The sequence below is a fragment of the Bidens hawaiensis genome, unplaced genomic scaffold, assembly GCF_021521415.1.
Source record: "Bidens hawaiensis isolate Kalapana, Puna unplaced genomic scaffold, B.hawaiensis_p1.1 tig00059226_1, whole genome shotgun sequence".
Classification (NCBI taxonomy): Eukaryota; Viridiplantae; Streptophyta; class Magnoliopsida; order Asterales; family Asteraceae; genus Bidens; species Bidens hawaiensis.
The window spans coordinates 303-72,391 of NW_027506436.1; the positions used below are offsets into that span (position 1 = coordinate 303).

Sequence of the window (72,089 nt, forward strand, 5' to 3'; positions counted from 1 at the left end):
TCAGGAAAATATTTAGCTTTCCTCGCTAGGAGGCTTTAGGTAATGCAACGGCCTTAGTCAGGCCTGTTCTTTACATCTTTTTCTTTTCCGAGTTTTAGAGTTTAACTTCCTTTCCCAGTTGTCACACCCTCAAAATCCACTAACGGAGTTTTACCATCAGAGGGTGTGAACTGGCAGGATCGGAATCATCAGTTATAATCAAACCATAAAATAAAGTTTCAAAACCATGAAAACGTTTACGAGTAATTAAATGCGGAAGCGTAAAAACCTTTAATCAAAAGTTGCGTCACGCAGGACGACTTAAAACCAAAGATAACCGTTAAAAAATAAGTTTGCAGGACAAAAGCGTTTTCAATCAATGCATGTTCCTAAACCGCGCGCCCCGCCTCGGCTACCTGAGAATAACATACTAAAAGTGTCAACACAAGGTTGGTGAGTTCACAAGTTATATAAAAATAAATCGTTTAGCGTTTTGCGTTACAGCGTTTTGCGTTACCAGATAGTGTTATGTCAAATTATATATCGATAGGTAGCTAGTCTATACAACAAGTATTACTAAGTGTTCGACACCGAAGCTGACTCGTTTATTAAGTGCCTTGTCACCAGGTCCTCCAGACAATGGTACGTGTTAGCCAAAATTACACCCGCTCGACCTCCAGTCGAGTTTAGCGTTGGGTGTGGTTTTTCAAACCCAGTAGTACTACTCAACAGTGACTCGCTATTCTAAATATTAACCGGTTCGATGTGTAGGACTTCAAATGTTTCGTTTGCCACTTAGCCTATACAAGTGATATATAATTTATAACAAAATCTTAAATGCGTTGTGGAGTATGTTATCTCCCCCAAGTGGAAAGCGTTTGAAAACAGTTTAAAGAGGGGAAAGTGAAACTCACTGTTTGCGAAGAATTTCCCAAAATAAATCACCAAGATGCGCGTCACCGAAAAACTCTCTCTAACGTTCTAAACAACAAAGAGATTTTTCTAAGTGTCGGAATATTATCGAGTCTCTAGACCCGGCACATAATACCTATGCACATAACATGTTTCGTGTTTCGTTTGTGAATCGTGTGTGACTTTAACAAATGTGTTTGTGATACGTTACATGTGTAAGTAATTATATACGTGTCATGTATTCATAAAGTACATCACTAGCAATTACTCCCCGTAAGGGCATTTTGGTCAACACATGACAATTAACTAGCCATTATTCCCCACGAGGGCCATTTGGTCAAATCATGACAATCAATTAGCAATTTTTCCCTGCAAGGGTATTTTGGTCAAAACATAACAATTATATAGCAAGTATCATGTTTCATGCATTTTCACACAACTCAGCAGCTAGTTTCACCGAGACAGAAATTTTACATGAAAGATTGTACTATTCCACTGATCATAGCATCTCAATTAATTTACCAAAAATCATCACAGAAGAACATATGTCTTAGGTTTCCAGAACATATTTTATTATATTTTTATTCCACATAGGTTTCTCACAATCATCAAATCATTACAGCAAACTCATAACAGTCAAATTCATGCGCAAGAGAATGTTATTTGAAATTCCCGTTAAACGAAAAATCCAATAAATGCAAGACCACTTGGGTTAGGTTGCTAACTCAATGAGTCAACTTCCAGAAGTGGAACCAACCCAATTGGTCTCGTAGTTCATGAGATATAACATTTACAACACAACCTAATAGCAGGTCTAACAGCTCAGCTTTGCACAACGTTTTTGTAAAATCATAAAAGTTAATCTTTACTTGTCCAAAAATTACAAGTTTGGACTTTATGAAAACTAGACTCAACAAAGTACCCTGTAGTGTTAACAACCTCAACCAATTTCCACATTAACATTTATTTACAGTCGTCTAAGCATAACCTACAATCTGTCCAGTGCTAGTTTTGACCTTTAATCACAATTAAATCGTTTGACCAACCAAAACACTTCCAAATTTGGCGTGGTTGGACTTTCTGAAAACTAGACTCAGAGTACTACCTTGTAGACTCATAATTTGCTCAGTTTGCTTTTATACTCAACAAGTTACACATCATTCAATCTTAACAATCACTACTATCAAAAACTCAGCAAGCCTAAACAATCATCTAACATGCATCCTAAGCATACGACATAACCCAAAACATGTAATACACATAATTAATCATAGAAAATCAGTAGCAACCCTCTAGGGTTTACAAACAATCAACGATTCATCAATCTTTCACCGTTCAAAATCACATATGATCCTCAATATCAACAACCAATACATAATCAATCATAGGAACACTTAATATGATATTCAATAGTTAGGGTTTCATATTTATACCTTAAAACGCAGAAATAAACCAAGGGAAACGTGAGAGGTGCTTAGAAACGAGTGTAGGATGCTTCAATTGTGAAAACCAAGATCAAACAAGGGTGGTATGGTGGTGGTGAGTGGCTGCCGATCGCAAGGAGAGGGAGAGAGAGGCTGCCGCGATCGGGGTTTGGGAGAAAGAAAAGAAAAAGTGTTTTAGGGTTTTGGTTTAGTATTATTTATAAACATAATATGTTACATTCAAGTCCCTCAACTTCTAAGTATTACTTATCTAGCCTAAATCAACTGGTTTGCATCTTGAGTTAGCGTTTTATACTATGTTATCACATAACACGTAAGTCTAACACATAATTATCACATAATTATTGTTTTGACGTTTTTCGTTTATTCACCAATCGTTTGCGTCAACTCGTTTACGTTTCGGTGCAATTCCCGAAAGACTACACATGTAGTAAGTGTTAAGCGTCATTTAAACCCCAGTTTAAATGTAATGAAGTGTGCGTTATAGATTCAATGATCTTAAGTTTGAATTGACGGAGTTGAGTTACCGGAGTTAACCTGAAATTGACGATTGTCACATCATTCCCATGTTAAAGAATTTTCGTCCCGAAAATTTGAGTCAAGTCATGATGAGTGTCTGAAAAAGTAAGAAAAAATTTCAGTTTGTCATATCATCCCCTAGTAGAAAGAAATTTCGTCCCGAAATTTAATTCATACCTCCGGTGATGTCTGACGGTTTGCCGGGTTTCGCGGTTTTCTGTGTTTGGTTAACCCTTCAAAAAGGTGGGGATACTTTTTCATCATTTGATCCTCGCGTTCCCACGTGAACTCCGGTCCACGTCTCGAGTTCCAACGAACCTTAACGATTGGAATTTTGCTGTGCTTGAGCGTTTTGGTTTCCCAATCCAAAACCTCGACTGGTTCCTCAATGAAACGTAACTGTTCATCAACTTGCAGTTCCTCCAAAGGAACTACTTGGGTTTCATCAGATAGGGATTTCTTCAAATTGGACACGTGGAATACATTGTGTACGCCACTGAGTTCTGTTGGTAGGTCCAGTCGGTACGCCACCGGACCAATGCGCTCAGTTATCCGGTACGGACCAACATACCATGGGTTGAGTTTGTTTCGCTTCCCAAAGCGAACCACACCTTTCCAAGGTGAGACTTTGAGTAACACTCGATTGTTCACTTGAAATTCGAGGGGTTTTCAGCGCTTGTTGGCGTAACTCCTTTGGCGATCTCGTGCTGCTGCCATGCGATTTCGGATTTGAACAATCTTTTCTGAAGTTTCGAGTACCAGTTCGGGACCAGTGATTTGGCTGTCACCCACCTCTGCCCAGCAGAGTGGTGATCGATACTTCCATCCGTACAGCGCTTCAAACGGCGCTGCCTTAATACTTGTGTGGTAGCTGTTATTATACGAAAACTCTACCAAAGGTAAGTGGGGTTCCCAACTTTTTCCGAAATCCAAAACGCATGCACGCAACATATCCTCCAGGTTCTGAATAGTTCGTTCACTTTGCCCATCCGTCTGAGGATGGTATGCTGTGCTCATATCAAGACGGGTGCCTAGTGCGCTTTGCAGCGATTTCCAAAAGTGCGAAGTGAAACGAGAATCTCGATCAGAAATGATTGAGACAGGCACTCCGTGTCTAGACACTACTTCCTTCATATAAACACGAGTCAGTCTTTCCATTTTGTCCGTTTCTTTAATCGCTAGGAAGTGTGCCGATTTAGTCAACCGGTCAACGATCACCCAGATGGTATCGCATCCCGTCGGTGTCTTAGGTAAACCCGTAATAAAATCCATTGAGATGTGTTCCCATTTCCACATTGGGAGTTCCGGTTGTTGCAGTAGACCAGATGGTTTCTGGTATTCTATCTTGACTCTGGCACAAGTTAAGAATTTGCTCACGTAGGTGGCAATGTCGGCTTTCATGTTCGGCCACCAGTAAAGTGCCTTTAAATCATGATACATTTTATCTGAGCCAGGGTGGATAGAATATCGGGACTTATGTGCTTCGTCCATCACTAGAGTTCTCAACTCTCCGTATCGTGGAACCCAAATCCGGTTCTCAAAATATCGGACCCCATCCGATTTGGTTTCAAGTTGCTTGTTCATGCCCCGCATGAGTTCCGATGGAAGATTATCATCTTTCAAAGCTTCAAGTTGCGCATCGCGAATCTGATCGGGTAAGCTGGCATGAATCGTGAGTTGCAATGCTCTCACCCATCTGGGTTTATCTGTTTCTTTTCTGCTGAGGGCGTCGGCCACTACATTGGCCTTGCCAGGGTGGTACTTGATGGCACAATCGTAATCTTTGAGCAGCTCGACCCAACGGCGTTGTCGCATGTTCAGCTCCTTCTGATCGTAGATATGTTGGAGACTCTTGTGGTCGGTGTAAATGGTAAACTTGGTACCGTACAAGTAATGCCTCCATATCTTAAGAGCAAACACCACAGCTCCAAGTTCCAAATCATGGGTCGTGTAGTTCTTCTCGTGAACCCATAGTTGTCGAGAGGCGTAGGCTATAACCTTCTCGAGTTGCATCAGCACACAACCGAGACCTTGCATAGATGCGTCACAGTGTACCTCAAAATTTTCCGTTCCCTCGGGGAGGGCTAAAATAGGGGCGCTGCAGAGTTTGGTTTTCAATAGTTGAAAGGCGGATTCTTGCGCGTCACCCCAATTGTACTTAGTGCCTTTGTGAGTCAAAGCGGTGAGGGGTTGAGCAATCTTTGAAAATCCCTCGATGAAACGCCGGTAGTAGCCGGCCAGTCCTAGGAATTGTCGCACCTCAGTCGGAGTCTTAGGTGCTTCCCAGTTTTTGATGGCCTCTACCTTACCGGGATCGACATGGATACCATTCTCGTTGATCACATGCCCTAAAAAGTGAACCTCGCGAAGCCAAAATTCACATTTCGAGAGTTTAGCATACAGTTGTTCCTTCTTCAGCAATTCCAGAATTACCCTTAAGTGCTCTTCATGGTCAGCTTCGTTCTTGGAGTAGACGAGAATATCATCAATGAAAACAATCACAAACTTGTCGAGGTACGCCCTGCATACTCGATTCATGAGATCCATAAATACGGCTGGTGCGTTGGTTAGTCCAAAAGGCATAACCGAAAACTCGTAGTGACCATACCGTGTTCTGAAAGCCGTCTTTGAGATATCTTCTTCGCGCATTCTTAGTTGGTGGTAACCAGATCGCAGATCGATCTTCGAGTAGTAACTCGATCCTTGAAGCTGGTCAAACAGATCATCAATTCGGGGTAAAGGATAACGGTTCTTGACCGTCACCTTGTTCAACTCCCGGTAGTCGATACACATGCGGAAAGTCCCGTCCTTCTTTCGGACAAATAAGACAGGGGCTCCCCATGGCGATGAGCTAGGTTGGATAAAACCCTTATCCAACAAATCTTGCAACTGAGTGGACAACTCCTGAAGTTCCACCGGTGCGAGCCGATACGGGGCTCGTGCTATGGGTGCTGCACCGGGTGTCAACTCGATTTGGAATTCGACTTGACGAATAGGAGGGAGTCCGGGCAAATCCTCCGGGAAATCTCGCACAACCGGTATATCTTCAATTCGTTTCTCCTCCGCGGGTTTCTCAACAATCTGCGCCAAAATTGCCGGATGACCCTTTCGTAGATACTTCTGCGCCTTCATAAGGGTAATGACGCTGGTGGTCATGCCGCTTCTCTCACCTCGGACCGAAATGATCTCGCCGGAAGGGGTGGTAATGTGCACTATCTTATCGTGGCATATAATCTCCGCTCGGTTCTCGGATAACCAGTCCATGCCGACAACGACATCGAAACTACTATGCGTAAAAGAATAAGGTCGATATCAAAGACATGACCTGACAGTTTTAACTTACATCCCGCAAGTACATGAGTCGTTACAATAGTCTTACCGTCTGCTAATTCAACAGGAAACTTAGCATCTAACGGAATTGGAGTTAAGTCTAAGAGTTGACTAAAAGCTTTCGACATAAGACTCCTATCAGCTCCAGTGTCAAACAATACAGAAGCAAAACAATCGTTCACAGGGAACTTACCAGTCACCACGTACGGATCATTGCGGGCTTGACCCAACCCAATTACAAAAGCTCTTCCTTTGCCATTGCTTCCACCACTACTGCCACTTCCATTACCTCCATTGTTGTCATTCTGTTTCAGCTTGGGACAATCTTTCCTGAAATGATCTTCCTGCCCACATTCGAAACATCCCTTCGTCGTCATAGGTGGTTTAGGAGCACCCTTTGCCGCAAGGTCTCCTCTACATTCTTTCACCTGGTGACCCATCTTTCCGCATCTCTGACACTTGACACGGTCACACGGGCCAGTATGATGATAGTTGCACCTATTGCACTTCGGATATTTCCCAGCATATCCGCTCGAACCCTGCCCGCTACCGTTGTTATTGTTGTTGTGACTCTGATTGTTGAAGCTCCGAGTGAACTCGAGCTTACGGTAGTGTTGTTGCTGTGGGAGGTTCGAGGATGAGGATCTGGTGTTGTCAAACTTTCTCTTTCCGTTGCTCGGGTTGCTGTTGCTGTTGTTGTCATTACTCGGGTTATCACGGGCTTTAGCGGTTGAACCCCTAGGCGGTAACGCACCTTGGGTCACAGCTTGATCCGTCAGTTTGTGAGCTAAACGGATCGCTTGTTGAATCGTGGCTGGTCTGGAAGACGTCACCATGCCCTGAATCTGCGGTGGTAACCCATCAATATACATTTCAATCCTCTTACTAGGCGGATCTACCATCCGCGGACACATCACCGCTAACTCGTGAGAACGGGTAGTGTAGGCTTCGATTTCTGAGCCCACCATCTTCAGTGACCAAAATTCTGACTCTAACTTCGAAATCTCCTCTCTCGGACAGTACTCCTCTCGCATCATGTTCTTGAACTCCTCCCAGTTCATCGCGTTAGCCAGTTCCAATCCAAGGATCTGCACGTTTGCACATCGTTTGAGGACACCTCTGAGTGTGCCTCTGGCTCAGCCGGTTCTTCCTCCGGTTCCTCTTCGGGTTCCTTCTCGGGATCTTCCTCAGGATCTTCTTCGGCTCTGCCTCAGGTTCGGCCTCAGGCTCTGCCTCAGGTTCGGCTGCGTTCTGAGCAAGTTGCATTTATAAGACATCGCAACGCTCTAGAGCTATCTCGGTTCGGGTCCTTGCTTCATGGAGTTGCTCTTGCAAGTCTATCATCTCAACTTGCATCTTCATCATAACTTTCATCTGTTGATCACTAGCCTCTTGCATTTCTTTCATTGCCGCTGCCATGCGGGCAATCTTCTCCTTAGTCTCGGTTCCGTCCTTCAACAGTCCGGAAACGTTCGCCCTCGCATAGCGCATGTAACCCACATTACGCTCCAAACATGAAACAACAGCTGCGAGAACTCGCTCTACAGGTTCGGTTATGGGTGGTAGGGTGTTGGGGTAAGCAGGGTGGTTCGGGTGAGGTAACGGGGGAACTTGTTCGCGATAGACCATACGTCTGATCATGTTAGGGTACCATTCCCAGCTAACGTCGTTTTCGTAAATGCCTCCGGATAGGCGGTACCTCTTCGGTGCGGGAGCTTCGAGTTCCGGGACTACTCGGGGTGGTGAGGTGGTAGGTAACTGCGGTTCTTTCCCGTGAGCATGCGTCATCGAATCTGATGATGATGAGGGTGGCGTCGACATTCCTATAGGTAAGCCATGTATGCGCGCGCGTACGAGTGAAAGAGGTAAAGAGATAGGATTACAAGACTACACAAACCTATGCAGTGCGTATCATTATAACTAATGGGTCGTCGCGGTTATAGTCTAGTATGCATGCAGCTTCTAGTTCACTATAACCAATGGCTTTGATACCAATCTGTCACACCCTCAAAATCCACTAACGGAGTTTTACCGTCAGAGGGTGTGAACTGGCAGGATCGGAATCATTAGTTATAATCAAACCATAAAATAAAGTTTCAAAACCATGAAAACGTTTACGAGTAATTAAATGCGGAAGCGTAAAAACCTTTAATCAAAAGTTGCGTCACGCAGGACGACTTAAAACCAAAGATAACCGTTAAAAAATAAGTTTGCAGGACAAAAGCGTTTTCAATCAATGCATGTTCCTAAACCGCGCGCTCGCCTCGGCTACCTGAGAATAACATACTAAAAGTGTCAACACAAGGTTGGTGAGTTCACAAGTTATATAAAAATAAATCGTTTAGCGTTTGCGTTCAGTGTTACAGCGTTTTGCGTTACAGCGTTTTGCGTTACCAGATAGTGTTATGTCAAATTATATATCGATAGGTAGCTAGTCTATACAACAAGTATTACTAAGTGTTCGACACCGAAGCTGACTCGTTTATTAAGTGCCTTGTCACCAGGTCCTCCAGACCATGGTACGTGTTAGCCAAAATTACACCCGCTCGACCTCCAGTCGAGTTTAGCGTTGGGTGGGGTTTGTCAAACCCAGTAGTACAACTCAACAGTGACTCGCTATTCTAAATATTAACCGGTTCGATGTGTAGGACTTCAAATGTTTCGTTTGCCACTTAGCCTTTACAAGTGATATATAATTTATAACAAAATCTTAAATGCGTTGTGGAGTATGTTATCTCCCCCAAGTGGAAAGCGTTTGAAAACAGTTTAAAGAGGGGAAAGTGAAACTCACTGTTTGAGAAGAATTTCCCAAAATAAATCACCAAGATGCGCGTCACCGAAAAACTCTCTCTAACGTTCTAAAACAACAAAGAGATTTTTCTAAGTGTCGGAATATTATCGAGTCTCTAGACCCGGCACATAATACCTATGCACATAACATGTTTCGTGTTTCGTTTGTGAATCGTGTGTGACTTTAACAAATGTGTTTGTGATACGTTACATGTGTAAGTAATTATATACGTGTCATGTATTCATAAAGTACATCACTAGCAATTACTCCCCGTAAGGGCATTTTGGTCAACCCATGACAATTAACTAGCCATTATTCCCCACGAGGGCAATTTGGTCAAATCATGACAATCAATTAGCAATTTTTCCCCGCAAGGGTATTTTGGTCAAAACATAACAATTATATAGCAAGTATCATGTTTCATGCATTTTCACACAACTCAGCAGCTAGTTTCACCGAGACAGAAATTTTACATGAAAGATTGTACTATTACACTGATCATAGCATCTCAATTAATTTATCAAAAATCATCACAGAAGAACATATGTCTTAGGTTTCCAGAACATATTTTATTATATTTTTATTCCACATAGGTTTCTCACAATCATCAAATCATTACAGCAAACTCATAACAGTCAAATTCATGCGCAAGAGAATGTTATTTGAAATTCCCGTTAAACGAAAAATCCAATAAATGCAAGACCACTTGGGTTAGGTTGCTAACTCAATGAGTCAACTTCCAGAAGTGGAACCAACCCAATTGGTCTCGTAGTTCATGAGATATAACATTTACAACACAACCTAACAGCAGGTCTAACAGCTCAGCTTTGCACAACGTTTTTGTAAAATCATAAAAGTTAATCTTTACTTGTCCAAAAATTACAAGTTTGGACTTTATGAAAACTAGACTCAACAAAGTACCCTGTAGTGTTAACAACCTCAACCAATTTCCACATTAACATTTATTTACAGTCGTCTAAGCATAACCTACAATCTGTCCAGTGCTAGTTTTGACCTTTAATCACAATTAAATCGTTTGACCAACCAAAACACTTCCAAATTTGGCGTGGTTGGACTTTCTGAAAACTAGACTCAGAGTACTACCTTGTAGACTCATAATTTTCTCAGTTTGCTTTTATACTCAACAAGTTACACATCATTCAATCTTAACAATCACTGCTATCAAAAACTCAGCAAGCCTAAACAATCATCTAACATGCATCCTAAGCATACGACATAACCCAAAACATGTAATACACATAATTAATCATAGAAAATCAGTAGCAACCCTCTAGGGTTTACAAACAATCAATGATTCATCAATCTTTCACCGTTCAAAATCACATATGATCCTCAATATCAACAACCAATACATAATCAATCATAGGAACACTTAATATGATATTCAATAGTTAGGGTTTCATATTTATACCTTAAAACGCAGAAATAAACCAAGGGAAACGTGAGAGGTGCTTAGAAACGAGTGTAGGATGCTTCAATTGTGAAAACCAAGATCAAACAAGGGTGGTATGGTGGTGGTGAGTGGCTGCCGATCGCAAGGAGAGGGAGAGAGAGGCTGCCGCGATCGGGGTTAGGGAGAAAGAAAAGAAAAAGTGTTTTGGGGTTTTGGTTTAGTATTATTTATAAACATAATATGTTACATTCAAGTCCCTCAACTTCTAAGTATTACTTATCTAGCCTAAATCAACTAGTTTGCATCTTGAGTTAGCGTTTATACTATGTTATCACATAACACGTAAGTCTAACACATAATTATTGTTTTGACGTTTTTCGTTTATTCACCAATCGTTTGCGTCAACTCGTTTGCGTTTCGGTGCAATTCCCGAAAGACTACACATGTAGTAAGTGTTAAGCGTCATTTAAACCCTAGTTTAAATGTAATGAAGTGTGCGTTATAGATTCAATGATCTTAAGTTTGAATTGACGGAGTTGAGTTACCGGAGTTAACCTGAAATTGACGATTGTCACACCAGTAATGAAATCATAGGAGTAGTAGTACTGTTTGTTTTTATCTTGAAAGAAAGGCTGGCAATTTAGGTAGTCAATTCAATGTTGGCTTCTTCAAAACCCTTTTTCTGCTAGTGAGCTTTTCTTTGAAACCATCTCGGAGTAGTTCAAAGGAAGTAGCAGCTCTAGCTTTAGGGAATCAGCGGATTTTTCATATCCTCCTTCGGTCTCTTTCTCTAAGCTTGTGGGTGAAAGAATCATGCACTCATACCCCCAGAGTGAGAGGGTCTTTTATAACTCATCAGGAGTGGATTATGCTACTATATTCTGTTATTGAGAAAACCTTTCCAGTTGAATTAAGAGGATATTCCGATACTGCAACTAAAGAAAGAAAAGCTGGTGAATACCTGACCGGTGAAGCCTTTATCCGAGACTTATGCAGCTCCTGCTAAACTATTTGTTTCCTTCTGTGAAAGTCTTTACTAAAGACCATCAGTGACTTCAAAGACAGCTAGCTAGTTTCATTCAATAAAGAGGATTTGTACCAAAAGAACAGGCTTTCTACCCCTTCTGAAGAACTCTGTCTGGCAGGACAGCTCACGTCTATTGGACCTGATGATGAGCCTATTCTCTATGATGAGGGCTGGATGGTCTTTTTATACCCTAATTGTAATACGGTGTGCGTGTGCTACCCTGATGAATATTATTAGAGAAAAGGTAGGGGTCGTAGTTGTTGAACGGATTAGTATTTTATTGATATCGTAGAAGCCGCATATTGCTTTGAAGCGGGTTAATCAAGTTACTTACCTTTAGTAGATCAGTCGGCCAAGAATCAAATATCTGAGTTCTGGGTTTAGAAATAAGAGGTAGGATAGTTCCAATACGAATAGGTAGACTAGCAGCTATCGCAGTTCGATGGACCTATCTGAAGAGCATATGAAGACTTTGGAAATGGATTGCAGCGAGTTACCTTACGGTAAGGAAAGTGCTGTCTAGCGGGTCTCTTTTACCCGCTAAGCTTACATGTATAGGCAAGGGTAATTTTCAGTACGAAGTTACTGGCTCTAAGAAGGCAATTGCGCCTTAGCCCATGGACTGATACGGAGACTACTCTACCAGGGAAATCTCTTACTCGACTAGAGCGGATCCCGAGCTTCACCCGTTCCTTTAAACTGTTGGGCACTACATTCTATAACGAGAATCACAAGGTCGGTCAACAAGGAACAACCTGGCAGAGTGTCCTGAGATAACAAGGCAAAAGTGAGAACGCCCAGTGACGAGAGTGGCGACATACGAGGATCTAACCTCGACCAACGAGAGTGTAGCTGCGCGACCTCAGACATAGGGATTCTCGGACCGGAACAAGGCCATGTCTATGGGGATTACCGGTCTTAGTAAGAATCTGTTGCAGATGCATGTGAGGGAGGAATGCCCGCATTAAGATTTAAAACTTGTCGTCTACTTGAAGGAAATGTTTGGAACAGGGAACTTACAATAATACAAAGCCGCATTCTTCGAAGATTGAGGAACAGTTGGACCTTTGATTAATTAACATCCCCCCCTTTTTTTGACCTCCTCCTTTGTTTAATATCCAGGAGGTCAAGACGAGATCTTTTAAGAGAATGATTTATTCGAGAAAAAATCATAATTGTTACATCCAATTACAAACTACACGAAAGTTGCCCCTTTTTCATGGAGATTTACCCATCACAGAGTCCGTTTCGAGGGTGGGCCATGGATATCATCGGAAAGATCTATCCCATATCTTAAAGAGGTCATACTTTTCTCCTAGTATAGTAGCTACGGCCCAGCCTTCTCCACCTTTTCCCCTGTAAAACTTTCTCTGCCCAGAGATAAACCACTCCCCTGGCCTCCTGGTCTCGACTATTCAAAGTTCTGTCCATTTCACCGATACGCAGGCTGTACTATCGAAGAGTGTCATACTTTGTGTCCGTACCATTGAAGAGTGTCATACTTTGCGTGATGTCATCTAGATGAAAATCTTCTCAATTGGAACGAAGTTAAGGCATACCTTAAAGCCGCCAATGTCACTGAAGCTACTGGGGATCTATACTAATCCAATGCCACAACATCAAGGGGGACAAGTCACCACTCAGGGACCTTCAGTTCGGTAGAACGTGGGTCTCCAAAACCTGAGGTCGTAGGTTCAAATCCTACAGAGCGTGATTCTGTTCTTGTTAGGTCTAATTAGAATTCAATAACTTCACTCATTTGAACAGCAACCTGAAGTGAACCTCCTGCGGATAAAAAAAGGAGGAAGTCAATAAAAAAAGAGATGTTAATGATTCAAAGGTCCAACTGATCGCCGCGCCTGTTTTGTAAATATGCAGTGACGAATAATTCAGCCAAAAAGTAATAGGAATTAGACCTAACACGATTCCAAAAAGAAAAACTTAAAGCATTTCGTTTTATTTGAAAGAGGAAAAAAGAAATATAGGGTTCAGTCAGATACCGGCTAAGCAACCTCTAAAGCAGCTATCGGAGCAGTAGCAGCTTGAAATTCGCATACTAAAGACGAAGGAATTCCCCACTTTCTAATGCAATACGGCAAAGCTTAGGGAGTCAGCTAGTCCAACATCAGTCATTCTAATGGAATATCTGGAATATCGAACTAGGAAATGAAAGACCTTCTTTCTTTATATACGAGTCAATTACATACCGGAAATATCAAACAGTAAATGCTATACCTGAAATGCGATATCTAAAGTCAATCTCAGTGAATTCCGTACCAAGCAGCCCAACCAAAACCTAACAGTATATCAGATCTATCCTATAAAGGTAGTCCAACACAAGTAATCGATACTACGCCTTCGCCCTTTGAGAAGTTACTTTGTGAAATAGGATTGCTCCCTTGTACAATTTCTTCATTTTAGATAGCTAGAGCTAAGCCTGTCCTAAGTATGAGTCGGTTTGGTTTTTAATTATTCAAACCTTTTGTAATCAGATTTATTTGAACATGTTCATCACACTTATATATATTTGCTACTGTTAATTGATTATGATTGGCTAGATTGGTTAGAATCTCCTAGGTTTGATGTTAAACGGTATAAATTAACTATTTTAGGGTGCTTAACAAGTGGTTGATTGTTATTCTATGGTAAAGTTCATAATTTGTGATATTATTCCATGAACCATGCTGCCATTAGATGTATTTTAGGTTGCATGAGCCCCGAGTAGTTGATTATTGCATGAATTTGTTTCGTGTAATCGTTAATTGCTAGTTTGGTTGATACTGAGTGTGTTGATTGATTGTGGTATATGCATGCCATTAGGGTTTGTGTTTCTTGAATCATTTAGGTCAGTAGGATCATCCCCTTTGAGTTGGACCAAGACCTTAGGGGTTAGCTTATCTCTCTGATTTAGTTGATTTAGTTACCCGTTGCGAGACCACGTGCGGTTTTATAGCTGTCGACTAGGTTAGTTTGTAAGTTAAGTTATTTTGTCCTTATTATTGAATTACCCCTCTTCTCCTAGGTTTATAATACCTCGAGCCCTAGTGAGACCTGTAAATTAGACATGGAGCAAGTGATAAGTTACTATGTGTAACATCCCGTTTTTCTAGTTTAGGTTAATAAATGAAAATATGAGTTATTATGAGTCGGGCTAGTGTTGGGTTAAATGGATATGGGTTATGGACTTGGGTTATGAAGGAAAGAAGGAAATACCATGGGCTTAAGCCCATGATCAATAATTATATAAACCTTAAATTACCCATTTAATTCATTTTACACATATTCCATACACCACCAAAACTCGCACTTAAGCTCTCTCTCTAATTTCTCTCCTTTATCTAGCTGAACCAAGATACAAAACCGATCCCGATCCAAGGTAATGATAGTATGATATTATATGAACTCAATCCGTTAGATTTAATCATGAAACGACGAGCCGACACCTTTAAACCGTTAAAGTCATGAAATTCGGGTGGAATCGGGTATAAACCGAACCTAAGATGAGCTTAGGGGTCACCCTAGCTCAGAATTGGATTGAACGGGACGAAAAACGGTGGAAAACGGGTGAGATCTCATTTTACCGGCGAGGTCGCGGTTTTCCGGCGACAGCGGCGCCGGAAAACGGCGTACGAGGTAAATGATATGTCAGAGAATGTCTGACATTCTCTGACCTAAACCTAATTCGTTAACGGGAAGTTAACGAACTAGGGGTGATTCGTCAAGTGATTTGTTAATGGAATCTTAACGAACTAGCCTTAGTTCGTGTCCCAGTTCGCTATGGAAAAGGATAACGAATTGCCCCCGATTCGCTATGACCATTCATTAAAAAAATAGCGAATTAGAAGGTCCAATTCGTTACCTGGACTGATTCGTTATATAGATTGATTCGTTATATGGACTGATTCGTTATATGGACCGGTTCGTTATATGGACTGATTCGTCAAGGAACCAGTTCGTTAGAGGGTCCAATCCGTTACAAGAGCCAATTCGTTATGAATACCCAATTCGATAAGAAAAAAGTAACGAACTAGAAGTTTAACAAAATGACAGTATGGTCCCCGGACTTAGATAAGAATGATTTAATTACAAAGAAGCCCTTGAACTTTTAAGTTAGCAAATTAATTAATGATTCAAAATTCTAATGGAAAAATGTGTTAAAGACAGTTAATGGAATAATTTTTTTCCAAGCTGACCTGGCAGCTCGACCCCAACCAGGGGCTCTGCCCCTTGGACCCTGCTAGGGGTTGCCGCCCGTAGACCCCGCTGCCAGGGGCGCTACCCCCGGACCCCCGTTCGTTGTGGGTTATAATTAAACTAAAAATACGATATGAATAGCGATAGATAATTGATACGTGTAATTGTTATACAGTTAATCATGCACAGCTCAAGAAAATAATAACTATAAACGATGAACGTAACCGAGTTCAGGTGAGTTTCTAGCTCTAATTCCTTGTTATATTTTCGGGGCTGTGTGCATACTCGATGGGATAGTTAATACACTGACCTTGAGTGGTAAGTGTATGCCTTGTATGATTTATGTATGATTATTGCTTGACGGTGCGTGAACGAACTTCGGATATTGCATGCACCGCCAGGTGGAAGTTAAAGATATGATTGATATGTATGATGTATGAATGATATATATGATGTATGAATGATGTATGTGTGTTATGTTGACATTACGTGAGCGATCTTCGGATATTGCATGTATTGTTAAAGAAGGTATGTAAAGACAGGTATGGTACAGTCGCACGAAATAAAGGGACCAGGCCCTAATAATATATGTGAAGATAGGGACCAGACCCTAATAACATTTGTGTGGATAGGAACCAGACCCTAATAATATCTGTGATGTTGGGGACCAGACCCTTATAATATCTGTGAGGTTATGGGGCGGAAGGATCTTTATTTAGTATGTATAGTTATGTATGTAAAGTAGAGTATGAATAATATACACCCTTCGAGCATGTGTGCAAGTATGCAAACTGATGGTATGTTGTATGATTAACTAGAACTCACTCAGCGTAGCTAACTTTTAGTATGCACGCGGGTGAGTAAAATGAGGCAGCTCGCTTGAGGGGAAGCACATGGCATGGAGTTGAAGGCACTGACATCTCAATGAAATGTTATGTTATTTAAAAGACAATGTTTTATGTTTAAACGATTTGAATGTTAGTTAAGACAAGGAAAGATGGTTATGTAATATATTGGTTGATAGTTTTATATTCCGTGTAAAGTTTTAATTAACTATGATATTTAGAACTGTGTTTATGATTAAATCCAACGTTAAAGTAGGGCTACCGGGTTTGGGGCCTTACACTATGGTACATAGATAAACAATCACGAATTAAAAGCTATCTATATGTTGTTAGGGTTTTCTGGTAAAACTGGTCGTATGGATCCAGTTGCCTTGACCTCATCTTTGTTAGCCCATCTTTAGAACCCTGGTTTCAACCACTTTTTTGCACCTGAGCCATCTTATACCCGTTAAGTCATCTTACCTTGGTGATTCGTTTTCTTATTATCGTTAGCTCCGTTAAGTTTCACAGTTAGTTAAGCTAAGTTAAGTTAAGTTAGTTAAGTTAGTTTTAAATAAATAAGATAAAGAAATATATTATTTAGGAAAGACTTAGATTAGGGTTAGTTATCTGAGCCGTTCTCACGTGTCTTTGTGTTCGACATCCGGACTTCCATTAGACTGTGTTGCTATGCGATCGGTACACTTGCCGTTTATGGAAAGTTTAGTTATGATTGTTTGGTTTTAAATATTTAAGACTCAGTGTTGAATTGCGAGAATTAGTTATTAATATTTATATATAGCTTTTCGCACATCAGGCAGTCGATTTCATAACCTTTTAACGATTGATCCTGATCTTTATCCCCAAACTCTCAATGACTTTTGGAAGAATGCCTCTATCCAATACGACGTTGATGAAAAGATTTGTTCAACATAACACGGTAGGTAAAACAGAGGAACTTGTATCATTATCACTCCTTTCTCAACATTTGGAGTCGAATGATGATCATTTTCCTTCAAAAATTGTTGCACCTATCTAGAAGTCTGAACTCACTGAAAGAGGATATTTGGGTTCAACTCAAAAGGCAACACTTTTAAAAAACTTCTTTCCTTCTTCAATGAAGTTCCTTTTTCATACCTTACTTCAGTGTATGTCATGTAAATCCACTGGTTGGAACGAATTGCCACTAAATGTTTAATATTTGACATATTTTATTCTACCACGTGAAAATTACTAGTTTTCATTGTGTTCGACAAGAGTTTGAGATAAAACCTTGAAATTGAGATAAATACACATATGGCAAATTAACACACAATGACATAACATATAGCATGACATTTTGTCACACAATAACATGAGGTTTAATTGTAAGAGTAAATGAAATAAAACTTTTGAAATTTGTGTAAGTACACATGCTATACCCTAAAACTAATAAAAGATAAAAGAGGGTTATGAATACTCACTTGATTAATGAGTTCAGGTGAGAGATGAGTTGAAGGTGAGATAAGCGTGTGATTCGGCACAACAAACTAGCCTAGATAAAAGTAAAGTACTAGTTGTAATGTCGATTCGTAATGAGCTAATAAATACTTTCTAGGTTTCGGTTTATGATTTGGGGGTTTTTGATATGTTCTGAAAATGAATGCGTTTAAAACAGTTTTTAGAAAAATGCTTAGGTTATTAAAGAGAAAAATTATTATAGTTCGGTTTTTGATGAAAAAACGTAGTTGGAATAAATATTAGTTAAGTTTGATAGTTTCGGTTTGTCAAATAATCAAACCGAAATAAGATGGTAAAAGGAGTAACTTAAAGTAAACAAATGAAAATGTGAACCGTTGGACTTGAATTCGAGTCTAGGTTCGGTTTGCAGTTTCGGGTCCAACATGTTACAATAATTATTAGAACATTTTTCTAACAAATGGATTAAATTCAGATTACGAAGTTTGATTTGTTTAACAAAAGGCCCCAAATTGGTAAGCATGAACCTTAGAACAAAAGTGATGAAATTGGATACTCAAACACCTTTATCAATTGAAATTGATAGGGAGGTTTCAGTCCAGAGGTGATAACATAGCAAAAACAAACAATAATTACTTGGGGGATGTTCAAATTAAAGAAGAATTGAGAAGTGAAACGTTTGGTTTGACTTTAACAAGTCAAGAAGCTTGAAACACCTAAATGAAGAGCTATTTAATGATTTGAGAGTGAATTAAAGTGTGGTAAAGGTTGAGCAGAAGTTTAGAAGTCAATTTATAAAGATAAATCATTAATAACAATGTTGAATCCGAGTTAATAAGGCAAGCTAGTCAAAAGGTTTTTTTCTTCTAAATTGAATGCAATAATGATTGTGACCAAATTGATGGAAAACGTTTTCAACAAGACTACATTCATGCCATAACACTTAAACGAGTCAAAAGCAGAAGAATTGGGTGAAAATCGATCAAGCATAAGACCAGCTAATGAACAAGCTCTCTTTAGTGTATCTAGCACTGTGTCGTGTGTCGTGAAAGGCATAGGCCTTGTTATTCGTAAAGCGGCCCACTTGGGCTTTAGCTATTCATGAATATTGCCGCGTGTTTCGTAGGACTAATACTTTAGTCTTCGTGTGTCACGACTAAAATGGAATTGGGAGGATGCTCTAGCATTGTTGCATGTCGCCAAGGGAGAGTGTGAACTCCATCGGGATGCACAAAATTGACATATTTAGTCCTTGAAGTTTGATTAATTCCTTATTAAGCAAGTTTGATTAATTCCTTATTAAGCAAGAAAATGAGTATAATGAAGATTGTCATCGAAATTGTTAACGTATAAAACATTAAACAACAATAATAAATACAAACATAAATAATGGATATAAAATACATCAATTTATCAATTATTGATAAATGAGGATATGAATTACATCGAAATTTTAAACTGGCCGGGTTTTCAAAATGAAAAATTGACAAATGTCACGTCCAAACCATAACCCATACTACAAGTTATATGGGAAACAATAAAACCTCATAACAAGATGTTCACTATTCATCCCATATCTTATAATTTTATGTGGTTGTGAGTGAAAAGATATGCTATTTAATTGATTATGAGTATATGTGGGGCAATCGAATGTGGAAACGTTATAAAAAGTGAACAAATTTTATTGATAAATGTGTATTTTGGTTAAACTATATTGAGGTATTGTGAATGCCCTTAGACTGTGTTTGGTATATTGTAAGAGGCGGATTTGAATGAATCATTGCGAATGAATGAAAAAAGAGTGTTTGGTTGGTTAACGGAATAGAATCGCCTATAACCTCGTTCATTCCAATTATTCTAAAACACCCCAAATTCATTTCACCTGCATACATGTTGTATTGTTTTTGTTTATTTCATTCTCTCTTTCATCCTACATTACCTCCACCACCCTCCCATCACCACCCCTTTTGCCTACCACTTATGTCCAGTGCCACCGGCCACACCCCCTACCACCGCCACTCACCACCCATTTTTATTTTATTTTTTTGTATTTTCTTACCTACCAACAATATAAAATAATAATTCATTTTATTCTGACACCATAACCAATCAAAATGAAACAAAAATAATAAAACCTTACATTCCTCTCATTACTCCATCTACCTATATAATAAAAGAGTGAATTTCCACCAACATATATTTTATATTTAACCAAAAATCTTTAAAGTGCCACACATGGCATTTTCTATTTTTTTAGTTCATTAATTTTATTTCTTTTCAAAATATCTACCTTTATAATAAAAGAATTGATTTCCACCAATTTCTCTTTTATATTTAACCAAATGTCATTAAAGTGTCACATGATATTTTATAATTTTTTATTTCATTAATTTTATTTTTTCTCAAAATCTCTACCTATATAATAAAAGAGTGGATTTTCACCAATTTATCTTTTATATTTAACCAAATTTCTTCAAAGTGCCACATGACATTTTCTAATTCTTTATTTCATTAATTTTATTTCTTTTCAAAATCTAAATCACGCTGATGATCTTCAAACCCTATTCCGCGGTCTTACTTTTCATCGTAGGCCTATTCTGCTTAACATTTGTCACACCCCGACCAAAGGCGGCGGAAAATGCCAAGATGTAACGATTGCCCATAAGCACATGACACTAATTAAAGCGGCAATATTTAACAAACTCCTTTCATTTCACAACATCGAAAATGTCACATAACAAATAAACATAACATATTCATAACAAGATATCACAAAATATAGCAAATTAAATATTGTTCATTTTTGCTAATATCCTAAAGGTATTTGTGGCGTTTTCTCCACAAGCTCCATAATCAACCAAGATGTAAACCTGTAATATTTCATAAAATAAAGTTTATCAACACAAAGGTTGGTGAGCAATTCAAAAGTTTGCGCATATAATTATATAGTAAGAAAGATCCACAAAACTCGTATACGAAACAATAAATAAAAGCAATAATTTGGATGAAATCGCTAATAGAATTACGTTAGCGACACCTAACTATAAGGGGATGCCAAATAGTCTAGGATTTAATAGTTATCATTAATTGCATTACGTTAACGACACCTTGCTACAAGGGGATGCCAAGTAGTCTAGGATTTGTAGATCAACCAACCAAAAGCGATAAACACATAGGCATAGAATCATAGAACACCAAATCGAGCAATTATTCAAGTAAAGTATACAATAACATTTGTGGTTTAAGATTCAAGTATAAAACATTTAGTTGAATAAGTATGGAATGTCACCCCCAAAACGAAAGATAGAAAACGGGGTATGAAAGTACTCACGTTCAAGTAACAACTTGAAAGATGATAATTTGAAGATTTGCCGGAACGACGTGTTTAACGAACAAAGCCTAAGGTTGTCTTGAATGTCTTAACATAAAATAATTGTTGAGAAAAGTAAACAATTAAAGTTCAAGGGTTAAAATGTAACTGTTTAAGAATTTATAATAGTAACCCTTTAAAAATGTAAGTTTGCTCAAAACCGGGTTAACGTATCTAACCTTAATATTTACTCAACCTATTTTAAGCAATAAGGTGGGTAAAAATGCAAGAATGCAAGTCCCTTGGGAATAAAGATACTAAAACGGGTTTTAACGAGTGTTCGGGTTGTTGTTTCGGGTCTTGACGATTGGTCAAACCCAAAGTCAACTTTCCAAAATATTAAATGTTATGAGATAACTCATAAAAAATTAAGTAAGACTTAACCAAGTTTGTAGATCTATTGTTTTAGAACTAACATCGTACGTTAAGCGAGTGTTCGGTTTTGTCGGTCCAAACTTTATTATGAGATCAAGTTGGATCCAACATTTCCAAGTACTTAAGAAAATAATTAAAATTAGTTTGTAAACTATTTTAAATAAATATACAAGTATTGATAGCTAAAAACACACTTGTGTGTCTTAAGCGAGTGAAAATTGGTTTAGTTTGGTTCGGTTTCAATCTCACAAATAGTTCATAGATGGTTTCCACATGCTAAAATATCCAAGAACTTGTATAGTAATGTACAAATGAAAATACTTAATTTTTACAACCAAAAAATTAACAATAAAGTCTTTAAACAAAAGTTCGGTTTACGGTTCGGATCTAGTTTCGGGTTAAGACCGAGTTTAGAATCTTAAACCCATAACCATGGAACTCATAAAAATTATTTTATAAACTGAGATCTAATATTAAACATGTTTAAAACAAGTATTTAACTAAAACTAGTAAACAAGGTTCGGTTTACGGTTTAGAGCTATTTACGGTTAAACCGAAGCATAGACCCTCAAACCCATAACCATGGAACTTGTAAATAAACTAAAATGAGCAGAAGTTAAGCATGGTTAGTGATGTGCTTAAAACAGTCAATTAAATATTAACTAAACTAAACAAGTAATAAAAACTAGACTTAAGACTCAACTACACAAAACACTGGCAAGTGAACCGGTCAATTGTACTAAAGCTAAGTAAGTCCGGAATATCGAACCCACGGGACTCTATAAATTACGTTAATTAACTAATTAGACTTGACTTACGATACGACTATTTATTATAAATGTTTTAGGGGGGGTTTTTAAACTAATATTAAACTAAGAAATTAAATGAACGAGTAAACTAGAAATAAGCAATAAAACACAAGATCGAAACCAATCAAAGAAGGAATCTACCTAGGTAAGAATCCCATGTACCAACAATCATCAAGCAATGGACAAATAACATGATATGGAAACTAATTTCTAAACGTATTCATCTAACAAACCCTAAAGGACCCTCAATTGCATTAAGTAATATCCTAAAGAATGAATATTAGATTATTAAGCAATCAGTTATATTGACTCCCTTACAGTTATCAATTAGGGTTAATTAATAGTATCTAAAGCAAGCAATCTTACGAAACACTAAGCCCTAGATAACTTGATAAGCTAAACACGACATCATGAACAAGGATCAACACAATAAGCAAGAATATTGTCACTAATTTATCCTAGCATGAGATTGACCAAGATACATGAACAACTCCTCACCTTACAGCTATTGGAATTTAGCAAATCATTTAAAACCCTAACCAACTACCAAACAAGCTTCTATGATCTAATAGGCCTATTCAATCACAATAATCAAAACACCAAGTAATGATTAAACATAAATCCTAATTCTAGAGAACACAATCAAAAGATAAAAGATCTATGTGAAGCAATAGTTAATAATTAATCAAGATAACAAACATTCATATGCATCATGAAAGCAAAATCAAGTCTTTTACTATTAATAAAACGAAACCATAATCAAAACATTAGTCCAAAGCAAGAATCAAATCAACACATGTTCATCAAACCTAGGTAGACATGAAGTCTAGCCTAGCATAGTCATAATCAAAGATAAATAACTAAAACCAAGAACAAAGATAAACATCATGAAAGATAATTAACAAGAACAAAGATAAAGAATGAGAGAACCCGCATTAATCGACCCTTGAAAACTTGTATGAAAGCTCGATGATCCTCCTTGATTCCTAGCTCCAAAAACCTTCATTGTTAGCTCTAAACCTTGGAAAATCGGCTGCTATATTGTTTATAATCGGCTAGTTTTGAAAAGAGATGTTTATATAGAACGAAACGGGCTTGGACTTGCAAAAAATGGTTGACCGGTGGCTCTAGGCGCCGCGCGACCGGGCCTGGCCATACCCGTCGCGCGGTGCGACATGCTCTAGGAGTAGCCTATGAAATTTTCATGTTATTTATTATTAAATCTTGCTAAATCTTGATAATTATCTTCCTTGAACTCCAAGTAACGCTTAGAACCTTCTACACCTTCTTTTCCTTGACTTTCAAACCACCATCTATATGCAAATAAATCAAAACTCGTAAGTGAAGTAATCATGTAACCAATGATGAGCAAAACGAGCATAAACTTCGCATGAAAAAATAGAAAGAATTAAGTTTAACATGCAAGACGCCAAAAGAGTTACAAACCGATAAACATATAATACTTGACTCAAAACCTAAATTAATAAAAGATAAACGAAACCCGAATCAAACCGAACTCAAAACATTAAAGAAACACAACTTTACAAGGGATTCGAGATGTATAAATAGATGTATATCAGTTAGTATCTATCAACAAGTTATATAAGTATATATATATATATATATATCAAGAACACGAAGTTCTCCATGAAGTCTTGCCTTACGAGGTCCGAAACCTCACCGACCGGAGCCGAAGAAGCAACTACCAAAGGTAACAAGGGGTATTATATTATATATATGTTGTGCCACCATAAACAAGTATTATTAAAACTATATATGTTAATTAGAATGAAAGATAAAACTCAGTTTGATTATTAGAAGTCAAACCTTCAAGAACACATAAACAAACAACCTTGAATCTTTGGAGATTTAAGAGAGAAATGAGAGATGTAGCAGGGGAAAATGAAGAGAAATGGTGGTGTATATATAGGATAATGTTGGTGGTCAAATATAGGTGTGAAACACAAGAGTTTGCATGAAAAATGGATCAAACAAACACAAAACAACAAAAAAACACGTGGCCTGCAGGTGTGCATATCGCGATACGCGATCATGGACCTCATCCCCCATCGCCTATCGTGAAAGTGGTGCCTGATATTGTTCAAACTTTCAAAATGGCAGAAATAGTCCATGTAGTTCGTTTTAGGTGGTTTTTACGCGCTTTAAAGACCGAAAATGATGTCTTCAAGGCCAAACAAGTGTGAAACAATATTGTAACATAACATCCATCATTTTGATTATATCATAAGCTTCGGTTTACAAAAGGGGTCGTTTTACATAATAAAAGATTACAAAACAAATACGAATCGAGACCCGAAATTGACGAATGTCACAACATTTCCTTTGGAATTGATCACTCTTCAACTTTAAATGTATGTATCAAACCTAATGCCGATTGTTAAACAATCAATTGATTTTTGAAATCGATCAATCTTCAACATCTTAGGTAATCGGATTTGAAATCGGTCATCAAATCTTTGAAATCAATTATATTAGACCTGATGACAATCGTTAAATATCTAATCGGTCTTTGAAATCGTATTTAATGTAATTGTTAACCCTAATTATTAACCCTAATTCTATGATGATAATACCCTAATTCGTATGTGCGTGTTTGATTTTGAGTATCCATTTCTAGGTAATAATGTTGATTGTTTGTTTGTCCTTTTTTCAGGTATGGTTTGTTGCAATCTAAACCTATTCGAATAATTGAATAATATTAATATCCATGTAGTAGTGTTATATTATTGTGATTATCTCCTTATTTGATTGTTTTTTCTTCATTATTTGAAGAACTAATATAAACCGTAACGCTTTTTAACTTCAAAATATGCATTATACTATGAAAGTGGTGTAGTAATAAGTGACCGTTATTAATTATGATTTATTCGACTGGTTGTAAGAATTATTGCGTTTGTTATTGATTTGGATTCGATATCAATGTTTTAACAATCGTTTGTTTTCATTTTAACCTATGTTCGTTTATTTTTCATGTAAACCCTAAATCTATTTTAGAGTGTATTTTATGATTGTTGGTTCGATTTGTGTTCGGTATAACCCTACATCTGAATCATTATTCATCTATAAAAAAAGTTTATTGCGAGTTTTATTTATGTCATTGTTAGTATGTAATAAGTTTTGCTTCTTTTGAAGTTATTATAAAGTATAGGGAAATTTAAAACAATTAGTTGTACTTGAAATGAGTGCAAATTTAGGGAAAGGTTGACTTGAAATTTGTAGAAGTTTTGCGATTAGATATACTTGAAATCGGTAAAAAAATGGAAAAAAAATTATGGGCCAACCCAAAATTTGTAAAAGTTAGACAATTAGCAATAGTTGAAATGTGTCAAAATTAGGGAAATGGTTCACGGTCGATCTGACTCAACCCGACCTAAAAAGTTTAAATTTAAAACGATTACTCTCTTGAAATACATATTTTTTTCTTAAGAAACAAATACTAATGTATGATTCAAAGCATTATTTTCATTTATGTTTTCAAATACTTTTTCATATAGAGAAGAAAAGTAATGTCAAATTGTTTTTTTATTATAACTAAATAAGCCATCAATCGTATTTATATTTGTATATATGTTGTGAGTGACCTGCTAATGTTTTTTTTGTATTACTGCTAGCTTAAGTACTTGCAAACTGGTTGGGTTGACTGATTCGTCAACACCTTCCTCAATTTCCTTCGAATTTTAAAAATACTGCACAACGGGTCGGGTTGAGTGACCCGCTATATTTTCTAGTGTTTTGTTGGTTTCTCATCTTTCTTGAAAAAATCTTGATGAAGTTTTACTTTTACTATTTTCTTTACATTAATAGAAGTCACTGCTACAATAAAGGGTTTTTTTTAGCTAACTTAAATATGTAAAATTATATTTGAGGCATGTAAAAGTGAGTTGTATACTTGTAATGTAGCTTTTCGTTGTTTATCTATGCAATATATATGTATAAAACATCATTTACTAACTTTTCATTTTCATGATTTGCCGTTTTGCAGGAACAATTATTATTGAAGCTGTTAAAGCAATGAAGATAATTAAAGAACATGCACTACAGAAAAACAAGCAAAAGATAATGATGGAGTGTTCGACTTCTGATTTCCGAGGTGATTTAAAAGCCATAACCATGTTAGCTAACTCAGATGTGGATGTTTTTCTCATAATATTAGTGTGTGTAGTATACATGGATGCTAATGGTTTGTAATTACATGTATTACAACATCATGCATGTTGTTCGAAAGCATGGAAGAAACTTGAACAAAGGATTACATAGAAGATATACTAATGTTGTATTCATGTGAGTTAATTACTAGCAAGTTTACACTTTAATAGCACTAATTTAAGAATATAAATGTTATTAATTTACCATTGTATTGATTTATACAAAAGTTGCAGACGTGTCAACATGAGATCAATGTTTTTCAATATAGAATGTCATTACTTTAGTGACCAAGTAAATGATGAATTTGTTATTCACTTATACAAACACGCATTCGTTTTGGTTGTTCAGCTCATGTAGTATACAAATATTCTAATCATTTTTAGTTATTTATATTATAATATTATTTACTTTTATTATTTTTATTTTAGTACCATCCCGTGTATTACACGAGTTCTAACCTAGTATAGTTGATACTTGTGTTATGTAGTGTGTGATGATTTACGATTCAATTCCAAACTAGAATAAGTTAATAATAACTCTTACCTCCTATAAAATAATAATAATAATAATAATAATAATAATAATAAATGGAAAGAGTGGAGTGAGTCATCGATTGTATCTCCCAACTTCACAAACACAAACACAAACACAAACACAAACACAAACACAAAGAAACACATTGTGAATTTTGTAAGCAAAATAAAGCAAGCCTCACCATTCAAATCATCATCATTGTACTCAGTATATCCCACCAATAGCCAAGCTATGGTAGGGTCTGAGGAGGGTAAGATGTAGACAGCCTTACCCCTACCCCATAGGGATAGAGAGGCTGCTTCCGATGAGACCCCCGGCTCGATAGTAGTTTTGCATCAAGCCTTGGACATGAGGCACATAGCACTCAATCATTGGGACACCGGCTGATTGGTGCATGTACCATTGTCTTTCGGCTATCAACGCTACCACATGATGCCTGATTAACCTTCTGCCACTGTTAACGTTATTTTCACGAGATTAGTAAAATAACGTTAAAATTAGTGCAATTTTACTTTTGCCCACCCGAGGGTTCACACATATATACATTATATGCGCGCACTGCAAGCAGGGCAAAGCCTCACCATTCAAATCCAACGACCAAAACCCCACACCCCTTTTGGGAACTATATATATACACCAATGAATCAGTCGAAGATGCATTTGCTCATGTGATTTCAAAACAAGTAAGAAGAGAAGATGCTCATCCTGCATAACTCTCGTCCATGGATTACTCACCCAAGATTTCAATCTCCCTCTCGCCCCAACACTGACAGGTATTTTATTATATTAATTAATTGTAAACTCCAACATCTTTTGTTATTTGATTTGATCATATCTGGACTCTGTCATTTTAACAAACACCTGCTCTGCAATACCAATAAGATTGATATATTGTATAAAACCAAAACATACAAGTATGATTCTTTGATCTAATTTGTCTGGAAACCATCCAGGCAGTTATGATGATTATAACTTCAAACAGTACTCGTAATTGAATTGTATTTTTGACATCAATTATACTGATTTGGATGCATTGACTATTTGTTGGAAAATATCTTATGAAAGGTTGACATTATAACATAATAAAATCAGACAATAATCTTGTATTTTTTGCCTTCTGAGTAAAGATTTGTTCTTTGTTTTGTATTTTGGACATGACTGGAATCTAAACCTGATTCTCGTATGCTGCTTTCAGAGAATCAATCCCATTTCCATGTAGATGGATCCGTTCTTCAACCATACATGCAAATACCATGTTCAAGCTTTATCGAGGCAAGGTTTTTTTATTTTGTATTTATTAATCTAGAATTATGACTTTTCTTTTCACTATTATAATTCACCTTGTATGAAACCCTATGCAATACAGAATTTAGTTAATTACTTTTGACACATGTCACACATCTACTTATAAACACGTCATTTGGTTGTGTTTTAATGATATAGATGAGTATTATTATTATTATTAAGATTTTATTTTTATATCCCTAATTAATGTATTAACTGCTTATAAAATGTATTTAAAATGGACAAAAAGTGTTAGCCGGTCAACCCATCCCGACACTGCCTGAATCAACCCCTCATTGCGGGGCCTCGTTTATTAAACAAGCTTAATTTTAGGGTCGGGCTCATGTAAGCTCGGATCAATTCAAGCTTTTAGCAAGCTGATCTCAAGTAGCTCACGAGTGGCTTGGCTGGTTTCATACATGTTTCTTACATTTCTTTACTTTGGCAGAGAAACCAGAGTTCAAAAGAATTAAAGCATCACATAACACGGGGTTTGAGGTGAAAAATCCCGAGTCATGTTTCTTGAAAGTGAAACCAACAGATTATCCTCAGGTGTGCATTATTTGAGAGGTATCTGTAGTATGATCCATTTGAACAGATGAGTTAATTAATTCTGCAGGTGCATCAGACAAAGATCAAGATCATCATGGCGGCTTTTGTGTCTTGCCTACTTGTCAGATTAATACAACAACATCATGGGAAAGTAGTTCTGCGATATCTGGTCTCTTGTGTTATTCAATCATTTGCAGCTACAAGTTTGCCTTTTGCATGCATCTCTAATACTCTCGATAAACCTACTCGTCTGCAATTGGATGTATCTCTTCCCTCATTGCATGACATCAAATGGAGCTTTTCACGCCTCATGTATCTGTTCAACATCCAGCTTGAGAGAAACGTGTCTACGTAAGTTCAAGAAACATGCATTGTGTGTGTGTATATGTGTGTGTGTGTTTGGGGGGGGGGATACTAAATAGGTCATTGTATCTAGAAAGTGTAGGAACCCACCAGGAAGAGCCACGTGTCCTAAGAAGAAAAAGGGTAATTGTGTAAACAAATTATTTGTGCGCAAATAAAATGCCATGTTGAAAAAAACTATAATACAGCTAGGAGCAAATAAAACGCCATGCTTTAATAATCAAGCACTCTGTAAAAATAATTTAAAACACTTGGACACGAATAAAATACGATATTGAAATAAATTAAAATACTATGTGGAAATTCTCACCCAGTTCATACACTTAAAATACATAGTTATTGTTTAATTTTATATAAAACAATACTATAATCAAATTCAATATTAAAAAATGCTCAATTTTTTGCTATAATATTTTTAAAAAATAGTCAATCAATCAATCATACTCAGTGAAGTCTCACCAACAGCAAAGCTATAAGTAGGGTCTGAGGAGGGTGGGATGTAGGCACACCATACATATGTATATTACTATTGTTTTAAAAAATAGTAATATACAAAAAAGTTATTCATGTTTAAAAATGGCGAAAATAGAAAATAAAAAATCAATAAAGTGGACTATTACCCTTTTTCTCCTCGCGAAATTTTGCTTGAAAATGAGTCTCTGATGAATCTACTTATGGATGCTTTTGCAGGTTCTTGATTGTTCTTCTTGGAGCTTGCTTCTCATTTGTCTTTATTGGCGGTTTACTCTTTTATAAGTACAGGTATTGCTTTTATAATTCAAAGAATCATTTTGATGTAACGCATTCATGATAATAAGTCCTTGGAGCAACCAATAATCAACTTTTGGCATCCTAAATTTGTAGCAATCTCAAAAAAATTGAACATTTTGTATTTGAACATTGATCAATAATTTGAAGATATTAATCCGTCTTGACCTGTGTAGGCGTAATACACAGTCATTTGAGGACTGTCTTTGGGAAGCATGGGCATGTTTATGCTCTTCATCAACTCATCTAAAAGTGAGATTTCATTTCAAAATCAGTATCATAAACTAAATAAAAAAAACATTTATTTAACATCTGATACGTTTGATCATGTTGTATGCAGCAAAGAACTAGGGTTGAACGAGTTATTGGGTTTTTTCTTGCTATATGGGGCATATTGTTTTACTCTCGCTTATTAGGCACAATGACAGAACAGTTCAGAGTACGTTCTTGAACCCTTATTAGAATTTAAATTTTGACATTTTACTTATATAATGTGTTCATTTGTACAGCATAACATGCAAAAGCTTAGAGAAGGAGCACAAATCCAAGTTCTAGAGAGTGATCATATAATAATTTGTGGAGTTAATAGTCATTTGAGCTTCATAGTGAAGCAATTAAACAAGTATCATGAGTTTTCTGTGCGATTAGGTACAGCTACAACTAGGTAATCAGTAATGTCTTTAAGATTTTGTATTCTGATATCTACACGTTATAGAGGTTTAATAGACGTTTAAAAATGTATAAACAGGAGGCAAAGAATTCTTCTTTTATCTGACATTCCAAGGAAACAAATCGACAAGACGGTTGATAATATTTCAAAAGATCATCATATTGATGTCCTTACAAAGAGGTATTTTTTATATTATCACATTTTTTTTTATATCTCCTTACTTAAAGGTTGTTGCTGCGATGGTGAATAATGATCTAGTTAGTCTGGTTAATACCAGGCCACTGAAATCCTGGAAGGAGACGCTTGCTCTTCTATGCACGTTTGCACAAAGGGAAGAATGGACTTTACTTTGTGAGACCCTTGCATCTAGGCTTGTAGCTGCGGGTAACACACTAGCCGCAACTCTTTGTTACATATGTGCCGGCAACATTGATAAAACCGTTGAAATTTGGTCGAAGAATGTTACTTGTGATCACAAGGGTGATTCCTATGTTGAACAACTTCAGGATTTAATGGAGAAGACGGTGGTTCTTGCTTTAGCAACCGGACAGAAGAGATTCAGTGCTTCTTTATGCAAACTTGTTGAGAAGTATGCTGAAATATTAGCAAGTCGAGGCCTGTTGACAACGGCTATGGAGTATTTGAAACTAATGGGCACCGAAGATTTGTCACCTGAACTTGTTATTTTGAGAGATCGTACTGCACTCTCGTCTGAACCAGAGAAAGAGACAACACAGTCTAGAGATTATGTTCACACTCAACCACAAATGGGAGCTGTGTATGGTTCAAATCAGCAAACAAACACTGTCGTGGAACCTTCTAGAAACTATTACCAGGATGTAAGCTCTTATCAACAACCACCCGAACCGTTATACAATCCTCAATATCAACAGCCACAACAACCTTCTCTCTTTGTTCCAACTCCCGCAGCTCATATTCCACCTGTACGTTAATAATTAAACTTATATTTTTTTATATACGTATTATTTGTGATATACTGATATTATTTATGATTTCCTTTATTAATATTAGTAGTAGTTTTTATATAACTGTTAAACTTTGATTTCCTTTATTTTGCTTCATACACATGTACTTAGAGCCGAGGGTCTCTCTGGAAGCCACCTCTTTATTCCTTTGGATAGAGGTACGGTGTGCCTACATCCCACCCTCCCCAGACCTTACTTATAGCTTTGCTGTCGGTGAGATTTTACTGGGTATGATTGATTGATTGATTGATTTTTTTTTATTAAATTTCTTCCATCTTTATTTTGTTTCTTGTTTGTTTGGTATGCAGTTGCAGTCTAAGCTTAACAAAATCATTCCAAAGGGCTGCAGCCAGTAAAGCACGCGCCATAATAATATTGCCAACTAAGGGTGATAGGTAATGTGTTATGATACCAATAACTATATTATTATAATAATAGTTTTTTGAATTGATACCATAATATATTTGCTTTTTGAAGTTAGGTATGGAATTGATACAGACGCGTTCCTGTCGGTTCTTGCTCTTCAACCGATTTCAGACATGGAATCTGTTCCAGAAATTGTTGAGGTACATGTTTATATCTTTTCCAAATATAGTTATAAATTTGTTTATAAAATTTACTTTTAATTACTTGCAGGTTTCTAGCCTAATACATGTGAGCTATTAAAGTCAATCTCAGGGTTAAATGTAGAGCCTGTGGAAAATGTGACATCAAAGTTATTTGTTCAATGCTCTCGACAGAAGGGGCTCGTGAAGATATATAGACATTTTCTCAATTACAGAAGTACCCTCCAACTGCTTACCAAAATTTAGTGATAAAATGCTAAACTTACAAAATTGGCTATGAAATTGTTTTGCAGAAAACGTATTCAATCTTTGCAGTTTTCCTCATTTAGCAGGATTGAAGTATGGTCAGCTAAGAATTGGATTTCAAGAGGTTTGTTTTTGATTGCTTATTTTACTTCTCAGTTATCTGGCATTTTCTTTATTATATACTTTTTATTTCAGGCTGCTGTTTGTGGTCTTTATAAGAACGGGAAGGTAAATTTCCATCCAATGGACAATGAAGTTTTGGATGAAGATGATAAAGTATGTCTCAGTAATTAAGTTTTTATTTAGTTTATGATTTTATGCTAAATAGTAACGACACCTATAATAACTACAAAATCGAAAAATTGGTTTTATAGGTATTATTCATCGGACCTGTTAATGGGAAGAAGAAAACACAGATTTCGTACTTTAGTTCAATTAAAGAAGAACAAATTGACCCTCACAATCTTCAAGTTTTAAAAGAGATTGGTGAAGATACTCCACATAATGCTATTCAGATGGCAAAAGCTCGGTTGGATAAAATTGTCAAACGTCCAGCAAAACAGGATTCAAAGGTAAAATAGTCATTTGCATTAGCCTTGTTAAGTTTGAGGGGAAACAAATATAATAAAATTTGAGTGATAAATGCAGGGATCAGACTCGAGTGTGGGCCCAAAAGAATGCATACTATTACTCGGGTGGCGCGCAGATGTTGTGGAAATGGTTGAGGAATATGATAATTACCTAGGACCTGGAAGTGTAGTGGTATGCTTCGTTTTTCTTTCCCAAGAGTGTTGGTGGAAAAAGTATTTACCAAAATGGGTGATTTGAAAAATATCTACCATTACCAAAAGAGTTTTTTTCCCCCTTAATTTCTTTATATTTAATAAGATATTATAGTTCTTTTTATTTTTAATTAAATCAAGTTATTATCCTTTTTCTTTTCATTTTTTTTTAAATTAATTATATTTGTAGAAAGTAAATTAATAATATATGGTATATTTACTGGAATAGCTTTAGGACAAGTTTATTTACAAGACAGGTAAATGTTTTGAATTTTATTTGATTAATAAATATTTAATAATTTAACTAATGATGGAATAATTCAATTGAGGCCTCTGAATGCCATAAACATATTATCCTTTCTATCTTAAAATGTGTAAAAAAATGATATAATGGTTAAATGCTCATTAGTTTTCCCTTTAGAGTTAATTGTTTGTAGGATATTCACATATGTGGGTTAAAGAACTTATTACAAAATATGTACATGTGTAGGTTAAATTATATATTCTAGGTTATGTACATATGTAAGTTCAAAAATTGTCATTTTACTAATTATAATTTATAACTACATGTGTAGATCAATAATTACAGGATATGTACATATATGGATTTAATAAATAAGGATTGAAGGGTGACTGAATAATAATAATAATAATAATGATAATAATAATATAATAATTATTTTCTTTGTATTTTTTATAGACCGGCATAAAGATACATAATGAACGTAAATAATGTTAAACTGGTCATAGCTAATACACATTTGATGTGTTTTTCCAACCTATAATGCATCAATACCTTTGAATTGTTGCGTTTTTGTTACTCATTTTGTTTAGCATTAACGTATAAGTATCATCATGTAGGAGATTTTGTCAGACGTACCAATTGAAGAAAGAGAACGAACATACAAATTTTCTGGTCATCGCAAGTTGAAAAATGTTAAAGTCATACACAAGGTACAGTCTCAGAACTATATTTTCATGATATATTATTTAAGTAACATATAAATTTGTATATATACAATGTAAAAAACAAGTCGGAAACCCAAGGAACTATGATAACTTAAAAGAGACCATTGAACACACTCAAAAGTCACATAAGAAAGGAGAAGAGGTTCCCTTCTCTGTAGTTGTAATATCGGACCGAGAGTGGCTTCTTGAAGGTAATTGGTTAAAACGGGTTCGGTTGGATTGATCCGCCAATCCTAACTGTTTTCGCTGTTGTTACAGATCCATTGGGGGCTGATAAGCAGTCTGCTTATTCTCTCCTTCTAGCAGAAAGTATTTGTCAAAAGCTTGGTGTCAAGGTGGGTGGGTCCTACATGCTTGCAATTTTCTCAAACAAATGGTCCTTGTGGTTTGACCATATTGTGTGTTTGGTCCCCAGACTCTAAAATTTGTGAGAGGGTTGCATGTTTAGTCCCTACCATTAATCCAGTGATGTCATGTGTCATCTACTAAAATACTCTTTCAAACTCCAGTACTCCTAACTGACTTCATCATCTTCAATTATGCATTGAACCTTCGAGTATCTTTATCACATTCGAGCACAAGGAAGACATTATGTACTGGTTCCAATTTGAAAAGACACAATCACCCTCACATAAATGGAGCATGAGCTAACTTTCCGTTTAAAACTACCTGGTATTAACAGTGGGGACTAAATGTGCAACCCTCTCACAAATGTTTGGACTAAGTTTGCAATTTTTAAAATATGGGGACCAAACTTGAAATATGCTCAAACCACAGGGATCATTTGTGAAATTTTCTTATTTGTATATATTTTATATATGTATGTTAGCAATAAACTATATGGAACTTTTTACATTCATTGAGGTATAGAAACTAAAAGTTACAATTGTTTGTTGACTTCTTAACTATAGGTTCAAAATCTGGTTGCAGAAATTGTTGACTCAAAATTGGAAAACAGGTATTTTATTTAATTTCTTACAGTTAAACCTTGGTGTTTATCTCGTTTTACTTAAACCAGTTGATGTGTTCGTGGTTTAGATTACAAGAATCAAGCCGGCATTAACTTACATTGCAGCTGAGGAAATAATGAGCCTTGTGACAGCTCAAGGTTGTATATAAACTCCATTTTTTTTGGTATTTGTTTATGCGAGAATTAATTTTCGACTAATTCAGTTTTGTTTTGAATCAGTGGCTGAAAACAGTGAACTGAATGCAGTTTGGAAAGACATTTTAGATGCAGATGGAGATGAAATTTATGTCAAGGTAACAATGCAACATCATACTCGAGGATTTTATCTTTGCAATGTTTATTTTTAAAAACTTTATATATTTTAATTACGGGTGGGTAAGGTCAAAATTACATTTTTTTGGATCAAAACAGGTAAAGTTTTAGGATGGGTCAGACGGGTTTGTGAGATTGGGTTGACCTGCCAATAACTAGTAAATGTGATTACAAAATTAGTATTAAAATAGCTAACCAATTGTTTAGAATAAATCAGTTTAGGAGGTCGTAAGCATTTGTTTAGACCCAAATTAGTGTTAAAATAGCGAACCAGTTTTTTGAATAAAATAGTAAAAATATTGACTTAAATTTGTTGATGCATTGTCAATCAACAGGACATTGGACTCTACATGAAGGAAGACGAGCATTTGTCGTTTTCCGAGCTTTCTGAAAGAGCGCGTTTAAGGAGAGAAGTCGCCATTGGTTATGTGAAAAACAACAAGAAGGTGTTGTCACTAATTTCTTCTTACCAATTATTATTTTTTTTTAAAAAGAAAAATTGTTGATACGCGGTTCTTGGTTGCAGGTGATTAACCCGATTCCAAAGTCCGAGCCTCTGAATCTTGAAGTGAGTGATTCTTTGATAGTTATATCAGAGCTTGAAGGGGAACAGCCTGTCCTCTTGTAAATGTTACCGACGAAACTGTGATTTATGGCTCCTTGCTTCAATTTTCGCTCTTGCATGGTGCCTATTAAAGTAACTTTTGAGTTAGAAACCAAAGTGGTAACTTCTTTATAATTTAATTTACATTTATGGGAAATGATGTTCCCATGTAGATAGATAGATAGATGCTCAGTCCAAAAGAAAATGTAAACAAAGTGCTAACTTTTTCATATGATGATTTAAGAAGGTGCATCACTTTATAGTTTATACACTTGCTCTTTCTCAACAGCCTCAAAAAAGTGTAATAATGTCACAAGAATACAAATTAGAATCATTCTAATTCTTGGCTTCTTTTAAACAAGTTGAAGCGGTTTTAATGTTTTATGTAGAGGGTGTTTATGGTTCGATTTTGATGGTTTTCGTTCTTAGGTTAAACTGTTGGTATTGGTATTGGTATTCAACTTCTTTTGTCTTTTATGACACTTTTCATTTGGCATGGATTGGAAATTTGGAATGACATGAAACTTTTATGCCTATGTAACATTGTCTTATAGATGTTAAATATATTTATTTTTAGGTAGTCTTAAAAGACATGATTAACGAGACAAATAACAAAGCTGAAGTTTATTCAGAACGCCATTGAAAAAAGTTTATATATATATATATATATATATATATATATATATATATATATCATTTTCGGGAGTTCTGCAATGCAATGGGTACTTTCAGCTTTATTACTTGTAACATCTTATCTGTTCGGCATTTGTCCCTTACTTTGTACGTGTAATCCCTCTTACATATATATGTTTTTTTAATAAGGCTGTACCTATTTACAAAATTAATCTCATATTATAAAATTAATTTCTCTCTCATCGATCTACATAATTTAACTCATTCTAATCTTTTACTTCCATTAACAACCCAATCTTATCCTTTTTTTATTAAATAAACTAGGTTATTGACCCGTGTAGGACACGGATGGAAATATATAAATCGTTAAACAACAACAATTGAAAATTATAATTTCATAAAGAACAAAATAACTTTCGTTTTACAATTAACACAAACTTGAAAATTAAAATTTCATAAATAACTAAATAGTTATGTGTAGTTGTTAGATAATTATTAGTTGCTTTAATCATAAAGTATAAAGTAGTATTTAATCATATGAAGTTAAATAAAGCCGATTATGTATGCTAATAACATTATAATTCATGTTAAGTTATAATACAAACATTAAATTTATAAAGTTACAATTGCATGTTGAAGAGTGAAACTTGCACACCAAAATAAGTTTAGGAATTTAAGTTATGAATCGAGTATAACTATAAATCATATTAATTATTCATATACCAAATATATGTGAAGAGATTTGTCATGATGATTGTTGTAGATGTAGATGTCCAAATAGGTGTATCATTAGTCAACTTGCATGTTGGTAGTATTAATGTGTGTAATAATGCTAGTAGGATCACATTGACAAAGATTCCTTATTTTAAAGTTTTAAAAAAAAGATGTTATTTTTAAACCAACATTATAAAGAATAAACACAGTAGTTGGTTTAAACTTATAATCCAAGGAGAATATAGAATACAAAGGAAAACAAAAATCATTGATATCCATATGAAATTAATTGATAAAAAAAGATATAACATAAGGAAAACACAAATTCATTGATGTCCATATCAAGTTCAAACATGACAAATAAAACCAAACTCACAATGTCAAATAAAGGACAAATAACCTCAAAAACATCCAAACTCAAAACCGAAAAAAAAGAATCCATAAATGCATGCAAAACGTTTAATTTATTACGAAAACTCAAAATCCTTCCCTTTTATATCTTTTCCACTCCAACGATATCTCCCTGACCAACATTAGCCTCAACAATTTCTTGTTCGTCAACCTTCGTATTGGTTGCAGACATACCAGTGTCATCATGAACATCGAAGGTGTCATCCAACTTGCGCTTGAGTTTTACATCAACGATGAGGAGGAAAAAAATGATTAATACCACAAACAATGTTAGTTATTAAATATATAAAATGAGGAGGAAAAAAATTTACTAAAAACAAATATATTTTTATAGAATAATACAATCTCATCTTGTAAAATTATTTCAATTGACCAATCCTCTCCGGTTTTATTGTTGTCCTTCAAACGTCATAGTCTGAGAATACGAACTTTCAGTAAACAGTCGTTGGAAACATCCAAATCCTTGAACATGGTAATGTTTGATGCTTCCATGTTACTGTGTCAGAAAAAATAAGATTAAAGCAAAGATTAAAGATTCAATAACTCATATTTATTATTTGAAGAAAATTAAAAAACCTTGAGAATGACACAAATATGAATGTTCAGGAAGGAAGTGAGAAATGTGAGATTTTCTTTATTTGGTTTTGTAGTATTTATAGATGAACATATTCTGTTTCAAAATTTGAATTGTTAGATTAAAAGGAAAGGTGTAATTATAGTAAATTTATGGTATATAATTAGGTATTTCAAAAATGTAATTGATAATTCATATTTAGTTAATTTGAAAGTAATAACCGATTCTAATTAGGGGTTGATTAATAACACAATATCAATAATAAGTCATAACTCATTAAAAATTGAATATTTAACAAATACCATAATTGCCCGAAATAAACATAGGAAACATATCAATATGAATCGATTAAATAAAATGGACGATTTATGTTTATAAAATTAAACAGACTAAGTTGAATTTGAATTCAAATTCAAATCCGTAAAAAGTTGTAAACTTATAGTAATGATATGATTTAATAAAAAGCAATTACTGTTAATCAAATTTGGAAACAGTTACACATTAAACAATTTAAAATACTAAGAAATACCATAATTTATTAGGAAACATGTCATCATAACAATTACATTCAAAATATAAGAAATATCATAATTTAAATTTTTCAACATTAGACATTAAACAGTAAACATTAAACATTAAACATTACACATTAAACATAGGAAACATATAAATTTACATAAACAATTAACAATTCAACCTGATAACCTAAGAATGTAAAATACTAACCTAGGTTAATAATCTAAACTATAGGTTAAAAAAAATTTACATTAAACATTAACCATTAACCATAGGAAACATATCAATTAAACATTAAACATAGTAAGCTAAGAATGTAAAATAATAACCTAGGTTAATATGTTAATGCAATACTAACCATCGATGTGAAGATACAAACCTAACAATGTAAAATACTAACCATCGATGTGAAGATCTGAGTAACAATCGCCATGGATCTTCTAAAATCGTTTCCAGGATCGAATCAAAGCAATCGTTATTATCCAATACCGTCACTTGCCCAATTTATAATCCGATATCCGGTTTTGATATTATATGAAGAACATAACGAAATCATTATATTATTGATATACAATAATGGCCGATTGAATGGAGGCTTTGGTTGATTAGGTTAAAAGGTTTGGTATGAAAGAATGTGTGTATTGAATTGAAGATGAAAGAAAACAAAATTGGAAAATGGGTTTCTCTTTCATGATTACATAACTATTTTAATTAAGTATTTTAATTATTAGTGTTTTTGAATTATTTAATTGGTAAGAAAAATAGAGAAGTGGTAGTTATATTAGGAAGATATGGAAATCGTCCAATAGAAAATGGCCATGTGGAGGCAAACTAATTTGTTTTAATAGTATAGTAGGATTCAATTTATAATTAGTTGAATATGAAAGTTCAGAATCTCCAATATTCATGTGAAAGTTTGCAAATTAATGATGCATGATAGGAAGATGAAATCAGATAGAGATGGAATGTGTGATTGAATATGAAAGTTTTTATAATTTAGATATTTATTTTATTTTTGTGAATGAGATAATGTTTGATTTTTTAGATTGTAAATCTTATACAGAAAATCTTACTAATAGAAAACTAATGGTTCAGATAAGATAATTCAATAATGGTTAAAACTTTAATTTTATTTAAAAAATACGATTTTTTAAATGAACTCCATTTATAACGAAATTTATACCGGAATGTTCATAAAAACCTAAGTAAGACAATGTTTTTATATTTTTTTAAAAAGTTAAATATAATAAGTTAAAAAACAAAAACAATATATATATATATATATATATATATATATATAACTGTTAAGAATTAAAAAGAAAAAATTAAATAAAAGCACATCCATTCATATGCTGGCACGTGGCCATTATTGGGAGAAATATGAGATTGCAATCCCAATTGCTGGACCGGTCGGTTTGCCTCTTTCATGCCATTTTTTCATTTTTTTTTCTTAATTATTGGGATTGCAATCCTAGACCGCCAATGGTCTTAGCCTAATAATTATTGGGATTGCCCACTGAGGTAATAACCAATCTCAATTACTCTATTGATCTAGTTTTATACACCAATCAAACCCTAACAATGGAGCCTAAATTCAAAATAATTTGTTGGATCCCGTAGGTGTATCAATCTAGTAACAAACAACAATAACAGATCTCAGATCTGCGTGTAATCGATTAATACTTTAACTATAGATCTAGCTCATAATTATGTATGATTAAGTGTTGTATATGTTTATATATTATTAGTATATGTATATAAGCAACTGTATAATATTAAGGATGAAGATCGAGAGAAGATTTGGACAGAGTTTCGTTAATTAATCTCTCAAAACTTAAATTATATGTGAACAGTGTTCACTATTTATAGAAGATAGGTCTGGTTCGCTAACATCCCCTAGCGAACCAGACGCTACTTCGTTACATACATAAATCAGACGAAACACCCCCTGATTCGTTAACATCCCCTAACGAATCAGGGGAGACTTAACTTAAAGTCTATTGGCTAAACATCCTTAGCGAACTAGCCTAATACCTTAACGAACTATAATACATAATAATTGTTTATTACATTAAACAAACGACAAATACGTTAACGTCAATTACAAAGACTCAAGACGCAAAACTGTGCACTAACAGACACCCCCTCGTCTTGAGCTCTTTGTCTTTAAGTTACTTGAAGCGCTTGGACCGCCAGTCTCTGCAACTATGAATTCTATTTTCATAACAAACGCGCACAACACGTTGGAATTGCATAGCCAGGTCGTAGTCTTCATTGCGCTCGATCAGCATCTGTTTCCTGTGTAGCACGTCATTGTCTGTTTCAGATAAGTTAACCAACCACATCGGGTCGATTATCTTGATAAGCTCAGTCTTCAGTCCTTTACCAAGTACAATGACGGCCTCGCCCGTACGATTGTCATAGTACCAGCGGTTGAATGAGAGATGCATTTGTTGGGGCATCGTCTTCACCGGCACTCGTTTCATCGTCTTCGACGGCTTTACTTTAAGAACAAGTTTCTTCCAGCCAGTCTTTGGATCAATCTCGTCAATACGTTTACGTCTCGGGACCTGGGGCTTGAAGAACTTGAACCCATGATTAACTTCGAACAACAAGTGTTGATGAAACCACTCAGCTGTCCGTATGCCACCACGATTGATAAATGGACGCCTCGCGAGGGTACGAATATCCCAACGCGGTAGTGTAAGAACATCCATTATCTTCTCGTAGTACTGAACTCCCTTTTCCCATTTAACTATACATACCTTAAGCTCGGAATCATATAGCCATGAGAAGATATCACCATGAACCTTGGATACTGTCTTGAAGGTAGTTACTTGATTTTCTTTGACCCATGCAGCTGCTATGTCTTTCCGTTCTTGATCAACAAATCGATATGCCTTGATATTCTTACCCGCAGCTTTAAATCTGAACCATTTAGCAATATCCTCATCAGTTGGGTTCACAATTGAGTCAAAACGAGTATCCACAACTTTCTTTCCCTTAGTCATATTCTCCAAATCATCCTCAGCTGCTTTAAAAGTCTGCTCATTAAACACCGGAGCACCTTGATCAACGTTCGTGTGTTGATACAAGTCAGGATACTCCTCAGCAGTAACGTCTTCCATCTCAACATCCTAATCTTCGTAAATAAAATCCGTATTCATTTGACTAGACAGATCATCCTCTATACCTTCCTCATTCACCACTTCAACATCAGGCTCAGTTTCTAACACAGTCAACTGTTCATCATTCAACCCAAGCAGTATGGAAATCTGCTCTCGTGTCAGAGACCTGTAAACAAACTCACCCACCTCTATCTCATCCTTGTTCACCATACTTCTAATCACCCCCTTTCCATCCATAAATATTACCTTGTCAGCTTCAATCATCTCAATTGGTTTAGCAACCGAATAGTCACGATAAACAACAATCTGTTTTTCAGAATCGTCAACAGAACTCGTACCCGCACCTGAAGCAGGGTCTTGAGTTTGTTTAGGCTCACCACCAGCACCAGACTCATCATCATCAGGATCTTCCTCATTATTCTTGATCTTCTTTAAAGCGTCATCTTTGCATGTCAATTGCAAAATCAGATCCTCTTATTCTTTCAGTTTCACCCCTGAGACTCAACAATCTCACGTAGGGCCTTGGTTTCTTTTTGTCAGAGACCTGTCAACAAACTCACCCACCTCAATCTCATCCTTGTTCACCATACTTCTAATCACCCCTTTTCCATCCATAAATATTACCGTGTCAGCTTCAATCATCTCAATTGGTTTAGCAGCAGAATAGTCACGATAAACAACAATCTGTTTTTCAGAATCGTCAACAGAACTCGTACCCGTACCTGAAGCAGGGTCTTGAGTTTGTTTAGGCTCACCACCAGCACCAGACTCATCATCATCAGGATCTTCCTCATTATTCATGATCTTCTTTAAAGCATCATCTTTGCAAGTCAATTGCAAAATCAGATCCTCTTGTTCTTTCAGTTTCACCCCCTGAGACTCAACAATCTCACGTAGGGCCTTGGTTTCTTTTTGACAGAAAGAAACATAACTGATTAGTTTCTTCTGATTCTCCATTAGACGTTCTTTATTTAACCGATCAGCAGACATCTGGTTCTCATACAAATGCAGAATATTTAAAAGCAATTCTGTCTGACGATTTGGTGGCAAAGCATACAAGGATGGATGAACTGGTTGGATTAGACCTTGAGGCCTTGTAATTCTCATAAATGAGAGATCACTAGGAGGAGGAGGCCTCATAGATGTTGTTGGAGGAGCTGTAGCCACTGTAGCAGTCGGCAAAGGTATTTCAGTTAATGCTGACTGAGGTATCATACCCAACTGCTCATGTGGAACCATCGTCGTTATTAAAGTCATCGCCGGAGTGCTAGTTGTAATCGGAACTACCGGGCATGGAGGCGTTGGTTGACGAGGTGGTGGCACACCGATAATTACACCAGCCCCAGCAGATACACGTCTCTTCTTTGATGGCTCATCAGTTGCCACTGCCTTGCCTTTTCTCTTTCTTTCTCGTTGAGCTGCAATAGTGGCAGCTAATGCAGCCTCAACTGCGGCTTGTTGCTCTCGAAGAGCTGCATCACCATTACCACCATTTCCCCCTTCATTACCCCCATCACCATCGTTCCCATCATCACCATCGTTCCCACCTTCTCCTTCCTCACGCTCGGAATCTGAATCATCAAGAATCCAGCGTTCCTCGTAAGGACATACATAATTAGGATTAACGATATGACCAATCATTCGTTTATCCGCTGGCCTTCCCTTTCGATAAATTGACATTCTACGTACTGTGTCAGCCGTCATGTGTTCCATAGGAAGCTTATCATTCACCTAGGTCTGATCAATAGCTAAATTAGGTATCAAATCTTGAATAATCAACTACATGAACCGAGGATACATTAAAAATTTCTTCGACTGAAGCGTTTGCTGAACTTGTTCTGTCAAATGATCGAAGACAAGCTCGGAGTAGTTGAATGGCTTGTTGAGGATTAAAGCCACAAAGGCTGATTGCAAACTGAGTCGACATTCGTCAAAGCCACCACGACGACCACTCATGCAATGAATAAGAACATGGAGAAGATACTTGTATGGTGGGCATAATCCATTCTTGTTCAATATAGATTTATCAATGTCTCCACCATAACGCACACGTGTAAACAAACCTTTGACTAGTTGCCTATCAAATTCACTCGGGTTGTCATCAGTATCATCAAATCAAAGCACACGCCGAATTACTTCAACATCAATTGTAATAGGAGTTTGATTAATCGTGGCTCGAATATGCTTCTCCACCTCCACATACTCAGCTGTATCCCAAAACTGCCTGATAATACTCAGATACACCTTATGTCGAGCAGTGATGGCGTAATGTATCACTGATCGTCTTAGAAAAGTCAACATATCTCCAAATGTAGCAACATCAGCAACATCTTGAACAACATAGGCACATATGTTATGTTTCTTATCAAAAGGTAATAAAATAACATCGTCATGTTGTTCCTGAGGAGGTTGCTCTTGTGGTGGTTGTTCTTGCTGCCCTTGATCAACAGCAGGTTGTTCTAGCTGCTCTTGATCAGCAACCGGTGTATCTTGATTCACTTGATCAGCCATTTTACTGAATGAATATAAACCAAGATAAGAAAAGGTAATATATACACACACACACATATATATATATTTATTTATAAATGGTGTATTTAATTTCATATGATATGTGTAATTAATGAATTTACATATTTAAGAAATAATTCAATTAAAATAATTAAAGAGAAATGTCATTCGTATGAGATATTACTCTGATTCGTTACCATCCAGTAACGAATCAAGCGATTCGCTATCAGGTAAATAAGTTAACGAAGTAGATCAAGAGAATTATTATTCACAAGGACGAACTAGGATCTAGTCGTTATAAATTGACGAATCCTCATCTGATTTGTTAACTAATTTATTCGCTGATCTAGTTCGTGTATTTCCTTAACGAATTGGACACGAAGCAGTCCCAAATCTCTAAGGATCACGAATGGTCAGTAATTTAGACTTGATCTTTGACTCGCATAGTCAAAGTCAAAATTAATAAGAACACCGAAAGTCAACAACACAAACCCAGCTGAAATTAGCTCATGCTTATCGTCGAGTAATCAAACTAGCAGGTCTATGTAACTCGGTATCGCAATGCGAAGTTCAAGGTGTTAAGATTGAGGCTTAACACCATGACATAAACAACATTAATATGTAAGCTAAACAAAGGCAAAAAACTCCAAACCGATTAATGTTCAATCAACCTAGCAAACGCTAATCAATCATTGATTAACGTCTACCCAAGGTCTCGGAATCACATTCCGGTGACAATGAATCAAAAATAAGCTATATTATCACAGTATATCATAAATAAATTAGGGTTTAGAACACGGAAAAACCCTTTGAACACAAAAGTCCATAATTAGTGTATTAAAACACCATCATTTTTGACGAAAATCACATCGTTGTGATCGTTAATACCTTAGTAACACAATGATATCCTTGAAATGTCAAAACTTGAAGGTCGAAAATCAGAGAAAAATTTGAAAAGGGAGACTTTGTGTTGAAGAAAGAAGATGAACAGTGAAGGACTGTTCGTTTGCTTTGTCTTATATAGCCTTATACGTTTCCCGAAGTACCTTTTGTACGAATCAAGCGATTCGTTTGAATTCTGCGATAACGAATCAGGCAATTCTTTAACCCAATTCGTTATACCAGAATAACGAACTAAACATAAATCGTGTATTGATTCGTTACATATGTGTAGCAAATTAAAAATGGTTCGTTACAGAGTGCGGAAGCGAAATAAAGGGCGAACTAGAGACTAATTCGCATAGAAACCATCTAATTCGTTATCCATGTATAGCGAATTATCATTTATTTAAATTTAAATTGAATAATTAGATGAGATAAATAAAGAATTAATTAAATAAATAAAAATTTTAACTTAAAACCATTACCAATGACCATTTTATCCCGATAATTGAATACTTTAAAACCGTTTCACTTTTTTCGAAATATAACTTAAATTAGTAAATAATATGTAAATAAAGAAAAAGATAGAATATTTTTGGTATTTTGTAAAAATTTTAAAGAATGTATGTACAAAGAAATATCCGAACCTTTTTTTAAAATTGAACAATCTTTTTGTGTTTTTCTATGACTTTAACAAAAGCAGTACATATTTTTGTGTTTTTTGTTGAGTTTGAGCAGAGAATCATATTAACCATAGTGCCCTTCCATCACAGTTTTATATTTCAGGGATATTATGACTGGCGTTAAGTCGGTCATTGGTATTGTTGTCCACTTAAATCTAATAACAAACTTTCAATTGTTTTTGTGATATGATTAATTGATTCAATTATAGAACAGAATATCAGAAACTATCAGCCTCTAATCATGGTTCAAGCTTAATTTGATTTTTGCCATATCACCCCAACTTGACTTAAACCATTATATTGTTGATCAAAATTAGTTTTAAAGAAATTTATGAGCAATGCATTGATTTTCTGTTACTATGAGTGAATATGCACGAGTCCATCTGTCAGCTTATATACATCGTATCCCCTAGGGTCCGTTTCTTAATGGTATTAAGACGCACGCAAGGGGAGAACCATGTATGACTAACAGCGGATTTTGATCAAGTCAGTAATTTGGATTTGTACGAGGTATAATAATGATCAAGTTTAATGACTTTGGGTTTGCTCTGAAAGCGAGTGAAATATTCATGCATATGAATACCCAGATGATTAAGCCGCATAGAGACTCACAGTGTCTAGAACCTCAAAGCTTGTTATTTGCTTTATTTTGTTTTTGGATGATCAAACAAGTATAAGGCTTGAGTATGACAGGTTATTACATTTCTGCCATCCTTACCAAGACTTTTCCTAGAGACTAACACCCCTTTCGATTTGGCGTTTCTTTATGTTTATATCACATACTTTACTCTACTTAGTTGTTTTAAGACCTACCAATGCACCAATACAATTAAGCATACAGTCTTTTAAGCTTACTTCTTGTTGGACTTGGGGTCAAGATAATCAATGTACTATCATTTTCTCTTTTTGCTTCAAAAACTCAAAATTTTGAGAAGCATAAGAAACAAATAAAGATAAATTTAATCGTCCCAGTTAACTTAAGTCTATAAATAAATGGTTGTTTTATCAATTCAACAAGTGAATAATAGGACCAAGACATGCAAGCATGCTTCACATACTTAAATAACCGACATAATTTTCAGCGAGCAAATAATCTAGAAATGCATAACGAACGCCCCAACTATTTTCCATTATCAGGTAAATGGCTAACCTGATCATTTACAATTAAATGTCAGGACCAAACATATACACGTACATACCCTTCAAAGGTAAATAATTGACATAATTTTCAGCAAACGCATGCAAAAATCCTTTTTGTTTTTCTCTATACATACTTTAAAAACACAATATTTTTGTCTTTTTCAATATTCTTATAAACAAAATAAACTTCACATTCTTTTTGGATTTTCTGATTTTTCTGTACAAAACTGAAAAAATACATTCTTTTTGGATTTTCAAATTTTAAAATGTTTTTGGTTTTTCAAAAGATTTTAAAGGGAAACATTAAAGAAAAGAAATCACAATATTTTTGATTTTTCTGAATTTTCTAATGTTTTTGGATTTTATCTATACAAACGAAAAAACACAATCTTTTTGTATTTTCTAGATTTTCACCCCCTAAAACCAAAATAAATTTTAAAAGAAAAATCAACAGAAAATAAAGATAGTCATCCTTGTTTAAGAATATCAGCGAGGGTCTTCAATCCGTTTAAACCAAGCAAAAAATGAAAACGCGTTTTTTCAAAAGCTTTGGTAAGCAGATCGGCTTTCTGAAAGTCAGTATGTACTTTCTCAAGGTCAATCAAATTCTTCTCAAAGCAATCCCGTATAAAGTGATATCGAATTTCTATATGTTTTGTTTTCGAATGTTGTACGGGATTCTTTGTGATAGAAATTGCAGCAGAATTATCAATCAGGATATGAGTAGTAAGAAACTTCAAACCGTAGTCGCGAAGATGTTGTTGTATCCACAAAACCTGGGAACAGCAACTCGAGGCTGCAACATACTCAGCTTCGGCGGTTGAAGTGGAGACCGTTGTCTGCTTCTTACACTGCCAGGAAACAAGCCGCTTCCCTAAAAATTGACATCCTACAGTCGTTGATTTGAAGTTGGTCTTGCAACCTCCATAGTCCGAGTCTGAATAAGCAGTAAGACCAAAAGTATCATCCTTGGGGTACCACAACCCGATGTCTGGATTTCCCCTCAAATACTGAAGTATTCTCTTAACCGCAGCTAGGTGAGTCACTCGTGGACTTGCTTGAAACCTAGCACAAAGACAAACAGCAAACATAATGTCAGGGCGAGAAGCCGTTAGATACATTAAAGAACCGATCATGGCACGATAGAGGGTAGGATCAACGGTATCCTCCAATTCATCCGGTGATTGTGACCCACTGGAAGAGGAGTAGAAGGGATTTTTTCGGCAGACATCTTGAATCGGTTCAAGACGTCGTTCACATACTTAGTTTGGTGAATAAAGATTCCGTTAGTAGACTGGTGAACCTGCAACCCTAAAAAGAAATTCATCTCTCCCATCGAACTCATCTCGAACTTTGTTTGCATGGACTTCTCGAACTCCATACACAATGTGTCGTTTGTTGACCCAAAGATAATGCGTCGACATAAATCTGAACTAGGAGAAGATCATCACCAACAGTTTTATGAAATAAAGTGCAGTCGACAGTCCCTCGTTTGAAGCCGTTATCAGTCAGATGGTCGTCAAGCGTGCCATACCAAGCTCTCGGGGCTTGATGTAGACCATATAGGGCCTTGTTTAATCGGTAAACTCGGTCCGGATAATCAAGATCTTCAAAAACAGGAGACTGTAAAACAAACACTTCCTCGTGCAGTTCACCATTGAGAAAAGCACTTTTAACATCCATTTGATAGACCTTGATATTCTTATAAGTTGCATATTCCAGGAAGATGCGAATCGACTCTAATCTTGCAACTGGAGCATATACCTCTGTATAATCAATACCCTCTTGCTGATGAAAACCTTGCACCACTAGACGTGCTTTGTTTCTGACAATCACCCCTCGATCGTCCTTCTTACACTTAAATACCCACTTAGTCGGAATCGCTTTCTTGACTCTAGCAGGCTTGTCTATTAAATCCCAAACACCCAAACGTGCAAATTGCTGTAATTCTTCTTGCATAGCTTCTACCCAAGAAGGATCTTGAAGTGCCTTACGAGCTGTCGTTGGCTCAACTTGAGATAGGAAGCAAGTGAATTTAACAAGATTTACAATTCCCGAAGAATGTAAATCAGTGTAAGCACACAATATGTTATTATCACTCGACGAAACAACTTGATGACGTGTACGAACGCCCACATCAAGTTTTCCAATGATGTTTCTTGTGGATGATATCCATGAATCCGAAGAGTAGGATTCTCAGGAACAACAACATTATCAAATAAGTTAGTGTAATGTTCACCAAGTTCAGGAAATGAAACATTATCACTGTCAAGTTCAATAACTAAATCTTCAGCTTGATCATCATCAGAAGAAGTGGAAACATTATCGATAGAAACTGGAGAAGCAACTTGAGGTTCCTCAGTTGGAGCATCAGGTTGAGCTTCAACATCATTAGAACTTGAAAATCTTGGAATTGCCAAATGATCTTCAAAGTATGCTCGAACCAGGTCTTCGTCTATGTGTTCAGTTGATGGAGTAAATGAATTAAATAAACTATCGTAGTCAAACATCCAATCGGGAGCTTTTCCTTGAGGAGGAGTTGTGTACTTTTGACAGTCCACATGGTACCACTCTTCACAACCAGATGTAAAGTTGAATACCCTTTTCTTTGGAGATGCATATCCCAAGAAATACCCTTCGATAGCGTTTTCTTCAAATTTACCCGCATCTTTCTTCAACATTGTACACAGACACCCCAAAGGTTCCAAGTACTTTAAATTAGGTTTTCGATTATTCAATAACTCATAACTTGTCTTTTTGAGTCTTTTAACAGTTAGAACCCGATTAAGAGTATAACAAGCTGTATTCACCGCCTCATTCCAGAATTGGACGGGAAGCTTAGAGTCAGCGAGCATTGTATGTGCAGCTTCAATCAAGGTTTGATTCTTTCGTTCAGCAACACCATTTTGTTGAGGTACATAAGGTACACTGTATTCTCGATGAATTCCTTTTTGAACACAAAAGAAATCCAATACAGTGTTTTTGAATTCAGTACCATTATCACTTCGGATTCTCCTCAACTTTTGTTTTTAAAGGGATTCGATCTTGGTGACAAGGTTTTGTACCAAAACCGGTGTTTGATCTTTCAAACTCATAAATAACACCCATGAGTATCTTGAATAATCATCAGTCACCACAAGACAATACCAATCCACAGAAATACTCGCACAATTCACAGGACCAAAAAATCCATATGAAGTCGAGAAACTCTTCAACGTATTTGTCCCAGTTGACTTCACAAATTGAACTTTATTAGCGTGTTTTAAAACTTGCTTTGATTTAGTCACTAGGTCAGACGGAACTGATGTTTTCATTTGAGCATATCGACATTCAAGATCTTGAATCTGTGACGTTTCATTGATAAAGACACTCTCAATAAGTTTAGGTTTAATGATACTTATTGGAATATCTTTTTCCGTGAACATCGTGTCCATCCCTGTTAACTTAAAAACTATAACAGATGAAAGCTTAGAACTAGGAGGATTAATAAACCGCATTAAGTCCTCATCAGAAATCGTTGGTTTATTTGACTTCTTTGCCTTTACTGGTTTAGTTTTCACCGGTTCGTCCTTTTTCATGGGAGACTTGAATGAACCATACACAGCTTCCTCAAATTCTTGAGGTTCGCAAAGAATATGATTAGAACTTGGGATGTTCTTATTCTTGTGTATTATCTCAGGTTCAAACACGTCCTCGATAATCACTTTGTCAACATTCTCAACAAAGACCTTTTTACTTTGAACATGAGGGTTTTGAGGAGCAAATTGGGTCTTAACATCATCTGTTTTAATTGGTTTAGGTTTTTCAGAAATAACAGTTTCTTTCTCAATCAAATCCTCTTCTTTTCTAGCAAAAGGATTAATTTTGTAATCATTGTGAAATGGTGATGGAATTTCAACAAAACCAATTCCTTTCCTTGAATCCTTTCATTTACCAGATACTTTAATAATTTAATTCAACAGAAAAGAAGAATTTCTAAATTTTCCCAGTTTGTTCTTCAACTAAAGAACCTCATTCTCAAGCTCGGTTATCTTTGAACGATGTTTCAGAATTTCTTGAAACTTTTGGTCATTAATCGTCATTTTTACAGATAACTCAGCTTTGAGATTGTGGTTACTTGTCGACAATGCTTCAATTTTTTCTCGAGATCTCATCTGAGATTCAAGAGATTGTCGATAAGTATCCTTCAGAGAAGCGATTTCTCTTACAAGATTATCATTTTGACCTTTCAATGCTTCTAACTTAGGTTTGTTAGATTCACAATCAACACATGATACTTTAACAGATGAAGTAGCAGAGATAGAATGACTAACCTCATTGATCTTGGCCATGCAAGCAAATACTGTTGGAGGCTTGTCGCAAGAGTCGTCAGAATCAGATCCAGAATCATTATCAGAAGACATCTCACTCCTACTTGTATCTTGACAATCTTTATGTAACCCAAACATAGCCAAATTTGCTTGAGCATCATTACATAGTAACCGTTGTGACCAATCATTTCCATCTGCCAACATTGCTTGTGTTGAAGAAGATGGTTTCTTTTCAGCATTACTACTTCGTGGTGTAGAAGAATTTTGATGTTGACCACGAGAACCAGTGTATTCTTTCTTTGGTTTGTCACATTCCTTTGCGAAATGCCCAAATTCTTGACAATTATAGCATTTTACTTTCAATTTTTCAAAACCCAATTTCTTGTTTAAAGCCGGAAGATATTTTCCAGTTCTTTGCATGAATCTTTTAACTTTACGGACAATCATGGCCATGTTCCACTTTAAATCCATGATTTCCAAATCATCTGGATCTATCTGATCATAGTCCTCATCAGTTAAATCACTTGTAGCAATCTTACTACTTACTAAGTTTTCATAAAAAGACATGAAAGCTGTCAGAAAAGCAAAGTTTTGCTCAGCTTCCTTCATATTAACACTAGGTGGTGAAGCAAATGGATTAGTAGTAGTTGAACTTCCAGAACCACCAGACAATCCAGAATTACTAGCAGAATAGAAACATACTTTTGGATCATTAAACATAGTTGATTCTTTTTCACTTGTAGCTTGAGTAAGAAAAGCATTGATTGGAGAGATCGTTGAACTAAGAGGCATACTTCCACCATAGAAAGCTGGATCTTGATTTTCCTTGGAGGATTTTTGACACTTAAGATCATATTCTCTAGCTTCGATCTTTTGTAAAAATTAAAGTGCAGTCAAGTCTTCATTCAAGAAATAGTCATTCTCTTTCAAAACCATTAGAAATGTCGAGTAAGAACTTGAAAGCACACTCTTAATAGTGTCAATTTTATCCGTTTCAGAAATTCCCAATTTCATCTTGTCCATTTAAGCAATTAAGTGAATAAACCGTGTAATAATCTCTTCAACTGTTTCTCCCTTCAATAGATTAAAGTTTCGAAACTGAAACTTGAGCATCACTTTCTTACTCTCAGCTGTGTTCTCCATACTTCTCATACGAAGATTTTGGAATAGAGAAGCACATCTCTTTATGTTACCCACTTGATGAAAGATATTTTCAGGTAAAGCCATAATAAGAGTGGAATAAGCTTTTGTTTCGATTTCTAAAGCTTTCTTCTCTTCTTGTGAATATTGAGAAACAGCTTTAGGAACAAAACCAATAGTATCATCACCAATTAATGGTTCCTTATAAACTTCATCTAGACAATATGAGCAGTCAGGGTGAACAGACCCCAAATGAGCATGAAACCGAGGTTCCCACTTGGCAAAGTCACTAAACTTCATCAATCTTGGACATTTCGAATGTGAACCTATCTCGGTATCAAGTTGCAACATTGGTTGCATCAACATGTTTTGAAAAGCCAATGCATACATACCAGCCATTTTTGACAAGTATTAAAACTTCAAGGGTATAACGAATAGAATTAATGAATTGTAAACAGTTGTTGCGAACTGTGAACAGTAGATGGACGAATCAAATCTTAACAAAGTTAAGATTGATCAGATAACGAATCAAAAGTAAATTTAACGAATCAATCCAACGAATAAGAAAATCAACGAATCAGATGTAACAATAAGTCAAACCAACGAATTGAAATAGCGAATTGATAAGATAAATCTTGAGGAATTGGAAGGTTTTTCAGTAACGTATCACTAAGGAAAACTTAGCGAAATAGATAGCGAACCAGCTACAGTTTATTTAGCGAATCAACTATAACGAATCAGGTTGTTACCACCGTTTGTAACAAACTTTGATATCTTATGCCACGTGGCAAAGGTTGTTATGACACAAATCCTAAAGTGGACACGTGTCTCATGAATCAGTTAACCCAATCAACGAATTAGGTAACACGAATCAGCTATTATAGCGAATTGGCTAACGAATCACGTGAAATGAATAACGAATTGACAAATTTAATGAACGAATCAAAGTGAACTTGATAGCGAATCAACGTAGCGAATCATATTCATCTTTGAATCTTCAAATCTTCAACAAGAATTTCCAGAAATCTGGAAATGATGAACACCAAACCCAGAAATCCAAAAGTCTAAAATCTGTAATACTATCTCAATTCTAAACCAAATCACACAAACAACCAACCAAAACACTCGTAATACGATCGCGAATCCAATACACCAAACCTCGTAACTGATTATCTCCGATAACTAACACAATTATCCCAAAACCTCAACTCTGTTTCGGCCATAATCCAAATCAATACCGAATCACCTCAAAACCAATTCAAATCTCAATTCCAACTCACAATACCTTACTAATACCTTTAACACCTCAAATCCAATCAAAACTAACCATAATTCAATCAGTTTACCTCAAATTGATCCAAATTTAATAAAACAGAACATTAACAAACTAATACTCCAAATAAACACCAAATCAAGTGTAATTGAGCCCCGAAAGCTCTGATACCACTTGTTGGATCCTGTAGGTGTATCAATCCAGTAACAAATAACAATAACAGATCTCAGATCTGTGTGTAATCGATTAATACTTTAACTATAGATGTAGCTCATAATTACGTAGGATTAAGTGTTGTATATGTTTATATATTATTAGTATATGTATATCAGTAATTGTATAATATTAAGGATGAAGATCGAGAGAAGATTTGGACTGAGTTTTGTTAATTAATCTCTCAAAACTTAAATTATATGTGAATAGTGTTCACTATTTATAGAAGATAGGTCTGGTTCGCTATCATCCCATAGCGAACAAGACGCTACTTCGTTACATACATAAATCAGACGAAACACCCCCTGATTCGTTAACATCCCCTAACGAATCAGGGGAGACTTAACTTAAAGTCTAGTTCGCTAAACATCCTTAGCGAACTAGCCTAATACCTTAACGAACTATAATACATAATAATTGTTTATTACATTAAACAAATGACAAATACGTTAACATCAATTACAAAGACTCAAGACGCAAAACCGTGCACTAATATAATTTAAGACATATAGGACACGTTATTTAAAACTCATTATAAATGAGCCCACGTAAAGATTGTGTATTTAAAACTTGTTGAATAGAGGCTTATTCCATTATAACCTACTATTATGGGTTTGGGATAAGTTGATAACTAGATACTAGTGGACGATTGACTTGGGCTAAATCAAAGTAATTGGTATATTTGACAGTGCGTCCAGTTAAGACAACATACTAGCCAAGATTGGTTGAGACTTCCACATGTGACGGGGGTGAGTCACACTATCCGACAGTTGCCATTAAAAAAAAATGGACCACTGACTCGGTAACAATGGTTTGGTGGTTAATTAGGCAATCAACATAACTGAGTTATCTATCATGGGTTTATATGTATGTGACATGAGTAGGGTTGGCAATTTATACACGAGACACGAATACATGACACGTACCTACATGACTTTATCAGGTAACATGTAAGGCCTTAACAAGTTTCGTGTGCTAAACAGGTAGACACAAATGCACCTGTTAATTTTCGTGACTAAACAGGTAAAATACTTGTTAACCTATTAAGTACTTGGTTATATATATATATATATCCATATCCATATCTATATCTATATTACATATAAAACATATTAGGAGGACACAATGGTAATTAACCAATTCAAGGAGACGCCGTTAAATTAAATGCATTAACCTCCGGCGACTAACCAACTCCATCTTAGGTGACTCACAATAAGTAAATTGATTGCCCAGTTAATAACAAGGATATGAAGGATGCTTCTTGTAACACCACGTAAATTACCCTTTAAGAATATGCCAAATATACTTACTTATAAAGTATAAAGACTAAAAATGAAGATTCTGAAAATCCATACTCATCGTGATACGTGTCACATCCCGACCAAAGGCGGCGGAACATGGCGGGGTACAACGGATTGGCCAAAACACAAGACACTATTAAAGTGACAATATTTAATCAACTCATTTTATTTCATAAAATCAATAAACAACACATCATGTTCATACCAAAAATTTGAATACAAGTAAACAAATATATGTATTGTTCATTTTACTAATATCCTAATAGTCTTGATAACGTTTTTCGTCAAGTCCTCGAGTCAACAAAAGTCAACCTGTAACATTGCATAAAATAAAGTTTGTCAACACAAAGGTTGGTGAGCAGTTTCATAGATTTGAAACAAATATGTATATAATAAGAAATGCCACAACTTTGTATACGAAACAATAAATAATAGCAATACTTTGGATAAGAAATGAGGTCGCTAATAAGAATACATTAGCGGCACCGTCTATAAGAGAACACCAAATAGATTCGGATTTCATGAGGTCGTTAATAAGAATACATTAACGGCACCGTGCTATAAGAGAATACAAGATAGTTCACGGATTTATGAATCAACCAACCAAAAGCGGTAAACACATAAGCATATAAGCATGTAAGCATAGAACACCAAATCGAGCATTTATTTAAGTAAGGTATATAATAAAGTTTGTGGTTTAAGACTCAAGTATAAAACATTTAGCTTGAATAAGTAGGGAATATCACCCCAAACGAAAGATGGAAAACGGGGGATGAAAATAGTCACGTTCAAGTAATAAACTTGATCGGTAAAATGACGGGTAACCGGAAGGATGAGGTTTAACGGGCAAGGTCTAACTGAAAGGAAGTCTTGTATTGAAAAGTTTGTCTTGAAAGTCTTTAAATAAAATAAACGTTGAGAAATGTAAACAATTAAAGTTCAAGGTTTAAAATGTAACTATTTAAGAATTTATAGTATCTAACCTTAATATTTACTCAACTTATGTTAAGTAATAAGGTGGGTAAAATGCAAGAATGCAAGTCCCTTTGAAATAAAGATACTAAAACGGGTTTTAATGAGTGTTTTGGGTTGTTGGTTCGGGTCTTGATAATTGGTCAAACCCAAAGCCAACTTTTCAAAATAATGAATGCTATGAGATAACTCAATAAAATCTAATAAGACTTAACCAAGTATGTAGTTCTATTGTTTTAGAACTAACAACGTCCGTTAAGCGAGTGTTCGGTTTTGTCGGTCCAAACTTTGTTATGAGATCAAGTTGTATCCAACATTCCAAGTACTTAAGAAAATAATTAAAATCAGTTTATAAAGTATTTTTAAATATTTATACAAGTCTTGATAGCTAAAAACACACTTGTGTGTATTAAGCAAGTGAAAATCGGTTTAGTTCGGTTTGGTTCGGTTTCCATCTCACAATAAGTTCATAGATGGTTTCCATATGCCCAAATACCCAAGAAATTTTATAATAATGTATAAATGAAAATACTTAAGTTTTACAAACAAAAAGTTAACAATAAAGTCTTTAAATAAAAGTTTGGTTTTCGGTTCGGATCTAGTTTCGGGTTAAGACCGAGGTTAGAATCTACAAACCCATAACCATAGAACTCATAAAAATGATTTTATAAACTGAGATCTAACATTAAACATGCTTAAACAAGTATTTAACAAAAACTAGTAAGCAAAGTTCGGTTTACGGTCTAGAGCTATTTACAGTTAAACCGAGGCATAGACTCTTAGAACCCATAACCGTGGAACTTGTAAATAAACTAAAATAAGCAGAAGTTAGGCATGATTAGTATGTATGAGCAAGTTATATATATATATACTATATTAAAATGTATATAGGATGGGCAAGATAGTCATTTCACAAAAACTCTTAAAAGTAAGAGTTTTACAACCCTTTGAGCATGATGTACAACCAGTTTATGCTCTCAAAGACTCAAACCAGCTTAATATTATGATTCAAAATTCAAATTCTCCTCATTCTTCAATTTATCCCGCCTATGAAACCACTAGATCTGGAAATCACAATCTTCTCCGCCAAACATCTTAAGAACGTTAACTCTACACAACATATTCTGGCTTGATCCTAATCACTGCCTTGCCACCAAATCTGACGTCTCCAACTCCACCAATCATGTTTTGAACGAATGCTTGCAACTGTCTCTTCGGCTATTCCTCCGCTGCTCAGGTGTGTGTTTGTGTGTTATCTTTTTTTCCTTTTATTATATAGATATTAAAAGAACAATGGGTTCACTGCAATTTAGAACCCTATATTATTGATTTTTAATTTCCATCTCACCAGTATCAATTTGTGTCTCTTCAGATTGCTGATTCAAAACCCTAAAATCTTCAATGTCTTCTCTACTTCTACTGCTCGGTTGGATTTCAGGTCTGTATTTGTGTTTATTAGTTTCATTTCACTTTTAATTATTCATTTTTTAGTTTTTTGTTTACTTATTCCATATTTTGGGTCTCAGATTCGGATTTAGTATCAGTTTGTCGTAATTCTGGGATTTATTTTGTTGGCTTTGTGGTATATCTTAATTGATTACACACGGCTGGGATTTCAGGTTTGGTATTTTCAGTATCTATGTTAAATACTTATTTATTAATTATTGTTTGCATTTTTAATCTCATAACTACTCAACAGAGAATGAGTTGATTGTGGTTCGGTTAGGAACAAAAGATGGTGTTTTGGTCGGTCATGTCTTGGATCAAACACGGACTCAACGTGTGATGATTTATTAAGCGAGCAACGAGCTCAATTGTTAAAATAAGCTTGTTTAATAATCAGGCATGCGTTTGAGCTTTAGTTATCGAGCTCGAGTAAACTCACGTGTGTAAATGAGTTTACTATTTATATATAAGATATGATGTAAATAGATAAGTGATATACAATTCTTTTGCAAATGCATAACCAGTAATATGTAGTTAAGCTAAACTCTAAATTCTCAATTATTAATTAATTTGTTTACTTAACTTTTATACTCATGCTTTAATCATATATATGCAGATTGTAACCCCATGCAAGACAAATGTGGCAGGATACCAAGAAAAGTTATTGTGCAAGGCGACAGGTAAACACCATCTAAATTCAAATAAAAATATAGGTTGACTTTTAAGAGATCAAAATATTGAACAATTACAATTTGTTAAGGATAAATATGTGTTTTGAGTCAATATTGAACTTTCTTTCGAGTCAATTTTGGATCAAAAAGTTAAATCTGGATATTTTAATAGGTAGTTTTGAGTTAATTGTTGGTTTTCTTAAAGGGAAAATCCAGAATATTTTTAATTTATTTTATGTGAAATTAAAACGTAAATGGGTCTATTTGGGTTAAGTTTTCTGAATCGACAAAACCGAAACTGCACCAGACTATAAGTTTTGATGATATTTTAGCAGTGTGGTCTGCGATTTGTGATTTTATAGTTGTACAAAATCATTGATGGTTGTAGCTCGTTTCCTACTTTATGTTCTATTGATCTCGTGAGACACTTGGAGAATATCTGTTGTAAAGAATGCAGGAGATGGAGCTACTGATATGAATAAGAGAGTGGAGGAGCTAGCAAAGACTTTAGAAGAGCTTAAAAAAGAACAGGTAAAGCTTTTTGCTTAACTATTTGATACGTTAGTTTTTGAGTTTGACCTGTTTTTCTATAAAGGGGTCATATTTGGCACCCTATTGCAGGGAATGCATCAAATAATAGTGATCATGTTAAAGCAAGTATACATTCATCAAACGGGACATATGTTATTTATTCTTCATATTCGGTATATAAATCTTTTGAAGTTTATGGTGGTTTGTTTTGGTTTGTATTAGTTTTACTCACTATATCACTCATATCTTACTTTAGGTTGGATGCTATGCCGAGATATATAAACTATAGTCATTTGCTGCACACGAGTGGCGTGTTTGATCCTGATATGTAAGTTTATAAATGTTATATAAACTATAGCCAATTTCACCTATTTGGAATCTTTTTGGCTTAGGTGGACTAGAATATGTAAGTTTGTCATCAGCTATTTAGTATAAAAGTTAAAGTGTGCCCAAATGCTTTGTCTATTTTTTTTCATGTTCATTTATTTAGAAAATTGGTGTGTATGTGTTCATTTATGTTCGTTTGTTCTAAATCTAAACGAACAAATCTTGGGTCGTAATTGGTGTTTTATATGACATGTTAGGTTATTCTAGCTGGTCAGAATAAGCAGAAATAAATAGCTTGGTAGATCTTAATGGGCTGTAGGGCTGCTGATTATAGTATTGGAATTAAGTTCTAAAACTTAGTTATCTAATTAATGTATGATTTAGATTATATACACATAACGAAAGCTTACAGTTTTGTTTCATTTGTAGAGTTCAGGTTCTTTACAAGAATGATACTTGTTCATGGACAGTATTCATATAACTTTTTTTAGGTGTTAGATGAATACCAAAAGAATTTTGGTGGTTCGTTGAAAAACGTATAGGTAGGCAACAAGCTGCTACAAAATCAGGAGGAATTTGATGAATACAAAATTTGACGTGTAAGTGATTTTTGATCTATTTCAATCCTAATTACAGTATTTAAAAATGATAGTAAAGATAATCCATGATTTAAGTTTTCATTCATATTATTAAACGATCCAGTCCGCTCATGCTCATGTGTATATTTAAAAAGTAGTTACGTAAATGATCCAATCCGTTCGTAATCTACTCGATCTTAGTGCGTGAAAGGAAATTCCATTCTGACTTTTTGTGTTATTTTATTTAAAAGTCAACCGTAGTTAAAAGAGAACATGAAGAGATGTTTGGTTATCGGTTTAAAGTCAACTATTGACCTTTGTTATAGATCTCACCATCATTTTTCTTTTCATGTTTTGATCATTTTGCATTTTTATGTTATAGAACTGATCTTCGTTTTTAATATTGCACTTGTTTTGCCTGCCAAAGAAATAACAATGAGCATTGAATGGTTGCAATTTGGAAACGGGCTAGAAAAGTGCTTTATTATTATTATTATTATTATTGGGTCAAGAGTTTGACCCAAATGAGGAGATTTGACCTAATTGAAGAATATTGAAGATTGGAATCTTCTCAACCTCCTCAGAAACTGCTAAGTATTGAACCCGGGTACACCTTGGACCTTCGAGTAAGCTTTTACTTAGCCGAGTACGAGATTTTGCCTTCCGGGCACGGTTTACTTCAAATAATCTTCTTAAGTGGATATCCGAGCAAGGTATACTTTTTGGTGATTTCCGAGTAAGGTTCATCTATTTGGCATATCCAAGTAAGGTTCACTTTGTCAAGCAGGGTTGTTCTTCAAGACCAAGTATTTTACTCTTCCGAGTAAGGTATGGTCAACCAAGTCCAAGAAGCCAAGTAATTGGAAGACCGGGCAAGGTATTATTTAATAATTATGGTCCGAGTATACTTGATGAGTTGATGGAATATCTCTAAGTTATATCGAGTAAGGTTCTGCTCGAGTAAGGTATGTACTCCCGAGTACGCCTTATCAATAAGTTATTCAACTAACAAAGAGCCGAACAGGATCATAGAAGAACAAGGTTGCTCGTGAGGATTTGTCGAGCAAAGTTTGATAAGTCCAAGAAGATTGAAGTATACTCGGTGAATATTTTACTTGGTAAAATATTCTCTAAGTAAAGTCTACCCAGAAACTGATTTCGAGTACACTTCTATGTTTACCAAGTCTGAAGGAAGGCCGAGTACACTGCGTACTCGGAGACTGAAGTTTAATGAAAAGCTTACCCGGAAGACTTGTTTTACACTTAGTATATTTTTGAATATGTAAATTGAGTATGTACTATCGGATAGGGTTTCTAGAAGGAATGACAGCCTGTCTTAGGTTGGCAGGCCTATAAATAGAATAATTAGGGCACGCCGCCAATGACACACGGAAGAGAGGAGAATATACGAGAGACAGAGTGGATAAGACCGACACATTAATTAAGAGAATATTTTGTGTGTGACGGCTGTCCTAGGATTCCTCCTAAACCCTAATCGATTATCCTTTTGTATGATTAACGTTATATAAATGGAAATCTTTTGAGTGAATCCTTCATGTGTCTTCGTATATTGAATATTCATTGCAACCATATGTTTGTTATTGATTCCTACTTTAACAAACGGTCATCTTTCTAAATATAGTAACCCGTCATTAACTCTCTTGTCAACACGATTAATTTTGTGTGAGTTATGACATGATTGATTAAGATCCGATTTGAAACGACCATCATATTTTGGGACCTGACAAGTGGTATCAGAGCTTGTTGCTGCTATTTTTAGAAAGATTGTTGCTGATTAAGTTTTGAAGAAGAATGACGTAAGCAGAGCACTGTTCGATTGATTTGTGACGTCAGAGGCTCTGTTCTTCATTTTTTCTTCCAGATCTACAAGTTTTAGGTGTTTTCTTTTCCTTATTTCACTTAAAGCTTTGATTTTTATTGTTGAATCTTGTTCTATTCATCTCATACACCTCAGATCTGAGAATTTATTCTCAGATCTGATTATTTTACTCTATTTTCGATAAAAGCTTAACTTTTGATTTAAGAAAATGTCTGGATATGAGGAACAAGAGGTGTCTACTAATAAGATACCTAGATTGTATGGTCAGGAGAACTTTACCAAGTGGAAAGTGCTTTTTGAGGCTGCTGTTTGTTATAATGATGTGGATATGTGGAATTCTATCAAGAATGGACCACAAGCTGCGGTTGAAGATAGTGCTAATGCAAACGCTATTGCTGCTGTTAGAGAGAGAATGAGAAAGGTTGATGACAGGGCATTGGCTATGCTCAAACTTGGTCTGTCTTGGGAAATCCTCACAAAGGTTGCACATCAACAAACTACTAAGGCAATGTATGATGCAATCCTTGAGATGTATGAAGGGAACACTGAATTGAAGAACATTAAGAAGCAAAGACTGAAGCAACAGTTAGAAAGATTCAAGTATAGAGATGGTGAAAGGTTGAAGTCAATACTAGAACGTTTTCTGAGTATTGTGAATGAGTTGAGAACAACTGACTATGTAATGAATGACTTTGATTTAAATACAAAGTTGCTCAACTCAATGCCAAAAGAATGGTATACTGCTTGCAAATTCATCATTCAAAAGCAAAATTTCAATGAATTGAAATTGGATGATGTAGTATGTTTTCTTCAAGCTGCTGAACTTGAAATGATTGAGAATGAAATGATCAAGGAAGATAAACCAAGTTTCAATGTGTCAAATGCTTTAATTGCTCCAATGGGGAATCTTACAACAAAGAATCAACAACAAATTCCCATCATTGAAGAACCAAGTGATCACAACAATGAGACTGCTAGGTCTTTCATTGGAGGTGGTTCAAGCAATCAAAGTGGTCAACAGAGATTTAATGTTCAATTCATTGATGATGATTCAGTTTCTGTGGGAAATGGAAATGCTAAAAGTGCTGGTGCAGGGCATGTTCAAGGGAGTGAGGCACAAGCCCTAATGTCTATGTTCACTGAGTCCTACCATGTATTTGTGGCCAAAAACATGATTCACACAAGTGTAGTGCAGGATGATTTGGAACAAATAGATGCTGATGACCTTGAAGACATGGATCTCAAATGGCAAGCTGCAATGTTGGCATTAAGAAGCAAGAGACTGTACAACAGAACTGGTAGATCACTAGTTTTTGGTCCAAATGAGAGAATAGGATTTGATAAGTCCAAGGCTATCTGCTACAACTGTCAACAGCCTGGACACTTTGCAAGAGAGTGCAATTTGCCAAGGAACTTTCAAGTCAATCAGTTCCAATAGCCTAGAAACCAACAACAATACCAGGAGAATGTGCATAGAAACAACAACCAGCAGAACTTCAACTTTAACCAAGGATTCAATCCCAACAACAACAACTTCCATCCAAACAACAACTTCAATCCCAATTTTAATAACCACTATCAGCCTCAGATGAACAACCAGCAGGGAATGAATCAGAATCAAGTATATCAAATGAACAACAAACAGAATCAAGCTGTTCAAATCCCTGCAACTCAAAACATTCCAGCAAACCAAAATCAACCAAGAAATCAAGGCAATGTGGCAGTAACTACTCAGCATGAGGGAAGCTTTGACTGGAGTAACCATGAGGAAGATATAGCAGATGATATCAGAAGAGCTAATGTGGCATTCATGGCCATAGACTCTGCATCTTTATCTAAGGTACATTCTAATCCGAATGTTGATTTACCTAAACTTGTCAATGAATTAAAAGAAAATATTGGTAAGTTGGAAAGTGAGTGTTTTAAGAAGCAAAGCATTATCAATGCTTATGAGGCACGTGAGATTGTTAGTGAGGAAAGAATGAAAAGTTTGGAAGAGGATTGTATGAATAGCTATAGAGCTCAGACAAGATTCACAACAGAAATCAGTGGGTTGAAGAAGATGGTGATTGATGAAAAGGTGCTAAATACAAAGCTGCAAACTGAAAATGAATTCCTAAAGAACTTAGTTTCAACTGGAAACATTTGTGGAATTCTGAATAAAGTAAAAGAATATGAAAAGTACAAGGCTGTTCCACCACCATTCAACAACAACTTTATGCCTAAAGTTGACAAAGAAAAGAGAAGTGCTTATCTACAACAATTCAAAGATGTGTTTCAAGACAAAGAAGATGTTGCAGATTTGTACAAAAATGTTGAGGTGAGTGAAGATGGTGAATTTGTTATGAAGAAAGAAATGAAAGAGGAAAAGTCAATTGGAGTTCAAGTCTTTGAAGATGACTTTGATTCAGATGAATTAGATCAAGATGATCTAAGTGATTTGAGTGATCAAATCACTGAAAAAGAAATTCAAGCTGCTGAAAAAGGAAGAAAATATAAAAAGCCTGAATCTGTTGATCAACTTCCAATGTATCCTCCAGTTACACATAAAATGAAAAGAATGAATGAGCAAATTAAGAGAGAACATATTTCGTTTGACATTGGTGAAAAGAAGAATGTGAATTACAATGCTGTCAGACCTCCAAGCAAAAAGTTTTTGGAGAAGTTAGAAAAGAACAAGAAAAAGAAGGTAAATAAGAAAGAAATGGATAGAGAATATTTTACTCCTATTTATCCTATCTTTTCAAGTGTTGAAGACTTTGATGTGGGAGAGGTAGAGACTGTTGAGGAATATGAAAGAAGGAAGTCAAGATATAGAGAGAATGAAGATGATCAACCACTAAACTTGAAAAAGGTTGTCTTTGTTAAAGGGAATGTGGAAAGAAATGACATCAGAATGGCTGAGTTTGTACCATTCTCAATTGATTATGACAATCTGAAAAACAAAAAGACAATTGGTGTAAGAGAGCCCAAACAAAGTGAACGATTAAGGAAACCACAAGAACATGAGATGTTCAAAAGAAAGGTGTGGTGTAGAAAGTGTGATGAATATGGACACCATACTGATTCATGTAATGAGAGACTCAAGTTTCAGCCATTCCATGTCCCAAATGGAACAAAGTGTGACACCCGGTAAATTCCCAATCCCTTAAACTAAGTAATCAACCTAATAATTAGGTGATTGTAAATATTAAGCGCGTGCATTTGTTATGTGCGCCCTGCGCGAGCGCGCCATGTTAGTCAGCGCGTGCATTTGTTATGTGCGCCCTGCGCGAGCGCGCCATGTTAGTCAGCGCGTGCATTTGTTATGTGCGCCCTGCGCGAGCGCACCATGTTAAGAACCAGCGTGAGCATATGTTATATGCGCCATGCGTGAATGTTTTGGCTTTATGTTTTCATGTAACTTAACGTTATGTTGTCTATGGGTTGACCATCCCGCATGATGCTAAGGCGGGTGCATCCTAAATCGTTTATGCGCGTGCGGAAGGGAACTAACCTCCCCGCATGGCGGGGAACATTGAGAGCCAGTTTGTCTGAAGCTCCAAGATGGAATTGACTTCAACATAACTGATCACTATGTTGAAATACCAAGACCTCCTGGAGAATCTACAAATGAAACTCAATGTCCCTAACTGCGAGAAGGTTACGCACCTACCCGCAGCAAAGAAATGTCCTTCACGCAGAAAGCTAAGCGCACAAAGTGATGCGCACAGAACACTTAGTCTATTCTCCAGACATAAGGAGATTACTCCCGCCCAAAAGGAAACAGTAGCGTGTTTCAGGGATTTTTCCACTTTTTACTGTACACTGACAAAAGTACCTGAAAAAGCACACTGTAACATGAAAAGTCAACTGTCAGCCACCCTATTCTCACCAACCCCAGACCTGCATGTCCTGCCCAAATCAAATCAAGATCTTTTGTCCACTCCTCCACTTTTAAGTAAACAATAAACAATAATAATTTCCATACTTTATCATCATTACCCCTAGATATGAAAAGATTTCAATCCCCTAAAACAAGGGATTGTGTTCCCTTGAGTTTGCCTATAAATATGTAACCTAAGTTATCACTCAAAACACACTCCAAAGAACTGCAAACTTGCACTAATCATCTCCCGAGCATCCGTTATTTTCGATTCTGTTCCAGTTACTAGGTAAGCCGAGGTTATAACCTTGAGATCTACTTTCCAACCCTTATATTCTCCTATTTCTTGATCTTAATATATATACTTCTTGTTATTTAATCGTATTCTAGACCTTCAATTCCGAGGCCAACACCAAGAAAACCCGAATCTCGATTAATCCCTTAACAAGAACCACAGGTGAGTCTCACAGCCCCTATTTTCACTGTTTTCACTATTTTTAAACTGTTTTCGGGGCGAGGGACACGTACTTAAATAATGTTTTATCATGGTATACTTACAAGCTATGCAAGCGATTATGTGTTTTAGTTATGTTTCATGATGAGTAATGCAAACGGTTATCTAAGGTTTTCGATGTATGTGCGCTAGAACTCGAGTAAGTGATCACTTTACCATTGGAACTCTAAGGGTAGGGACTGCTGGTTTGATCCACCCACTCGTAGGGGTCGCACCTCTTTGCATGGACGAGTGCCTAGTATGGTCATGGGGCAGTACTATGGGTTTGAACCCGCTCGTAGGGGTCGCGCCTCTTTGCATGGACGAGCGCCTTGTTTTCCGGCACAACGTCCGCGCGTAACCCGCGGGACGGAATTATTATTTTAGCTCGTAGTGGCAGCGCCACTTTGCATGGACGAGCACATGTTCCTGAAACGTTCGCGCGTAACCCGCGGGACGGTATTACTTATTTTAGCTCGTAGTGGCAGCGCCACTTTGCATAGACGAGCACAGTTCCCAGAAATGTTCGCGCGTAACCCGCGGAACGATTTTATCAGAATATGTTAATATAACTATGTCTTACCAAGCATGTGTTTTAATGATGCTATCAGAATTATGTTTCAGAATGATTTGTATCAAGATTTTGATGCAATACGATTTATCAAGTTACTAAGACTTGTGAACTCACTCAGTTTATACTGATTCAAATGTTTTTACGTGTCTTTCAGGAGATAACTAGGTAGCGCATGGAGTCACACTTAGAGCACCTCACGCTGAACATCTAAACTAGCTTTTTGGAAGATTTTAGTTCTATCCCTTCGAGGCGCGTGGTTGTTCCCGCCGCGCATGGGGATATGGCGTAGAAATCTTCAACAATTTTTATACTTGGATGTTTTTATGTAATTTTTAAACAATGTAATGTATTTGTATTAAACTTTTCATGCGCAATGAAAATCTTACTTTGAATGTTTGCAATGGCCCGTGCTTAAGTATCAATTCCCACTCGCGCGCGCCCGGCTGCTTCCGCCGCTCAGGGCCGGGTGTGACAGATTGGTATCAGAGCACTGGTTATAGCGAACTAGGAAAAGAAGTTCTAACCTAGACTATAACCGTTGGGGAATCGCATGAAATATTTTTCAAAGAAAATACTTTCAAAAAAAAAAAAAAAAAAAAAAAAAAACTATACACATACTTAGGAACACGGGTCACACTGTCTAGTAAATAATGATAACATTATGTGCTCAGAGTACATGCGCTAAGTCTGATATTTTCACTCTTTTAAAGCGAGAATGCCTCCAACTAAAGCCAAAGGAATTACCATGACACCCGAGGAACTCGCGGAAATAATCGCGCAAGCGATCGCAACACATGAGGCCAGCAAGGCCGAATCAAGTCAGGGTCGTCAGAATGAGACCCCAGAACCCGAATCAGGAGCCTTGGACAAAGGATGCTCCTATAAGACATTCATGGCCTGTAAGCCTTGGCCATTCAAGGGAACCGAAGGGGCCATTGGGCTCTACAACTGGATTGACAAGATGGAGACAGTTCTCTCCATTAGCGGATGTAGTGAGAACCAGAAGGTCCTTTACGCGACCTGCATGTTCCAAGAGGCAGCTTCGTCTTGGTGGAAGCTTCAAACGAAAACATTGGGGCGAGAAGTTGCTCTCCACAAGACCTGGGAGGAACTGAAGGAGATGATGATGAGAAAGTTCTGCTCTCGCGCAGAAATCCAGAATCTACAACAGGAATTCTGGAACCACACCATGGTAGGAACGGATATCGACGCCTACAACAACCGGTTCAACGAACTTTGCCAGTTGGTGCCAGACATGGCAAACACGGAGGAAAAGAAGATCGAGAGGTATATTTTTGGGTTACCTCCTGTTGTTAGGGTTCCGCTCAACGCCGCAGCGCCTCCAACCTTTGATGAGGCGGGTAGCGCGGGCCATTACCCTTACAAGGGATACGATCCGTGCGGGTATGTTGACTACGCGCGGAATCGAGCAGCGAACCTCTGATCCCAAGAGGAAATGGAACTCTCACCACCGAGGGTCCGACTCCAAGCAGCCACCGTTCAAGAAGCAGGAAAGCGCAAGGGTTTACGCGATTCAGGCCGCGGAGCCACCACGAAAAGGATACAGCGGGCCTCGCCCATGGTGCAACAAATGCAAGTATCACCACGAGGGTGAATGCGCAAGAATCGAATGTGCCAAATGTGGCAGACCAGGGCACAAGACGATGAATTGCCGTATCAGAGAAGCTGGAGCAAGCGACAACTGCTACGCATGCGGGAAGCCAGGGCATTTTAGTCGGGATTGCCCGCAAAAGGGGAACCAAGCTCGCGGGAGAGCTTTTGTGATCGGCGCAGGCGAAGCTAAAGAAGAGCCGAATGTGGTAACCGGTACGTTTTTGCTTAACGGACATTTTGCATCTGTCTTATTTGATACTGGCGCTGACCTAAGTTTTATATCCGCTGAGTTTAAAGACTCCCTAGGCCTAGCAACCAGTAGACTAGACACGCCTTATACTATAGAACTAGCCAATGGTAGGCAGTTATGCGCGAACGAAAGAACTGAACAATGTGTTATAGTCATGGGAGGTCACGGGTTCAATATTAACTTGTTGCCAATAGACTTGGGAAGTTTTGACATTGTGGTAGGTATGGATTGGTTAGTCGAGAACCGCGCGGAAGTTATTTGCCATGAGAAGCAGGTTCGAATCCCACTGTTGAACGGAGAAACCTTGGTAATTCAAGGGGAAAGAAGGGGAGTTGCGATGAAACTGATTTCGTGCCTAAAGGCGCGAAAGTGCCTAAGGAAAGGGTGCTACGCCTTCCTGGCGCATGTCGTAGAGAAGAAAGGAGATGAGCGTAGAATTGAAGACTTACCAGTAGTGCGCGAATTTCCAGAAGTTTTTCCTGAAGATTTGCCCGGATTACCGCCGCCGCGACAAGTCGAGTTTCGTATTGATTTAGTCCCAGGAGCTGCGCCAGTAGCTCGAGCGCCTTATCGACTAGCTCCATCTGAGATGCAAGAGCTATCCAATCAGTTACAGGAACTATTGGATAAGGGTTTCATACGCCCAAGCTTTTCACCTTGGGGAGCTCCAGTACTGTTTGTTAAGAAGAGGGATGGTTCGTTCAGAATGTGTATTGACTACAGGGAGCTGAACAAGCTGACAGTCAAGAATCGGTACCCCTTACCGAGGATTGACGACTTATTTGACCAGTTGCAGGGATCCAGTTATTATTCGAAGATAGATCTACGGTCAGGATACCACCAACTTAGGGTCCATGAGAAAGATGTGCCGAAAACAGCCTTCCGAACTAGATACGGCCATTATGAGTTCTTAGTGATGCCGTTCGGGCTAACTAATGCGCCAGCTGTGTTCATGGATCTGATGAACCGCGTGTGCAAACCATACTTGGACAAGTTTGTGATTGTGTTTATAGATGATATTCTGATTTACTCACGGACCAAGGCCGAGCATGAGCAACACCTGAGATTGATTTTGGAATTGTTGAGGAAAGAAAAGTTGTATGCGAAGTTTTCCAAGTGCGAGTTTTGGCTTAGAGAAGTTCACTTTCTCGGTCACGTTGTAAACGAGAAAGGAATTCACGTTGATCCTTCCAAAGTCAAGGCCATCGAAAACTGGGAAGCGCCAAAAACCCCAACTGAGGTGAGGCAATTCCTAGAACTAGCTGGCTACTACCGACGCTTCATTGAGAACTTCTCCAAGATAGCTCTACCCCTGACCGCGCTAACTCAGAAAGACAAGAAGTTTGTTTGGGGCGAAAATCAGGAAACAGCATTTCAAATGTTGAAACAGAAGTTATGTAGTGCGCCAATTTTGTCTTTGCCCGAGGGGATGGATGACATTGTTGTTTACTGCGACGCTTCACATCAGGGACTTGGATGTGTCCTTATGCAACGAGACAAAGTCATAGCGTATGCCTCACGCCAACTCAAGACCAATGAAAAGAACTACACAACGCATGATTTAGAACTTGGAGCGGTTGTCTTCGCGCTAAAGATTTGGCGCCATTACCTCTATGGTACAAAGTGTAAAATCTTTACGGATCACAAGAGCCTTCAACATATATTTGATCAAAAAGATTTAAACATGAGGCAACGAAGATGGGTGGAGTTGTTGAACGATTATGATTGTGAAATTAAGTACCACCCTGGAAAGGCGAATGTGGTAGCAGACGCGCTAAGTAGGAAGGAGCGAATAAAAACGCTACGAGTCAAGGCTCTAAGGTTGACCATTCACGCAGATCTCTCTACCCGCATCCGAGACGCTCAGCAAGAAGCCTTGAAACCAGAGTTTGTTAAAAACGAATGCCTTGGGGGTATGGTTAAGAATTTAGAACTTAAAGAGAACGGCAATCTATATTTCGCTAACCGCATATGGGTCCCTCTCAAGGGAGGATTGCGCGAGCAGGTATTGAACGAAGCTCACAAGACGCGGTATTCCGTACATCCTGGCGCAGACAAGATGTACCAAGATGTTAAAACGCTGTATTGGTGGCCCAATCTTAAAGGCGCCATCGCGACGTATGTCAGTAAGTGCCTGACGTGTTCGAAGGTAAAGGCTGAATACCAGAAACCATCAGGGTTGCTTCAACAGCCAGAAATTCCCATGTGGAAGTGGGAACAAATCTCTATGGACTTCATCACCAAACTGCCAAGGACACCTGGGGGTTATGACACAATATGGGTTATTGTGGATCGGCTAACTAAGTCAGCGCACTTCCTGCCGATCAAGGAAACCGATAAGATGGAAAAGTTAGCCCGACTGTATATTCGAGAAGTAGTTTCAAAACATGGAGTCCCAGTGTCCATCATTTCTGATAGAGATAGTCGGTTCACATCAAGGTTTTGGAGATCGTTACACGGGGCTTTAGGTACTCGTCTTGACATGAGTACGGCATATCATCCTCAAACGGATGGGCAAAGCGAGCGAACAATCCAGACATTGGAAGATATGCTACGCGCGTGCGCAATCGATTTCGAAGGTAGCTGGGATACTCATCTCCCATTGGTTGAATTTTCTTACAACAACAGCTATCACACAAGCATTAAGGCTGCGCCGTTCGAAGCTTTGTATGGGCGCAAGTGTAGATCCCCACTGTGCTGGGCTGAAGTAGGTGACAAGCAAATGACTGGTCCAGAATTGATCCAAGAAACAACAGACAAGATTTTTCAGATAAGGGATCGCCTTAAGACAGCGCGCGACAGACAGAAGAGCTACGCAGATGTGCGAAGGAAACCATTGGAATTTCAAGTAGGGGATAAAGTACTTTTGAAAGTCTCTCCATGGAAAGGAGTCCCCCGTTTCGGCAAGCGAGGAAAGTTGAATCCGCGCTTCATTGGACCATTCGAGATCCTGGAAAAGATCGGTCCGGTTGCTTATAAACTCCGTTTACCCGCCGAACTCAGTGGAGTTCATGATACGTTTCATGTGTCCAACCTCAAAAAGTGCTTATCTGACGAAACGTTGATTTTGCCGATGGAAGAGATTTACATCGACAAACAGCTGCACTTCATAGAAGAACCTATAGCAGTAACCGATTGGAAAGAACAAAAGTTACGCAGGAGCAAAATCAAGTTAGTAAAGGTTCAATGGAACTCGAGGCGTGGGCCTGAATTCACTTGGGAAAGAGAAGACCAAATGCGCAAGAAATACCCACACCTCTTTCAGAACATGGCTTCTGC

The 72,089-nt window shown here is 36.5% G+C and overlaps 2 pseudogenes across 1 annotated transcript; both read left to right on the forward strand.

Moving 5' to 3' along the window:
• Positions 1-28,816: 28,816 nt before the first annotated feature.
• Positions 28,817-36,491, forward strand: LOC143617840 (putative ion channel POLLUX-like 2; annotated as a pseudogene). The gene is made up of 22 exons (XR_013150897.1): positions 28,817-28,984; positions 29,052-29,335; positions 30,038-30,109; positions 30,292-30,367; positions 30,456-30,554; positions 30,625-30,779; positions 30,864-30,965; positions 32,080-32,166; positions 32,253-32,343; positions 32,416-32,554; positions 32,631-32,707; positions 32,779-32,859; positions 32,958-33,155; positions 33,232-33,345; positions 34,227-34,317; positions 34,397-34,525; positions 34,593-34,669; positions 35,246-35,314; positions 35,373-35,442; positions 35,524-35,597; positions 35,952-36,062; positions 36,143-36,491. The product of XR_013150897.1 is annotated as a putative ion channel POLLUX-like 2 (transcript).
• On the forward strand, positions 31,004-31,738 carry LOC143617839 (protein transport protein SEC31 homolog B pseudogene; annotated as a pseudogene).
• Positions 36,492-72,089: the final 35,598 nt, after the last annotated feature.